Here is a 72089-nt window from a genome sequence, read left to right on the forward strand (position 1 = left end):
GACTCCCTCTCAACCCCTTTCTTATCTTTTCACCCACATTGTCTGTTCCAAATCTTGATTCCTCCTTTCTTTTTGTCCCATCTCAATGTTGCCAAGTACTTCAAGTGAAACGAAGAAAATGTCCATTTAAGGAGAAAAATATTTTCTGTGTCAATACAGCAGTTTCAATGCCATACATATTTCTTATAGAGGATCTCATGTTAATATCTGTATATGTGTACAGCAACTTAGAATTCATAAAACAGTTTTACATAAGCCCTTTCATTAAATTCTCCCAATAAAGTGATGAAGTAAATAGGGAGGGTTTTTAAAGTTTAAAAACTTTGGAATTTTATCCATTTAATTGGAAACACTTTTGGGGAAGGAGCTACATTTTACCAATTTTTATAACTCTCAAAGTGATTGGAGCCTAGCGAGGATTTCATGTTGTTAAAAAATGTAGGAAAAGTAAATGAATGAATAAGTGAATGAAGAATGGATGAATGAATGACATTATTAAGTGGTTTATCCATATTTTCTTAATATTACAAGACCAAACCAATTCTAGAACCAAGGTGGCTGACTCCTAGTATAAACATTTTTTCTATCATATCAGCCTGCCAACACTCAGTGTGAATCCTACTTATACACCTCTAATAAGTAGGAACTTTTAATACTATCTTGACTCCATTAATTGGAAAACACTATCTCCAACCTGATCTTTCAAAGGCATTTTCCAACACTACATTTATTTTAAGAAAAGTCTGCAGATAGGCATTACAAAGATATATAAGAGCATAGAGGAGGCATAAATAAAAATAACTGGACATTTTAAAAACAAACAAACCAGAGTTTATACATCTAAATGAGTGTTGTCCTTCTAAGTAGTCCCCCTGGGAGAATACGCACATATTCCAATGATGGTGCCATTGCTCAAAGTGCCTTAGGAACTCTTGTATGGGAAGTGACTTCTAAAACAGATTGGAAAACCACCCAAGAATTTGGAAAAACCACACCATTTTATTAGTTTATATTCATACTTTATATAAAAACAAATCTCTTTAGACATATCTCACAAAATGTCAGGTAACATTCTAGTTAGATACACTTATAAATTTCTCAACGCACCATGAATTTTCTCTTCATAATAGAACAGGCTGAAAAATTTATCTTCCATATGTGGTGACCATTGTCAGGACTACTAAATATTATCTAAATTAAAAGTAGCCCTTTCAGAAACAATTTTTTTTTATCCTTTTCAACTTGTTGTAGTGCCTGTACACATCTCATCTGTGTGACAAGAACACCAGAAAGCTAGTTGGAGAACCACATGCCTTTATGATGGCTTCCTAGAAATTAAGTGGGTCTGCTGGGCTCTTCCAGTCTGTTGAGAACAGCTGCTTTTGGCTGCTGTGGTTTTTAAGATGAAAAAAGCTGAGGGAACCATCCAGAATTTTGTTCTTGATCATAGGTTTCTGAAATGGATTTTAGTGGCATTTATATTGGAAAGATATCTGGCACTATGTTCCTTTATATATTTGGTTCAGTATTTTTTTTTAATCCATTCATTTATTCCAGATTGTTCCCATTATTTTGCTAAGGCTTTGAGAGAATCCTTAGCATTAGGAAGTTCCAACAGTGAAAAATTGCCTGTAAAATATGGTAACAACCAAATGAGCACTCAGGGGAAGCTGTAGTACAGTGAAGATGATATTTAGAACCAGGCAAGTAGACTGTGACATGCTTACGAGCTGTGAGACCTCGAACCAATAATTTTCTTTTCTTCATCTGTTTCTTAATTTTTGGAATGCAAAGTGTGATATTGACCTGGAAGTTTTTGTTTGTGAAGAAAATATGAATATCTTTTGTCGAGTGCTCGGCACAGTGCTACACATATCATGTGGTCTACAAATGGCCCTGCTACTATTATCATTGTGATTACTTAAAGGTACTGTTTTATTCAGATTAAGCTGAGATAAAAAACAGCCCACCCCTCAAATATCAGTGGTTCAAAAGAGATGCATTTCTCACACCATCGTCCAATGGTTGCTTTTATTTAGTGACCCAGAGATCTTCGTATGACCATTTTGTACCACTGTCATCACTGAGTGCTTTGTTTCCATTTTTGCCCAAAGTTGTGAGAGAGACAGCCTAGAGAAGACACATTTACTCTCATCTGCATCACAGTAGAAGCATCTCATCACTTCTGCTTCTATTTCCACTAACCAGAACTCAGTCAAATGGTCCCCACAAAACTACATGGAGATTGGGGAAATGTGTTCTTCTTGCCTGTCAAGGTGGGCTCAAAACAGTATTTTTTTGCCACATAAAGTTTCTTTATATTGATAATAAAATAAATATCTGTACAACAGCAATAATAACCACTTGCTTTGTTATACTGTTCCAAATGACTATCTTATCTCATTTCTCTTCTCCATTGAATCAAATAATAGTTTTTTCACCTTTGAGATAGCACTCAGCTGAAATCTCACAAGTGAGTTTCCCTGTGAATGTCCTTTCAGCATTGGAACTGATTTTTGTCTGAAAATGAAATGACCTTGCTGTGTAGGGCATCCCTTCCAATCAGCAACTTAACCTGGATGAATGAGGCTTTATGAACGGAAAATATTCATTTTGGTGCTGCAGCTGCCCTGTGTGGATAGAGTACAGAGGCAAATGGGTCTGCCCATTGGACAGTGAGACCCATGCTGCTGAGGCATTTCCAGAACTTCTTCCAGTGCAGATGACAGGTTCATCTGGGCTGGTTTGTGTTCCAACTAGGGCTCCCTCTTCCAGAACAAAGTTCCAAGAGATATTGTTAGCATTTCTAACTGGAAATAATTAATAACAGGTCAGTGTGTCATAATGAGAAAGAACCAGTGCCACAGCAACAGCTGATACCAGGGAAGAATAATTCACAGAGAAATTAATTAGGACCATTTCCATTCAAAGAAACAATATATTAAGAACTCCCACCAAAAAGTGGATCCTGCCAAATTAGTAATCGCTATAAAAAGCATTCTGCTCAAATGGAAGCTGAAACTCACTTTGAATCTGACTGCACATATATAAATGATCAGGAACAATGTGCTACATCTATTCAAATATAACTGCAGTGCTCAATAGGAATATCCTAAGTCATATTCTTTTATGAACCACTGTTTTCAAATCACTAGTTGCTCCCACTGTGTATAAACAAGTATGTTAATCATAGAAATGTACAGTGTATGCAGCTCAACCATTCTCTCGGGTTTACCCTTCTGTTAAGCCAAATAATCAGCAAGTGCATCTGCATTTTGGCATGATGTTACCAGTGTATATTGAGGGACATATAAAAGAGAGTGCTATAAATGCTAAGCTGTGTTAACTCTTAGTTTCATTTCCTACATACCTCTTAATTCTGGTCACTGTTCTCAGTCTCTATTGTCGTTAACCCAGCTACCGTCCGTCTTTTACCTGGGTAACAGCGACAGTTGCATGACTCAGATTCACTCAGCTCCCTTCTAATCCATTTTTACCGGAACATAAAAGTAATCCAGGGTGGGCCACTCCTCTGCTTAAAACATGCCAAGAGCTTCCCTTATATTCAGAATGAATCTAAATTCCCTACCATGACCTCAACGGTCCTGTTAGATTTGGCTCCTTCTAATCTCCCCAACATGATCTACTACTTAGACTAGACCTCAAGGTCAAATACATTTTGATCAGAGTGCTTTTGCCCCAAACTTTCTTGGGTGTCTCTTTGGAAAGTCCTATCAGAGCTAATTCTCTGACCATGTAAGAAATGTCTCATTACTTTACAGTCTCATATCATCTTGAGTTCTAAAGTATTATTAATTAGCTTAGCTGACTAATTCATTGAAAACAGGCTCCATTTATATGTTGGCTGCTGCAAATAATCTAATTGCAAATTAAGAAGGACATATGTCTGACATGGAGAATATTCAATAGAGTGTAAGTTAATTTCCAAAAGGGATTCCAAATAATTATCTGTGCACTGCCAACACTGGTGTCAGAAGTCTAACCTTCCAGAGGAGACTGCTTTTTGAAAAGGAAATACCTCACTTGGACACATGATTTCTTATCTTTTCTGGCAAGCACTTTGTGTTATTACCTTACCACCAGGTCTTCTATGTCACCTGCAACTTTTGACTTCCTTAGGAGTTTGGGGTCACAATTATAAAGGGAGTTGGGGTCACAGGCCTTCCAAACGTCTTCCTGCAGTCTTCCTGTAGTCATTGCATTGACCAGGGCCATGGGTCTCCAATTCCTGCCCTGAAGAATACAAACAGAGGTAGGAAATCTGGATTTCTATGTTGTCATCAAAGCTGATACCTATATCTCATTCCTCTAGTGAAGAAATGATGTGCCATGAGGACCTTGGAGTGAATGACTTTCTACTAGCACTTTTCAGATCACACAGAAAACACATCTCCTGCTCACTCAGATCTAGCAGAATGTTTCTTTAGTTTTAATGGAGGTAAGCCTTAGAGGGCCCAGGCTGCTTATCAAAGACTCCCCAAGAGTATTATTAAGTGGATCATTCACAGCAGCTCTAATGTCAAGACAAGCAAGATGCTATTCATGCTTACCAATCTGACTTGGACAGCTCCCAGACAGTCTTCACAGCATCCTCCGTGTGACTTCTGGGCTGTTAACAAGCTCTTCTGCTACATTCATCTACTTAGCTTTCAGCTCTGCTAGTTTCTCAGTCAGAGTCAGCAGTCACACATGTGCCTTGCCTGTTCATTATATCATCTTCCCCAAAGAATAATAGCATGGGCCTAGGAAAGAAAAACACGTTGGACAGGCAGCAGTTTAAGGGTGACTTCCTTGACTAAGAATACATCCTATGACGTCAGGATGAGTAATGTTGATCTCTGAAGTAACATCTGCTCATTCTTACACACTGGGTTTACAAGCTTCTCTCAAAAGCTAGGGCAGCAGTAGGTAGTTAGAAACCATTAGGATTAATTGAGTGACTCAGCAAGAAAGTAAAAACAGTAAGTGCTGTCTTGAAAGGAATTTCTGGTATTCAGGAAGCAGCTGGATAAAAAGACTTATGAAAGGTCAAAGATTGACTTTGGTATTAAAATATGATAGAGAACTCCAGCTCAGCTTTTCTTTGAGGAGCATCTGTCTTAGTCTACTTAGGTTCTTATAACAAAATACTATAGCTGGTTGACTTAAACAATGGAAATTTATTTCTCAAAGTTCTGGAGGATGGAAGTCTCAGATCACCATGCCAGCATGGTTGATTTCTGGTGAGACTTCTCATCCTGTTTTGCTGTTTGCTTACATGGCCTTTCTTTGGTTCATGCACAGGTAGAGAGAGTGAACTCTTTCATGTGTCTCTTATAAGGACACTAATCCTGTTGGATCAGGGCCCCACGCTTATGGCCTCATTTATCCTTACTTATCTCCTTACAGGCTGTATTCCAAATACTGTCACATTTGGAGTTTGACTTTCAACGTATGAATTTTAGGGGGACACAACTATGATGATGCTATGCATCATCTTTAAGAATATCCTGGATAAGTTCGTCCAGGTTATTGTTTTTGAACATCAAATTCACTAGGTTTGATTATTTCAATGAGAAAAGTCTCATTGACCCCAATTATTCATGGAGAGATGGGGAGGAAGCCAAGCAAGATAAAAGATGAAGAAGTGGATAATTTGTGTCCTGTAGATGGGAGCCTACTCTTATTTCTCTATTCATTTGGAAAGGAAGATAAAGGTTTATATTCCTACCCCAGTTTTAACCAAGACCATTCTAATTTTGTTTCATTAGATATTGGTGTTCCACATAAAATGTGTATAAACAAAAGGTTCTGTTAATTAAAAAATAATTGGAAATCCATGGGTTCAGATTAGGAGTCAGCAAAATTCAGTTTTTGTTGCCACCTGCTTTTGTAATTATAGTTTTATTGGCAAAGAGCCATGCCCATTTGTTCCTGCAGTGTCTGTGACAGCTTTTGCTAGGAGGGTAAATTTGAGTAGTTGTGAGAGAGACCATATGTGACTCACAAGCTTAAGATACTTACTGTCTGGCTCTTCACAGAGAAAGCCTGGCCAGCCCCTAATTCAAATGATCTACTTTAGAAATCCACATGATTAACTTCTTCACTAACTAACTTGAGGTCTTAGAAGTGTCCCCTGACCCCACTGACTGGATCTAATGTGCCTCCACAGTTAGTTCTGTTTACTGCTACATATCATATTCTTGTATTGCATTATACTGTAAATGTCTATTTACCTGACTTATTTGCACATGTAAATATAAGTGGCTTGAGTGCAGTAATAATATCAGTCTTGTTATCCATTGTATCCTCAATACCTAGAATACTATCTGGAACATAATAGATGCTTACGAAATATTTGTTGAATAAATGAATGAATTAGAAATGCATTTGATATTTAATTCAACAAATATTTATTAAGTAGTTGTTATGTACCTCATACTTTTTAAAGTCCTGAGGATACACTAGAAGCAGAGGAAACAGACAGAAATCATTGCCATCATGGGGTTTACATTGAAGTGTGGGAAGCAAACCACAAACAAGATGAAAAAAAATTTTTAAGGGTGTCAGTATGATAATTACAAAGAAATAAAAATTAAACCATAAAGGGACATAAGAAATATTGGTGTTGGGGGCATGAGGAGGAGTTGGATTAAAACTTGAGATAAGGTGGTCTGGGAAGGTAGACTTTGAATAAAGACCTGAAGTTAGTGATTAATATAGCCAATAATTATAAAAAAATAATTTAAGTAGAGTTAACCCTGTGAGTAGTAAGGAGAATTCTAGGCAAGGGGAGAAATTGGGAAACAACTTATAGGTGGGAGAGATCTTGGAACATATAAAGAATTGAAAGACACCCAGAAAGCCTACAGTTATATGATGCTATGATTCTTAAAAAGGAAGAGTGATAGAGAAAGGGACTCAAATGTCTCTAGTTCCAGGTCTTTCAACAAAGAAAAGGGATCACAGAGTATATGGTTACAGATATCAAATAAAATCTGAGTTCTAGCACTCCATATTAGAATCAACTGGGAGTCAGTATGTTTAAATGGTATCCAAAGACGATTGCTTCTTATTTTCTTCTATTTTAAGATTTTATAGGTTTCTGTAGAAAAGAGGGCATTCAGGAGAAGGGCAGGAATTGATAAACATCATTTTCTCCTGATAAACATGAACTTCCCCGTATTAACTCTCTTAAAGTAACTCAGCAATATGATTTAAGAGCCTAGTAGAGCGTTGGGAGAGAGAGAAATTGGAGGCATTCATTCTTATGTTCTTTTATTTGTATAATTTGTGTTGTGGTAGTGCTGGATCAGGGAGATATGCCTTCAAGACATTTCTATTCTAATAAAAGGGAGATGAGATGTACCCAGATAATGAAAACATAGGCTGATTGGAAGAGGTGATTTGATGTACTGTGAAGTATGTGGGTTCTGGAACCAATATCCCTGGGTTCAAATCTTGGATGCTGATATTTTTTGTGTGAACTTAGTCATTTATATATCCAGTCTTTGCTTCAGTATTTTCAAATGTATAGTGGGAAAAATGCTAACTGCCTCATAAGTTTATGTATGATCTTTGAAGAGTGATCGGCATGTGGAAAGCACAATATTAGTGTTTTTTCTTAAATTATCATTGACTATATTAATTTTGAACTCTTTATTAAATACCCAGATGGATACAAAAATTAGGCAGTTGGGATTCCAGAGGGAGGTGCATAGTAGAGATGTAATTTGGGTTGTCATATGCATATAGATACTTTTTAAAGTAATCGGACTAAATGAAGTCATCTAAGGAATGAGTGCAGATGAATAATAAGATATGTCCAAGGACAGAACTCTGAAGCTCTCTAGCATCTATAGGTCTGAAAGATGAGTGGAAAGCAGCAACAAAGATTGAGAGAAGAAACTTCTCTGTAATGGACAGATTTGTGTCCTCCAAAATTCATATGTTGAAGCCCTAACCTCCAGTACCTCAGAATGTGACTGTATTTGGAGATAGGGCATTTCAGGAAGTGATTACTTTAAAATGAGGCCATTAGGGTGGGCCCTAACCCAATATAAGGAAAACCGTATAAGGATACAGTGAGAAGATGGCAATTTGCAAGCCAGGGAGAGAGACCTCAGAAAAAAACAAACCTGATGATATTTTGATCTTAGCCTTCTAGCCTCCACACTGTGAGAAAATAAATTTTTGTTGTTTAAGTCACCTAGGCTGTGATATTTTACATGGCAGCTCTAGAAAACAAATAGAGTTCCATATGGTAAGTCAAAAAGCAGACATATTTGTTGTCTAATAGCCAAAAAAGAAAGGAGCTTTAGGAATGGCATGATCATCTGAGTGAAGTGCTACAATAGGTTTGAATAACTTAAAAACAGAGAAAGGAATGTTGGAATATGGCAATATGGAGGTTATCAGGTGGAATTCTGAACAACAGGATGGTTGTGTGGGTACAGAATGGCTGTAAGTGTATGGGTTGTTCACTCTCATGATCACATGACTGACTGGGAGCTGTGGTAGGGGCTGCTGCTTTCACACTATCATAAACTCGAAAAATTATAAGTCAAGCCATCATAAATTGGGGACCGTCTGTATTATCATGAATAACATTTAACATACCTAACTTTTTAAAAGATTTACATCAATTTAGATTTTTCTCCTTATTTACTGGCTTTGGAGCTCACAACCAGCCCTTTTTAAACCCTTATGTTCTGGTTTTTGAGCTCTTAATTTTGTTTCACATTTAGGTCAGGTATAGAACATCTTTGAGTTTTTGTTTTTGTTTTTCCTTTTCTCCAGTATGTATATGAGGAGCATGATTTCTGAGCACTTATATATCTGAGTATCATATTCTTTTCCCCTCAGTCATGGAGCACAACCTAATTGTGTATTTAATTCTTGGATCACAGAGTTTTATCTTCAAACTGTTTAGAAACATCCCTAGCTTGTTGAGGTGGAGTGTGTGTACTTTATGTCCAATTGTGGGCAACCTATATTTTTCCACAGACATTTCAATTTCGAGTTCATGTCAAGATCTGTTTATGTGTAGAACTTTTATAATGATTTTGCCAAAAACATTAAACATTTCAATCTCTGTATTATGCTTTTATTGTTTTTGTTGCTTATTTTTGTGACTTCTGAAAGTGTTCTACTTGGATTGTATTTATTTATTGTTTGTTCATTCTTTCCCATTTTACCTGGTACCTGGGGGCTTTTATGTTTGTTTGTTTGTTTTTTAGTAAAAAAAGAGTATCTGTATAATGTATGTCTGTCCTCTACTTCCCATGTCTATTGTCTTCTCTATAATATTTGTCTCTGTCCTTTTCTTCTGCATTCAGACTTGAGTATCTCAATCCTGTGTTTTACATGGCTGCTAGGTTTATGTGATTGATTCATTATATTCTTTATTGCCTCAAAAAATTTAATCTGTGTAATAAAGTGATTGTGGCTTAAGGTACTGGTTGTACAGACCCCATGATTCTGAATAAGGGTCAGTCAGTAATGGAGGGAAGAAGCACTTTCTATCTTTTGTTAAGCACATTAAGCAGGCTCTATTTTATGAGGTAAAACTTGGTTAGGTTTTATTGTTTTTGTTATGAGTCCATCTGCCTTATAGTTGGTGAAAATTCCTCTAAGTGTTATCATTATTTGCCCATTAATCTTATGTTTTAGTGTTGTTTTGAGTTCTTATTCATTTTTAGAGCCTTTTCATATGCATTTGAGTAAGGAGATTTGAGAGGCTGCCTCAAACCTGCTAGGCAGGTACCATTTTAAACAAGAAGTTCCTCAGCTATCTTTGAACCTTGCCTATCCCATCTAATTCCACTTTTTATTCTTTTCTTTTAACCTCCTCTTTCATTTACATGCTTTACTGAAATGTCAATTTATCTAATGGATGCCCTCTAAAATCTTCTCCTCGATAAATTTGCACTCTGAAATTTAAACACAAAGTTTCCATCCTTTTTGCTTCAGAATTTTCACAGGCCCATGAAACGGTTGTTCATTTTCTCTCTTCACATACTTTAAGTTCCATGAGGATAAGGATTGTGTTTTTCCACTGTTGTATCCCCATCACGCAGCACCATTCCTGGCACATAGTAACTGTTGAATAAGTATTTGTTGAATGAGTGAACGTGAGATTTAGCAGCATCCATGGTTTCGATGGTAGTACGGGCCATACTTTAGGTTGTGTATGCACTAAATATTGAAGAAATTCCTTTGACCTTGTAATATGTCAAAGGTCCCTGTGATAGACATCACAGAGTTCACTAATGTCCAGCTCTTATTTCCTTTGTGACATATACAATACTAAACTTTTCAACATCCAACATACTTTTCAACATTCAACAATTTAGCCAGGGTCGTACAACAAGTTCTGGGCTATTGGCTGTAAGAACTGCTCTGTCTTGCTTCTGGTATAATGCATAGAAGAGCAGGTGTAAATTTTTCAGCACTACCTTTCCCTGCTGCAATGGCCAGTGACAGTACAAGTCATGGAGTCCCCATCTCCCTGGATCTCCAGTTATGTCCAACATATGTTGGATATATAGCAATAGTGAGGAATAACACACTGGTATATCAAGATAGTGAAAATATTGATAAAAGAGAAGTGATGACTTCCGGGTAAGATGGCGGAAGAGTAAGACACGGAGATCACCTTCCTCCCCACGGATACACCAGAAATACAGCTACACGTGGAACAACTCCTACAGAACACCTACTGAACGCTGGCAGAAGACCCCAGACCTCCCAAAAGGCAAGAAACTCCCCACATACCTGGGTAGGGCAAAGCGGAGAGATCCCCACACAGAGGATCAGTGCCGAGCGGCACTCAGAAGCCCGAGAGGCTTGTCTGCTCGCCCGCCGGGGCACGCAGCGCTGGAAGCTGAGGCTCGGGCCTCGGTCAGAGCGCAGGGAGAGGACTGGGGCTGGCGGCGAGAACTCAGCCTGAAGGGGGCTAATGTGCCACAGCTAGCTGGGAGGGAGTCCGGGAAAACTCTGGAGCTGCCGAAGAGGCAAGAGACTTTTTCTTCCCTCTTGGTTTCCTGGTGCGCGAGGAGAGGGGATTAAGAGCGCTGCTTAAAAGGGCTCCACAGACGGGTGCGAGTCGCGACTGAAAGCGCGGAGCCCAGAGACGGGCGTGGGACGCTGGGGCTGCTGCTGCCGCCGCCAAGAAGCCTGTGTGCGACCGCAGGTCACTGCCCACACCGCCCTTCCGGGAGCCTGTGCAGCCCGCCACTGCGGGGGTCCCGGGATCCAGGGGCGGCTTCCCTGGGAGAACACACGGCGCGCCTCGGGCTGGTGCAACGTCACGCCGACCTTTGCCGCTGCAGGCTCGCCCCGCACTCCGTGCCCCTCCCTCCCGCCGGGCCTGAGTGAGCCAGAGTCCCTGAAGAGGCTGCTCCTTTAACCCTGTCCTGCCTGAGCGAAGAACAGACGCCCTCCGGCGACCTACACGCAGAGGCGGGGCCAAATCCAAAGCTGAGACCCGGGAGCTGTGAGAACAAAGAAGAGAAAGGGAAACCTCTCCCAGCAGCCTCAGAAGCAGCGGATTAAAGCTCCACAATCAACTTGATGTACCCTGCATCTGTGGAATACATGAATAGACAACACATCATCCCAAATTGAGGAGCCAGGAGTCAGTGCTGTGCCTCTGAGGTGGGAGAGCCAACTTCAGGACACTGGTCCACAAGAGACCTCCCAGCTCCACATAATATCAAACGGCAAAAATCTTCCAGAGATCTCCATCTCAACACCAGCACCCAGCTTCACTCAACGACCAGCAGGCTACAGTGCTGGACACCCTAAGCCAAACAACTAGCAAGACAGGAACACAATGCCACCCATTAGCAGAGAGGTGGCCTAAACTCATAAAAAGTCTGCAGACACCCCAAAACACACCACCAGACGTGGACCTGCCCACCAGAAAGACAAGATCCAGCCTCATCCACCAGAACACAGGCACTAGTCCCCTCCACCAGGAAGCCTACACAACCCACTAAACCAACCTTAGCCACTGGGGTCAGACACCAAAAACAACGGGAACTTTGAACCTGCAGCCTGCAAAAAGGAGACCCCAAACACAGTAACATAAGCAAAATGAGAAGACAGAAAAACACACAGCAGGAGAAGGAGCAAGATAAAAACCCACCAGATCTAACAAATGAAGAGGTAATAGGCAGTCTACCTGAAAAAGAATTCAGAATAATGATGGTAAAGATGATCCAAGATTCTATTTCCCAGATCCAAAATCTTGGAAATAGAATAGACAAAATGCAAGAAACAGTTAACAAGGACCTAGAAGATGAAGAACTAAAGATGAATCAAGCATCGATTAAAAACACAATACATGAAATAAAAAATACTCTAGATGGGATCAATAGCAGAATAACTGAGGCAGAAGAACGGATAAGTGAGGTGGAAGATAAAATAGTGGAAATAACTGCGGCAGAGCAAAATAAAGAAAAAAGAATGAAACGAACAGAGGACAGTCTCAGAGACCTCTGGGACAACATTAAACGCACCAACATTCGAATTATAGGGGTTCCAGAAGAAGAAGAGAAAAAGAAAGGGACTGAGAAAATATTTGAAGAGATTATAGTTGAAAACTTCCCTAATATGGGAAAGGAAATAGTTACTCAAGTCCAGGAGGCACAGAGAGTCCCATACAGAATAAATCCAAGGAGAAATACGCCAAGACACATATTAATCAAACTGTCAAAAATTAAACACAAAGAAATCATATTAACAGCAGCAAGGCAAAAACAACAAATAACACACAAGGGAATCCCCATCAGGATAACAGCTGATCTCTCAGCAGAAACTCTACAAGCCAGAAGGGAGTGGCAGGACATAATTAAAGTGATGAAGGAGAAAAATCTGCAACCAAGATTACTCTACCCAGCAAGGATCTCATTCAGATTTGATGGAGAAATTAAAACGTTTACAGACAAGCAAAAGCTGAGAGAATTCAGCACCACCAAACCACCTTTACAACAAATGCTAAAGGAACTTCTCTAGGCAAGAAACACAACAGAAGTAAAAGACCTACAATAACGAACCCAAAACAATTAAGAAAATGGGAACAGGAACATACATATCAATAATTACCTTAAATGTAAATGGACTAAATGCTCCCACCAAAAGACACAGATTGGCTGAATGGATACAAAAACAAGACCCATATATATGCTGTCTACAAGAGACCCACTTCAGACCTAGAGACACATACAGACTGAAAGTAAGGGGATGGAAAAAGATATTCCATGCAAATGGAAACCAAAAGAAAGCTGGAGTAGCAATTCTCATATCAGACAAAATAGACTTTAAAATAAAGACTACTAGAAGAGACAAAGAAGGACACTACCTAATGATCAAGGGATCGATCCAAGAAGAAGATATAACAATTGTAAATATTTATGCACCCAACATAGGAGCACCTCAATACATAAGGCAAATACTAACAGCCATAAAAGGAGAAATTGACAGTAACACACTCATAGTAGGGGACTTTAACACCCCACTTTCACCAATGGACAGATCATCCAAAATGAAAATAAATAAGGAAACACAAGCTTTAAATGATACATTAAACAAGATGGACTTAATTGATATTTATAGGACATTCCATCCAAAAACAACAGAATACACATTTTTCTCAAGTGCTCATGGAACATTCTCCAGGATAGATCATATCTTGGGTCACAAATCAAGCCTTGGTAAATTTAAGAAAATTGAAATTGTATCAAGTATCTTTTCTGACCACAATGCTATGAGACTAGATATCAATTACAGGAAAAGATCTGTAAAAAATACAAACACATGGAGGCTAAACAATACACTACTTAATAACCAAGTGATCACTGAAGAAATCAAAGAGGAAATTAAAAAATACCTAGAAACAAATGACAATGGAGACACGACGACCCAAAACCTATGGGATGCAGCAAAAGCAGTTCTAAGAGGGAAGTTTATAGCAATACAATCTCACCTTAAGAAACAGGAAACATCTCGAATAAACAACCTAACCTTGCACCTAAAGCAATTAGAGAAAGAAGAACAAAAACATCCCAAAGTTAGCAGAAGGAAAGAAATCATAAAAATCAGATCAGAAATAAATGAAAAAGAAATGAAGGAAATGATAGCAAAGATCAATAAAACTAAAAGCTGGTTCTTTGAGAAGATAAACAAAATTGATAAACCATTAGCCAGACTCATCAAGAAAAAAAGGGAGAAGACTCAAATCAATAGAATTAGAAATGAAAAAGGAGAAGTAACAACTGACACTGCAGAAATACAAAAGATCATGAGAGATTACTATAAGCAACTCTATGCCAATAAAATGGACAACCTGGAAGAAATGGACAAATTCTTAGAAATGCACAACCTGCCGAGACTGAACCAGGAAGAAATAGAAAATATGAACAGACCAATCACAAGCACTGAAATTGAAACTGTGATAAAAAATCTTCCAACAAACAAAAGCCCAGGACCAGATGGCTTCACAGGCGAATTCTATCAAGCATTTAGAGAAGAGCTAACACCTATCCTTCTCAAACTCTTCCAAAATATAGCAGAGGGAGGAACACTCCCAAACTCATTCTACGAGGCCACCATCACCTTGATACCAAAACCAGACAAGGATGTCACAAAGAAAGAAAACTACAGGCCAATATCACTGATGAACATAGATGCAAAAATCCTCAACAAAATACTAGCAAACAGAATCCAACAGCACATTAAAAGGATCATACACCATGATCAAGTGGGGTTTATTCCAGGAATGCAAGGATTCTTCAATATACACAAATCAATCAACGTGATACACCATATTAACAAATTGAAGGAGAAAAACCATATGATCATCTCAATAGATGCAGAGAAAGCTTTCGACAAAATTCAACACCCATTTATGATAAAAACCCTGCAGAAAGTAGGCATAGAGGGAACTTTCCTCAACATAATAAAGGCCATATATGACAAACCCACAGCCAGCATCGTCCTCAATGGTGAAAAACTGAAACCATTTCCACTAAGATCAGGAACAAGACAAGGTTGCCCACTTTCACCACTCTTATTCAACCTAGTTTTGGAAGTTTTAGCCACAGCAATCAGAGAAGAAAAGGAAATAAAAGGAATCCAAATCGGAAAAGAAGAAGTAAAGCTGTCACTGTTTGCAGATGACATGATACTATACATAGAGAATCCTAAAGATGCTACCAGAAAACTACTAGAGCTAATCAATGAATTTGGTCAAGTTGCAGGATACAAAATTAATGCACAGAAATCTCTGGCATTCCTATATACTAATGATGAAAAATCTGAAAGTGAAATCAAGGAAACACTCCCATTTACCATTGCAACAAAAAGAATAAAATATCTAGGAATAAACCTACCTAAGGAGACAAAAGACCTGTATGCAGAAAATTATAAGACACTGATGAAAGAAATTAAAGATGATACAAATAGATGGAGAGATGTACCATGTTCTTGGATTGGAAGAATCAACATTGTGAAAATGACTTTACTACCCAAAGCCATCTACAGATTCAATGCAATCCCTATCAAACTACCACTGGCATTTTTCACAGAACTAGAACAAAAAATTTCACAATTTGTATGGAAACACAAAAGACCCCGAATAGCCAAAGCAATCTTGAGAACGAAAAATGGAGCTGGAGGAATCAGGCTCCCTGACTTCAGACTATACTACAAAGCTACAGTAATCAAGACAGTATGGTACTGGCACAAAAACAGAAAGATAGATCAATGGAACAGGATAGAAAGCCCAGAGTTAAACCCACGGACATATGGTCACCTTATCTTTGATAAAGGAGGCAGGAATGTACAGTGGAGAAAGGACAGTCTCTTCAATAAGTGGTGTTGGGAAAACTGGACAGGTACATGTAAAAGTATGAGATTAGATCACTCCCTAACACCATACACAAAAATAAGCTCAAAATGGATTAAAGACCTAAATGTAAGGCCAGACACTATGAAAGTCTTAGAGGAAAACATAGGCAGAACACTCTATGACATAAATCACAGCAAGATCCTTTTTGACCCACCTCCTAGAGAAATGGAAATAAAGACAAAAATAAACACATGGGACCTAATGAAACTTCAAAGCTTTTGCACAGCAAAGGAAACCATAAACAAGACCAAAAGACAACCCTCAGAATGGGAGAAAATATTTGCAAATGAAGCAACTGACAAAGGATTAATCTCCAAAATTTATAAGCAGCTCATGCAGCTCAATAACAAAAAAACAAACAACCCAATCCAAAAATGGGCAGAAGACCTAAATAGACATTTCTCCACAGAAGATATACAGACTGCCAACAAACACATGAAAGGATGCTCAACATCTTTACTCATTAGAGAAATGCAAATCAAAACTACAATGAGATATCATCTCACACCAGTCAGAATGGCCATCATCAAAAAATCTAGAAACAATAAATGCTGGAGAGGGTGTGGAAAAAAGGGAACACTCTTGCACTGCTGGTGGGAATGTGAATTGGTACAGCCACTATGGAGAACGGTATGGAGGTTCCTTAAAAAACTACAAATAGAACTACCATATGACCCAGCAATCCCACTACTGGGCATATACCCTGAGAAAACCATAATTCAAAAAGAGACATGTACCAAAATGTTCATAGCAGCCCTATTTACAATAGCCCGGAGATGGAAACAACCTAAGTGTCCATCATCGGATGAATGGATAAAGAAGATGTGGCACATATATACAATGGAATATTACTCAGCCATAAAAATAAATGAAATTGAGCTATTTGTAATGAGGTGGATAGACCTAGAGTCTGTCATACAGAGTGAAGTAAGTCAGAAAGAGAAAGACAAATACTGTATGCTAACACATATATATGGAATTTAAGAAAAAAAATGTCATGAAGAACCTAGGGGTAAGACAGGAATAAAGACACAGACCTACTAGAAAATGGACTTGAGGATATGGGGAGGGGGAAGGGTAAGCTGGGCAAAGTGAGAGAGTGGCATGGACATATATACACTACCAAACGTAAGATAGATAGCTAGTGGGAAGCAGCCGCATAGCACAGGGAGATCAGCTTGGTGCTTTGTGACTGCCTGGAGGGGTGGGATAGGGAGGGTGGGAGGGAGACACAAAAGGGAGGGGATATGGAAACATATGTATATGCATAACTGATTAAATTTGTTATAAGGCAAAAAAAAAAAAAAAGAGAAGTGATTATAATAGCCACCCAGATAAATAGTTAATCCCATTATGCCTAGTTCTGCAGCATGCTATTCGAAATAATAGATTTTTGTAAGTGTGTTTTGTAAAGTAAACTAGAACTCACTTTATGAGTAACAGTGATGTTGGTATTTGAAAAAATTTCTTTACCCAACATTCTTACATGTTACTTGTAATACCACCAGTAAAAAGTAATTTAAGTAAAGAACAGCAGAAACTAACACAACGTTGTAAAGCAACTATACTCCAATAAATTTTTCTAATCTCTGCAGAAATATAATGAAAAATGGAGATGTGATCTTAGACACACATTTTGTCTATTAAAAATAAAATATTTTCCCAGACTAACCAGAGAATCAGAGAAAATAAATCTTATTGTTTGTGAGAGAAAAAGCAAGGTCATGAATTCTCCTTGGACAGTTTCTTGGAAGGAGTTCTGTTTGGTCAGTGAAAGAGAACAGAGGCTGTATCTATACTTAGTCATGTTTGGGTGAGCAGAAAGACACAAATAAACAAACAAACAAAAAAGAACTATTGGTCTGTGTGCCTTTTCAAACTTTGTTTAGAGAAAGATGCCATTTTAACTGATTAGGTAACTAACAAACATTCTTCCTGAAAAGAGGTGTTAATTGATGATAGTTCTCAGAAAGTGCTCTGAAATGTAACAACTTGAAATCCAACATTATATGGCATCACCAAGTATTTTTAAAAAGGCTTGTGGGATACCAATATAAGGATTACAAGGACAGAAAAACAATTTTTTTCAGGCATGAGTAATAATGATATCAGAAAACATTTTTATAGGACATGTTTCCTTCAAAATGTTTCAAAAGCATCGACATTCCTCCCACCAGAGATTTTGCACCATCCATTAGAAACAGTTGAAATTCAGGGAAGCTGTGATTTACTTGATATCTTGTGTTAGAACTCTAGGTGGAACTCTAGGTTACCAATTCCCATTCAGAGTCTTATCACTGAACTACAAAATTACCTAAAAACTGAAAATAATAGCTAGATCACAATGTAAGTGTTATACTCTTTGCTAATCAGTTGAGTAAAGTAAATATACTATAAATATAATTTATATCTGATTTGGATTTTCATACACCCTCGGTGGCTATTAATTTGGTAGGGTTTGGTTTGACCCTACATTATCCAGCCTCGTAAGTGTTTCCTTCTGTTTTTCAGATACGGTCATAAATTTCATTCCACCACTGGTGGAAGACATTATGTTGAAAATCGATAGTAGAATTTAGGTTGATACAATTGCTATTTCTTAAGATATAACTGGCAAGGAAGCACTAGGTATCTATCGTATATTACATGACTTAAGATTATCAAAGGAAGAAATCTTTCATTCTCTTGGATTTGAATAATGGGAAAATCTTCAAAGGGCAAAAGGATTTTGACTCTTTATTCTATTTGGGTTCATTCTTGTTTTTCCTTCCATAGAAAAATTACCCTCAGAGTCTAATTTTAATGATCAAAGAACCACAGAGGAATAAGGCATTTTCAAGAGAGAAAAATACATGGGATAATATTTTCAAATATTAGGATAGGTGGCTACCTGCAAAGGGAAGATCTACAGTGGTAAGCTACAAAATATGACTATTCCTCCTAATGTGAATAAATTATTTCCCATCTGTGTGAAAAGTATACTTATAGAAAGGTTCTGAATTGTAAATTGTATTGAAATGTCTATTATGAGAAGAAAACAGGCCAAATTAGACTTGGATTCAAATCACAACTCCACCATCTAGAATGTGTGGCCTTGTTTAAGTTACTGATTCTCTCTGAGCCTTAGATCTTTGTCCATAACATGTTGATAATGATAATACCTATGTCATAAAGCTGTGTTAGAAAAAAGAAAAGAACTTAGCACAGTGCCTGGTATGTAGTGCTAAATAAGTGGTAGCTGTTATTATACAGGAGGAGGAAATTGCTCCCATTTTCTTGTAAACCTTTCAATGACATCGACATTCTGTATAGTGAGGAAAGGCAGATTTAAAGGAAGCTCCAAGGGCCTTATAAAGGTGAAAGTTTTAAAGCATTTCCCAGGAAAACTTCACAATGCATCTACATATTGGATTTCATTTAAATTCGAAAAACAGTAGAGTCCTTGTTCTATAGTCAACTAATATGGTAGGAATTGAAATGATTAAAAAACGGTTCATTGGAACAGGAATAATTTCACCCAAATCACTTCAAAAACTCCATTAATCTGTGAGAACCAATTAAGAGAATCTTTAAGGAAGCCCCAAACCCCCGTGTTTTTTATGGAGTACTCTTTCAAACAGCCTTACGCATTTCCTTTAAAATCTGCTGGAGTTTTCCAGAATGTAGATTACAGTTTTGATACTCCAAACTCATGACTTTGACTTATCTTTCATGGCCAACTTCAAGTAGAAAAAATGCACTTCAATGTTTTTATTGTGATAAGTTTTTGAAGTTCTTAATAATTTAAACTTAATAATCATAACTCAAGGCCTCATGCCTCAAAATCAAATTTTTAAAACTTTATTTAAAACTTTATTTTAAAACTTTAAAACCAACAAACTGGTTTTATTTGGACCATTTTAAAACTTGCCTAGCCTCATCCACTTTGTTCCACCTCCACTAGTACCACCTTGATAAACCAAGCCATTCTCTACTCTCATTTGGATCATTGTAATAGGCTGTTAATTAGTCTTCCTGCTTTGGCCTTATCAAACCATAGTCAAATCTCCATAGAGCTGTCAGTAGATCCTTATTAAATATAAATGGAAGCATGTAAATTCCATGTCAAATATCTTCAATGTCTTCCCAGTACTTAGAATAAACTCCATAACCTTACCATGGACTGCAGGACCCGAGTGATGAGACTCCTTCTGATACTACAATTTTATGTTTCCACATGCCCTTTTGGAAAAGTCAAGCTGTTTCCTGGCTTTAGAAACTTTCAGAATGTTGTTTCTTTTAACTCAAAAATTCTTTTCATTTGTATGTGCAACAATATTTATTGTGTTCACTGTGTATCAGGTATTATTATAGTTGACTGAGATATGCTGGAACAAAGTCGCTGCAGTTGGTGAATACCTGGCTCTTTTAAGGAACAACTAGGAGGTTAGTGTAGCTGGATCAGACTGAGAAAAGGGGAGAAATAAGTAATGGAGTTAGGAAGTGCTATGCCATGTAGGGCCTCATTAAGCCATTATAAGAATGTTGGTTTTCACTCTGAGTGGAGAGGGGAGGCATCAAAGGATTTGGGGCAGAGGAGTTGCATAATACATACTATGTATTTTAAAAGTCTCAGCCTTGCTTCTTTTGTAGAGAATGGACTACATGGAGGTAAGTGTGGAGGCAGAGGAACTAGTTACTAGGATAGGACAGTAAATCAAGCAAATAATGATGGTGGCTTAGAACAGTGTAAGAACAGTGGAGATGGTGAGAGTAGTGCTTCTGTACACATTTTGAAAGTAGAGGCAATAGGATTTCTAGTAAGGTAGGATGTGGGATGTAAGATTTAAAAAAAAAGATTCAAGGATGATGCCAACATTATTGGTCTGAGAAACTTGAAGGGTGGAGCATCATCAACTCATAGTAAGACAGTAGTTGGAATAGGTTTTGGCTGAAGGAAGATAACAAGTTCAGTTTTGAACATGTTGAGTTTGAGATGTCTCTTAGAGATCCAAGAGGAAATGTCAGGTTGGCAGTTGGATAAATATCTGTGAAGTTCAGAAAAGATATTTAGGCTGAAGTTATGAATTTGGGGCTCAGAAACATTTAGATGGCATTTAAAGTCATGGAAACTGATAAGATCACCAAGGGTTTAAGTGTAGATAAAGAGGAAAAGAAGACCAAGAAATGAACCTTCTCGTACTTCATTGTGACAACCTTAGAAAAGAACAAATTAGCAAAGAGAACTGAAAAGGAGCTATGAGTGAGATGGGAGGAAAACCAAGAGGATGTAGAGTCCTGAAAGACAAGTGCAGAACGTGTATCAAATCACCAGGAAATGAATGACAGAGCCAAATGATGATGATAGGTCACGTAACATAAGGTCCCAGAATTAAATGTTGGAGGTTATTGGTGACCTTGACAAAATAGTTGTTATAGATGGAGGGGGGAAAGGTTGATTAGAGTAGGCTTAAGAGTAGTTAGAGAAAAAAAAATAGAGATAATGGATACAAGCAATCATTTCAGAGATTTTTCTGTAAATGGGAACAGAGAACTGGAGCAGAGGCTGGTGAAAAATTGGGATAAAGAAAGGTTTTTCTTTTAGTGTGTGAGAAATAGTACATTTGTATACTATTGGGAAAAGAAAGAAGACGACTTGTTGATATGAGACAAGGAGGGAGGAATGGCTGAAACCATGTATTTAGGGATGAGAAGAAATAGGAATTGTTTCACATGAAAAAGAACTAGCTTGAGGTAGTAGCAAGGAAGATTCATCTACAAAGACTTAGAGGAGGAGTACATGAGTACAGCTGCTAACAGGAAGGTGGCATGGTTGTGAGAGAATATGGAAGTTCTCTTCTGGTTGGTTTTTCAAATTTCTCAGTGAAGTAGGAAGCAAAGATATCCGTTAGAGTGAGGATAAGAGTGAACTGCTGAAGGTTTGGAGAGAAAAGAGAAGGTATAAATTATTTGGGGAAATGGGAGAGTGAAAGGACAGAGGAAATACAGTAAGTTGGATGCACAGCATTTAGGGCCTGTTAAAGCAGTGGATCTCAAAGTGTGGTTCTGTGACCAACAGGGTCAGCATCACCTGAGAATTTGCTAGAAATGCAAATTCTTCGGCCCCATGCCAGACCCACCAAATATGTAACCATGGGAGTGGGGCCCAGAAATGTGTACTGCAATAAGCCCCTCAGGAGATTCTGCTGCACACAAAAACTTGAGGACCACTGGATAAGAGAACTATGGCTGTGAAGTTAAATTGAGACCAGTCAGCATGGCTGTGCTTTATCTCCAAACATGTTCAGTGACATAGTATAGGAGAACACAGGTGGAACATTGTTTTAACCAAGGTTGTGTTCTCACCAAGCAACTAACTGAAACTGAAAGAAGGGCAAGAGAGCTGCGGATGTATAGAAGGAAACACAGTGATTGATTGTGACATTTAAACTGGAAAAGGAATAAAGAGGAGACATCGAGGATATGAATAAGAGTGGGAACAGAATCGGATCCATGGATCAGAGGTCCTTGTGGTATATTGGAGGGAGAAAGCTGGAAAGGTAGGGGGTGGTTGTTAGAGAGGATCAAGTATTAAACTGAGACCATGAAAGTTTTGCAGTTATTGGTCGTGGGGATGTCTACAACAAAGCTCCCCAATAGAAATATATGAGTCAGAAATGTAATTGTCAAATTTCTAGTACCCACATTTAAAGAAATATTTAATGCAAATATCCCAATATTATCATTTAAACATTAATATAAATTATTGAGATATTTTACATTTTTATGCTAAATTTCTGAAATCCAGTGTGTGTTTTATACTTTCAATACATCTCAATTTGGACTAGCCATATTTCCAATGCTGCACACATGTGCCTAGTGACCAACATATAGGACAGCACAAGTCACAGGTATGATCATAGGGGAGAGTGTTGTGGTAGGTTGGTAATACTATTGGAGAAAAGGAGGTTAAAGCTAAAGGTCTGGCAGAATTCTCTACATGCACTTTTAAGTTGCTCTGATTAAGGCAGGAGTAGTGCTAGAGAGAATGTCAGGGAATCACAATCTAAAATGAGTAGGAGAGTAGATGACAGCAACAAGAAGAGGTTGTAGGCAATGTAATAGGATAACATCAAAATCAAAGCTGGGTTGAGCTAGACAGAGGGAGAATGATCTATTGGGAACCAGAAATGTGGAACATGGAGGACATCTACTGCACTTCCAGCCCCAGTAGTAGGATAGGTGTGGAAGAGGAAACAACCATCACTTGAAAAGGCTGCAGCAGTTTCCTTGGAGGATGGGAAAAGTCAAAGAGATTGAGTGTGTTAGACATTTTGGGCCTGATGGACCATGTGTTGCAGAAGGCACAGTGGATGTGTTTCAGAAGTAAAGGAGGAGTTGACAAAGATAAAACAAGGGATGTGCAAAGACTTAGTAGAGATTAGAGTGTGGAAGATTAGGGGTGATATGAGCCTAGGGTTCTTGCAAGGGTAAGGGACTCAATGAGATTGGGTAGATTCAAGGCAGGTGAGAGTGTGGGTTCCAAAGTACAGGGAGGCAGGGATATCTGGGTCTGTCTCTGGATACGTGCAGGTGATGGTGAAAAAGTTATCTTGTGCAAGGCTCATAATGTATCCCTATCAGAGAAAAATCAGATTTATCCCAAGGGAGGTCACATGTTATTCTGGTTGTGTGAGACCCAACTTGACCTTGACTTGTGGTAATGAAGGGATAGAAGACCTAGGATACTAGGATAACATGATTTTATTCCCAGTATATGTGTGTGTGTGTGTATTTCATATATATATATATATATATATATATATATATATATATATATATATGAATTTAGTAAGATGAATGTGAAAATTTATAAATAAAAATTGGAGTGCCCATAGATTATTGGGTAGATACATAGATAAAGAATTGAATTAAATAAGGATCCCAGTACTAAGGAATAGCAACATGGAAATTTAAATTTGTTCTTGAGTTTAATTTTATGCTGGCAGCAGATTTCCAGATTTTAAAAGGACATATTGGCCTTCTTCATTTTACTTTATATATCTGTGTTAATTAAAACAACAGCTTACCCAGGAATGCTAGAAGTCATTATTTAGTGAAAGCCGCTGCTGCTTCTTCGTGAACATATTTTTCAGTTGGTCACATCTCCCAAGGGTTCATTCTAGGTTTTCTTCATATCTAGCCTTAATCCGTAGCACTATTCTGACTTCTGAAGGGATACAAAACATCATCATTTCTTCTAGTGTTCTCTGCTTTGAAGGGATTACTGCTTGGCTATGTGCACAATGCTTGAAGACTACACGGAGTACAGTGATATGAGAATGTCCTGAGGACAAAAACAATGATAATCATGGACATCCTCCTGATTTTCTGACCTCTTAATTATCTGTTTGATAGAAGGTGGAGCCCATGTCAACTAGAATGTAATATCAGAGTAAAGAAATTTCCTTTAAGTTTCCTTTCTTAAGGAAATTTCCTTTCTTAAGTTTCCTTTCTTAGTTTCTCACCAAATTTGGAATATAGATTACTCTGTGGTAGAAGAATTTGAAATTGATTAATAGTCAGTCCCTAAATGTATACAGAAAAAAATATTTATAAATGTGGTTACACAAAACTTAGACATTTCTGAATTTTAAAGCTCCCAAGAACAAACTCAGAAGACCAAAAGCAACCTAGGGGCTAATATTTGAAACTCCTATGACAGAGTACATTTTTGAAGGTCAGGTATCTTTTCCCTGTTTCTTTATCCTAAAATATGTTGTCCAAATTTCTGTTTATTATGCCTTCCTGTTAACATCACTATTATGATTAATATTTTATTATTCATTCAAGAGCTATTTATTAAACATCTGCTCTATATCAGGTATTGTACTTTGCTAACTGCTTAAGAAAGAATCCAATATTAAGCAATTACAATTGTAATATTTACTGAGTAAGTATTTATTGACCGTTACTTCTGGGCCAGATACTAGGCTAAAAACCAGAGCACATAATGATGAGGCCAGACACATTCCTTGAGCTCATAAGGCTTAGAGATAAGTGGATATGACAAACATTGAGTATGTTGCCTGTACATAGTTACTTCCAACTGTGTAAGAAGTCCTCATAAAGAGCGATAGGAGAGCATATAACTAAGGAAACCAAATTAAGTCTGTGAAGTGAGGAAATGTTTCCCAGAGGATATAATGGTGAAATCGAGATCCAAGAGATGAATAGGCATTAGGTGAAAAGTGGAGGATTTATATTCTATTTCTATTCCAAACAGACAGAACAGCATGTTCAAGGACCTTAAGAGACGATAGAAAAATGGGTACAGTCAAGCAGCTGAAAGAGTTTAATTTGCCTGGCATGTAGAAAGGGAATGAAGTGGTGAGAAATGAAACTGAAGGGGTTTGCAAGAGCTAGATCATCGTGGCAGGGGGGCAGGGGGACTTTATAAGCCATGTTAAGGAGTTGGAATTGCATTGTAAAGGCAATGGGAAGCCGTTTTATGGCTTTAAGCAGGGGAGAGATATGGTCAAAATTATGTTTTGGAAAAACCACTCTAGATGCCCCATGGACAGTTGATTTTAGGAGGGACAGGGCAGTGTGGATCAAAGATCAGTTAGGAGGGTATGTCAATGGTGCAGGCGAGAGACTGACAGTAGCTTGGACCTGAATGGTGGCAAAGGAGTAAAAAAAGTAATTTAGTTCCTAAGATAATTAAAAAAATATATAGGGCCTTCTTTCTCATCTTTCTGGCCACTGGAGATTGAATCTGTTTAAATGAAAATGGAAATAATCCAGTTGGGAAAGAATAGTTAAAAATACAGGAAAGAGAGGACATGATAAATGGAGGAGCCTACTAAAAAGTCAGGATAGCTTGTGTCAAGAACATCATAAAATTATCACTCTTAGTTAGCAGGAAGGATATGTACTTTATTATAACAAATGAAAGGGAAAATTGGTGGGTACTCTTATAGTTGAATTGTGTGTCCCCCCAAATTCATATGTTGTGGTCTTAACACCCAGTAGCTCAAAGTGTGACCCTATTTGGAGATAGGGTCTTTACCGAGGTAATCAAGTTAAACTGAGGTTGTTAGGGTGGGTCCTAAACCAATACGATTGATGTCCTTATGAAAACGGGACATTTGGACACAGTGCTACACAAAGAGGAAAGAGCATGTGAAGAGACATAGGGAGAAGACAGACCAAAGAAGTAGGAGGCAACTGTGACTTCCCCTGGGAACACAGACACTGGCGGCACCCATTTTTGGAAGCTCGGTCTACCATGAGGACACTGGTGCTGGCAAGTGCCATTTTAGAATCTATAAATAACAAGTGTTGGCAAGGATGTGGAGAAAAGGGGACCCTTGTACACTGTTGGTGGGAATGCATATTGGTGCAGTCACTATGGAAAACAGTATGGAGGGTCCTCAAAAAATTAAAAATAGAACTACCATATGATCCAGAAATTCCACTCCTGGGTATATATCCAAGGAAAATGAAAACACTATTCAAAAGGATATATGCACCCCTACCTTCATGGAAGTATTATTTACGATAGCCAAGAAATAGAAGCAACATAAGTGCTCATCAATAGATGAATGAATGGATAAGGAAAACATGGTACCTATATTCAGTGAAATATAAATTAGCTATGAAAAAGAATGAAATCTTGCCATTTGCAACAACACGGATGGACCTAGAGGGTCTTATGCTAAATGAAATGTCAGACAGAAAAAGACAAATACTGTATGATTTCACTTATATGGAATCTAAAAATCAAAACAAATAAACAAACATAACCAAACAGAAATAGACTCATAGGTACAGAAAACACACTGGTGATTGCCAGAGGGGAGATGGGTAGGAAAGGTGGGTGAAATACGTGAAGGGGATTAAGAGGCACAAATTTCCAGTTATAAAATAAATAATCATGGGAATGTAATATACAGAAAAGAGTATATAGTCAATAATACTGTGATAACTTTAAATGGTGACAGATGGTAACTATATTTATTGTGTTGATCAGATAAATTTAAAATCACTATATTGTACACCTAAAACTAATATAATATTGCATGTCAATTATACTTCAAATTTAAAGTGAAAGAATAAATAAAGAAGGGAAAGGGAAAAAGGAGAGGAAGAGAAAGAGCAAGAGCACATATTTACTTTGTAACATAGTTTTTAAAAAACATAACTGTATCTAACAATTATGATAGTTAAGTCACAATAATTAATATATTTTTGTTATTTTTCTCCTTTTTACTTTTGGAAAATTATATCAGGTGATCTCTATAATTTAAAATTAATGCTGAATTAAGGAGCAATCTGGTATGTTCTCAAAATGGTATTTTGCTTTTTAAAATTAAGCATTGAGAAACACCCCAATAGCAGAAACCTGTATTAGGCCTCCCATACATGGGTTCTACTTTTCTCGGCAGTAATTTTTTCTGTGAACAGAATAAGCCTCGTCTAATATTTGAGAATATACAGTATGTTCCAAATACTTTCACCTACCTTGTGATTTATAACTTAGCTTTACTTATAGCATCTTTTACCCAACAGAAGTTTTAAATTTGCATACAGTCCAATGCCTTAGAGCTTTTGCATGTCACATCCTGCTTAGGAACATCATCTTCAATTAGTTAACTCCCAAACATACTGTATTTTAAACAGTATTATGAAAATATACTATCTTTTCTTCTAGTAGTTATGATTTTTCTTTTAGACGTTTGAGTTATTTAATCCACTTGGAATTATTTTTTCTGCATGATGTGACATAAGAGTTTCTTTTCTTTTTCACTAAATCAGTGATTCTCAGCTGGGGCAGATCTTGCCCACGAGGGACACGCGGCAGTGTCTAAAGACATTTTTGGTTGTGACGACTGGAAGGGGGCATGATAATGGCTTCTAGTGGGTGGGGGCCAAGAATGTTGCTAGACATCCTACAATGCACAGGACAACATCACACAACAAAGAATTATGCAACTTGAAATGTCAACAGTGATGAGGTTGAGAAACCCTGTCCTAAATGGATGCCAATGGAGAAAAAGGACTAGGGTTTGGACAAATCAACTCAATCCCTTGCTGAAGTGGCTGACAGATTTCCAGCTACATTAATTGGCTAAAACCAGAATTCAGCACTTGGACTTTTGATCCTTTATGATCTACTATGAATATCTCATATTTGTATATTTTGGGAAATATGTATTTTTCTATGAAAAGTTGAAAACATGCATACATGCAAACACACATACACATGGAATCGTGGGGCTATGTAGGATGCCAGCTTTCTGCCAGAGTTCAAATACATCCCTCTGAAACCATACCATAAGTCTCCTTTATCACATCACTGCTGCTGGGTCTATACTATCTTCCCCTATCTGCATGGATGATGAGAATTTGAACAATACGTTTTCAAGTAATTTTTGCTTGCTTGCTTTTTCTTTCTTGTTATTATAACTAACTGGTTTTCCAATTTCATATTTTATGTCCAAAAATAAATACAGTGGAAATAAGTTAGATTCCAAAACCAAGATAAAATAAAAACAGTGTTCCAGAGTAAGTCTTTCCTTTCCTTTATTGGTCAAACAAAGGAGACACAATAGACTCTAAAATGTTTATCTTCTTCTGAGGTGATCCTGTCTTTAATTTTGGTCCTGGATCAATGTTGTTTCCTGTTGTTGTTATTGACCTTTCTTAAGTACCCAGTCTAGTAAAATCAGAAAACTTAGCAGGAATCTGCTGTTAATATCATATCATTCCCATGGCTATGACCCATAAGATGTTTTAGTTTTTAACAGAGGAAAGACATAAGATTAAAAATGAAGTATAAATTTGGGACTTTTAATTTATTCTACAAAAACCCCACAATGCTTTAAAAACTCTTTTAAAACTGTTGGCTGTTAGCCATATACCAGGAGTGCCCTTAAAATGTTATGTAAACTATGGCTGGGAAAAATACATTGTAGCCATTGTTTTTCAATGTCAAACTTGAGTACTCCTGAATCTGGCTATCTGTTTTAAATGATAGAAACAGAGTTTGTTAGGAGGACTGGTGAGGACATACGGCCCTTGATACCTATATTGGGGCAAATTTGGAGAAACTATGCATTTCTGGGTAGTACTACTAATACTGCTATATTGTTATGCCAGGAGCCTGGTGTACCCGTGGACTTTGCCATTACCTTTGTCAAACTGGAATTGGCAGTGGGGGCTTGCATGTAGTATTCTTTGGCTTTAGGAAGTTGGAGAGGGTACATCTGGGACTCTCTAGGCTGCCTAAGAGCCATTCTGATTGATAGCTATCCCACATAGAGGTAATAGCTATCCTCTGGATATAAACTTGGCTTTGCAATATATCCAATACAGTGGTATGCTGGTAAATGTTGAATAATGCTCTCTTAAAAAAGCAAAATGAAGCAAACCCCCCGATCCATAGCATTTGCTTATTTCCACGGTGTAAATACTACAAATATGGCTGATGTCAAATTACCAACTTGGCTTAACACAGTTGGAAAGAGATGTGCACAGTCCTCATGAGCTAGTATACATGCTTATTCCAGCATGTTCTCTTTGTCTTCAGTCAGAACATCTACAATAGTTAGCTACTCACACATAGTATAGAGATCATATTTTTTAAGTATGCCAATGTATAGAAACTTCTTCCTAGTCATTCCTAAGACACATTTGTACTTAAGTTTGGGGAAGGAGGTTAGAATTGTTGCAAAAATAGAAAGAGGAAGAAAGTTTAGATATTCAGATTCTAATAATCAAAATAGGAAACCAATCAGCTTGAAAGCCAGTGTTTGTTAAGAAAGAAGCTTATTTCCTTCTAGTCCTGAAGAATTGTGGGAGAAAAGGAGAAGATAGAATTTGAACAAAGATTAGAAATCAGGTCTTTGCCCCACATCTTCAGTGCCACAGTTGGGGATGGAAAGGATGTGATTCAGAAATATATAGATCATTTTAAAGGAATACCAAATTCAGATAAGATTAGCCCCATGTTCTTTTCTGAGAATACATTGCAGACTGGCATCACTAGAGTCTGGAGGGAAGATGTGACAGAAAAAAAGCTGTGATACAATATGGTCAGGAATTGCAGTCCCCACGTGATGCTGAAAGCATGTAAAACTTCAGTTTCCCTATAGAGTATCAAAGAGGTAAGGAAGGATACTTCTTAGAGTATTTGCAAGAAAAGGCCACAAAGGTAGGGGTGACGTGGCCTTAAAGCTGAGTGCTACAGGGCAAATCAACTGGGTCAAAGTGCCAACCCTAACTCAAGAGTCTGAGTCACCTGTGCGAACAGAAATGCAGACCAGTTACTAATTTAGAAATGGTCACTGAGAACCAAAATGCCAGGATGTGAGGTCACGAGCCACAGATTTTAGAACTGGGGGACATCAAGATACTACATGTTCAGGGAAATGAGAAATATGCTTAAGGGTAAACAGAGAAGCTTCTGGACAATGGAAGGTCTTACTTATGAGGCTTACCTCTTCTTTGCAGTTCCCAAGTCAGGTAAGCTTGCCTTCCCCATATATCTAAAATTCATCTTGGAGAGGAACGGGATGGAGGAATGAACTCTGAAAACGGGTCTAAGCCATTCGAGTAGATACTTGTTACTTAAAGTGATATATCCATGCTACTTATAGGGAGATGTGTGTGTGTGTGTGTGTGTGTGTGTGTGTGTGTGTGTGTTAGAGGGGTGCTCATGAGGAAAGTCAGATAAGGTATATATGGAGAAGCTACATTTTTCATCTACCTGGGCATGGCAATTTTGTGATTTCCTGTACATATAATTACCTCTTTGTCAAGATTAAGGAAATGGGAAGTAACCATCCTGAATATTTGTGGACCAGAAGGAACACATGAGGATGTTACTTTCAACAGGCCTACTTCTCCAAAGAAAAGGCAATAGAGAAAGTGGACTAGGGTCATGGGGACTGAAGTCATGGATGAGGAGCCAAAGGAAATATAGGAAAATATCTCTAAAATCTGCTTTGAAGTTTGCAGGGTCCTATGCAGAAAACCTTGTAATAAATGCTCTAAGGGCATAATCAAACCTATCATGTTCACATCACCAAGCCATTTGCCATAGGAAGGCAGGGTTCTGGTATAAAATTGCTGCCCCCTGAATCAGCCTATCTAGTTCCCTAGTCTCCTGATTTTTTTCTTATCCCTCTCCCCTGTTGTTTTATTCCATTTTCTGCCCCATCCAGTGGGTCAGTTCCCCTCACCCACTGAGCCCAGTGAGTGGTAACCACTACTAATGTTATGTGATACATATCATGTTGAGATCTACTAACACAAAGGCACTGTTATCACATTAAACAAAGAAAAAAGAGAGTTCTTGCTGAGAAAGAGTAATGCATTGGCTAGAGTCCCAAAGTAGCTGAGATCAGAGGGATAGGGTGGGGGACAAAGAAAGCGAGAGAAAGATAGCTAGGCAGAGAGAAATTCTAGGTCTATTAAGAGAACAAATGCCCAGGAGAAGTCTTAGTAACTAGTACCAAAAATGGCAAAGTTTAAATGCCCATCTACTTTCTTTGATGCTGTTCTGCATGTGCTCATGTCAATCTTACCCCAGCTGTTCCTTCCTGGATTTAAAAACTTTTTCCTTGGCCCTTGCCAGGGGTACTAAATTACCTCTCATTCTTTCATCTGCTGCCTCCATCCCTTGCTGCAACCCAGAGGTCCCGATAGCATCATTTACACGTTTCTCTTTTGCTTGTCCCAAAATTCCCCACTCCCACCCCAGATCTTGGCCTCTGTCCAAAGGTCAGCTTATTATTTCCCCATGGTTTTAGCTTTGCTGGACATACCACTGAGAATAAGGTGCACATGCTATTTCCAGGCTGTTTTTACCATCTGCCAAGGCCAATTGTTCACATGGTCATGAGAATATGTTCTAAGTTTCCACAATAATTATGAGAGAGTCCAGAGTCAGATTATATACCAACCTAACATTAGTAAAAGATCAATAAATATTGAGTATCAATGTACTAGGAAGAAAACAGTGGGCTACTTCTCATGCAGAGACAAAGAGAACAAACACAAAACCTCCACTTTAAGAGAGCTATCAGTTTAGTTGGACAAACAGATATGTAAACAGATACTTTCACTATAGTGCAGTAATTACAATGTTGGAGAAACTACAGAACACTGGGGAAAAGGGACATTTAAAATGTAGATTTTTTCCTTCAATTGATATCTAATCTCATACTGTTGTGGTCAGAAAAGATACTTGATATGATTTCAATTTTCTTAAATTTACTAAGGCTTGATTTGTGACCCAAGATATGATCTATCCTGGAGAATGTTCCGTGTGCACTTGAGAAAAATGTGTATTCTGTTGTTTTTGGATGGAATGTCCTATAAGTATCAAGTCCATCTTGTTTAATGTATCATTTAAAGATTGTGTTTCCTTATTTATTTTCATTTTGGATGATCTGTCCATTGGTGAAAGTGGCATGTTAAAGTCCCCCACTATGATTGTGTTACTGTCAATTTCCCCTTTTATGGCTGTTAGTATTTGCCTTATGTATTGAGGTGCTCCTATGTTGGGTGCATAAATATTTACAATTGTTATATCTTCTCCTTGGATTGATCCCTTGATCATTATGTAGTGTCCTTCTTTGTCTCTTGTAATAGTCTTTATTTTAAAGCCTATTTTGTCTAATATGAGAACTACTACTCCAGCTTTCTTCTGATTTTCATTTGCATGGAATATCTTTTTCCATCCCCTCACTTTCAGTCTGCATGTGTCCCTAGGTCTCAAGTGGGTCTCTTGTAGACAGCATATATACGGGTCTTGTTTTTGTATCCATTCAGCCAGTCTGTGTCTATGTCTTTTGATAGGAGCATTTAATCCATTTACATTTAAGGTAATTATCAATATGTATGTTCCTACTACCATTTTCTTAATTGTTTGGGGTTTGTTATTATAGGTCTTTCCCTTCTCTTGTGTTTCCTGCCTAGAGAAGTTCCTTTAGCGTTTGTTGTAAAGCTGGTTTGGTGGTGCTGAACTCTCTCAGGTTTTGCTTGTCTGTAAAGGTTTTAATTTCTCCATCAACTCTGAAGGAGATCCTTGCTGGGTAGAGTCATCTTGGTTGTAGGTTTTTCTCCTTCATGACTTTAAATATGTCCTGCCACTCCCTTCTGGTTTGCAGAATTTCTGCTCAGAGATCAGCTGTTAACCTTATGGGGATTCCCTTCTATGTTATTTGTTGTTTTTCCCTTGCTGCTTTTAATATTTTTTCTTTGTATTTAATTTTTGATAGTTTGACTAATATGTGTCTTGGCATGTTTCTCCTTGGATTTATCCTGTATGGGACTCTCTGTGCTTCCTGGACTTGACTATTTCCTTTCCCATATTAGGGAAGTTTTCAACTATAATCTCTTCAAATATTTCCTCAGTCCCTTTCTTTTTCTCTTCTTCTTCTGGGACCCCATAATTCGAATGTTGGTGCATTTAATGTTGTCCCAGAGTTCTCTGAGACTGTCCTCAATTCTTTCCATTTTTTTTCTTTATTCTGCTCTGCAGTAGTTATTTCCACTATTTTATCTTCCAGGTCATTTATCCATTTTTCTGCCTCAGTTATTCTGCTATTGATCCCTTCTAGAGAATTTTTAATTGCTTTTCTTTTTTTTCTTTTCTTTTTTTTTTTTTTTTGCTTCACAGTACTGTGTTAGTTTCTGTTGCACAACAAAGCAAATCAGCGATAGGTATACACATATCCCCATATCCCCTCCCTCTTGAGCCTCCCTCCCATACTCCCTATCCCACCCCTCTAGGTCATTGCAAAGCACTGAGCCGATCTCCCTGTGCTATGCTGCTGCTTCCCACCAGCCAACTATTTTACATTCAATAGTGTATATATGTCGATGCTACTCTCACTTCGCCCCAGCTTTGCCTTCCCACTCCATGTCCTCAAGTCCATTCTCTATGCCTACCTCTTTATTCCTGCCCTGCAACTAGGTTCATCAGTACCATTTTTTTTAAGATTCCATTTACATGCATTAGCATATATTTGTGGTATTTGTTTTTCTCCTTCTGACTTACTTCACTCTGTGTGACAGACTCTAGGTCCATCCACCTCACTACAAATAACTCAATTTCGTTTCTTTTTATGGCTGAGTAATATCCCATTGTATATATGTGCCACATCTTCTTTATCCATTCATCTGTCGATGGACATTTAGGTTGCTTCCATGTCCTGGCTATTGTAAATAGAGCTGCAATGAACATTGCGGTACACGTCTCTTTTTGAATTATGGTTTTCTCAGGGTATATGCCCAGTAGTGGGATTGCTAAGTCATATGGTAGTTCTATTTTTAGTTTTTTAAGGAACCTCCATACTGTTTTCCATAGTGGTTGTATCCATTTACATTCCCACCAACAGTGCAGGAGGGTTCCCTTTTCACCACACCCTTTCCAGCATTTATTGTTTGTAGATTTTTTGATGATGGCCATTCTGACCAGCATGAGGTGATACCTCATTGTAGTTTTGATTGCATTTCTCTAATAATTAGTGATGTTGAACATCTTTTCATGTGCCTGTTGGCCATCTGTATGTCTTCCTTGGTGAAATGTCTATTTAGGTCTTCTGCCCATTTTTTAACTGAATTGTTTGTTTTTTTGATATTGAGCTGCATGAGCTGTTTGTATACTTTGGAGATTAACCCTTTGTCTGTTGTTTCATTTGCAAATATTTTCTCCCATTCTGAGGGTTGTCTTTTCATCTTGTTTATGGTTTCCTTTGCTGTGCAAAAGCTTTTAAGTTTAATTAAGTCCCATTTTTTTATTTTTGGTTTTGTTTCCGTTACTCTAGAGGTGGGTCAAAAAAGGTCTCACTGTGGTTTATGTCAAAGAGTGTTTTTCCCGTGTTTTCCTCTAAGAGTTTTATAGTGTCTGGGATTGTGCTTTTCATCATTGTTTGTTTCCTCTATACTTTTTCTAGGTCCTTGTTAAATGTTTCTTGTATTTTCTTCATTCTACTTCCAAGATTTTGGATCATCTTTAGTATCATTACTCTGAATTCTGTTTCAGGTAGACTGCCTATTTCCTCTCCATTTGTTTGGTCTGGTGGGGTTTTACCTTGCTCCTTCATCTACTGTGTGTTTCTCTGTCTTCTCATTTTGCTTAACTTACTGTGTTTGGGGTCTCCTTTTCACAGACTGCAGGTTCATAGTTCCTGTTGTTTTTGGTGTCTTCCCCCAGTGGGTAAGGTTGGTTCAGTGGGTTGTGTAGGCTTCCTGGTGGAGGTGATTGCTGCCTGTGTTCTGTTGGATTAGGCTGGATATTGTCTTTCTGGTGGGCAGGACCACATCCAGTGGTCTATTTTGGGGTGTCTGTGACATTATTATGATTTTAGGCAGCCTCTCTGCTAATGGGTGGTGTTGTGTTGCTGTATTGCTAGTTGTTTGGCTTAGGGTGTCCAGCACTGTAGGTTGCTGGTTGTTGAGTGGAGCTGGGTCTTTGTGTTGAGATGGATATCTCTGGGAAAGCTTTTTCCATTTGATATTATGTGGAGCCAGGAGGTCTCTGGTGCACCAATGTCCTGAACTCAGCTCTCCCACCTCAGAGGCAGAGGCCTGATACCTGGCCACAGCACGAAGACCCTGTCAGCCACATGGCTCAGAAGAAAAGGGGGAAAAAAAGAAAGAAAAAAATAAACCTATTAAAATAACAAATTATTATAAATAAAAAATTAAAAACTAATAGAAAAAGAAAGAAAACTAAAGAAAGAAAGAAGAGAGCAAGCAAACCAGAAAACAAATTGACTAGTGTTAACAAGCTCTAAAAACTATACTAAAAAGAAAATAAATAAATAAAGGACAGACAGAACCCTAGGACAAATTGTAAAAGCTATGCTATACAGACAAAATCCACAAAGAAGCATACACATACACACTCACAAAAAGAGACAAAGGAAAAATGTATATATATCTATATGTAAAAAAAAAGGAAGAGAGCAACCAAAACACTAAACAAATCTACCGATGATAATAAACTCTAAATACTAAACTAAGATAAACATAAGACCAGAAACAAATTAGATGCAGAGAGCAAACCTGAAGTCTCCAGTTGTTGCTCCCAAAGTCCACAGCCTCAGTTTTGGGATGATTTGTTGTCTACTCAGGTTTTCCAGAGATGCAGGTACATCCAGTTGATTGTGGAGATTTAATCTGCTGCTCCTGAGGCTGCTGAGAGAAATGTCCCTTTCTCTTCTTTGTTTGCACAGCTCCTGTGGTTCAAATTTGGATTTGGCCCCTCTGTCTGTAGGTCGCCTGAGGGCATCTGTTCTTTGCTCAGACAGGATGGGGTTAAAGTAGCAGCTGACTAGGGGCCTCTGGCTCACTCTGACCAGGGGGAGGGAGGGGTACAGAATGCGGGGCGAGTGTGTGGCGGCAGAGGTGGCAGAAGCTGGCGTGACGTTGCAGTAGCATGAGGTGCACCATGTGTTCTCCTGGGGAAGGGGTCCCTGGATCACAGGACCCTGACAGTGGTGGGCTTCACAGACTCCTGGGAGGGGAGGTGTGGATAGTGACCTGTGCTTGTACACAGGGAACCTGTTGGCTGCAGCAGCAGCCTTAGCATCTCATGCTTGTCTCTTGTGTCTGCGCTGATAGCCTCGGCTCACGCCAATTTCTGGAGCTTGTTTAGGCGGTGCTCTGAATCCCCTCTCCTCGTGCACCATGAAACAATGGTCTCTTGCCTCTTAGGCGGCTCCAGACTTTTCCCCAGACTCTCTGCAGGCTAGCTGTGGTGCACTAGCCCCCTCAGGCTGTGTTCATGCAGCCAACCCCAGTCCTCTCCCTGGGATCTGACCTCTGAAGCCCAAGCCTCAGCTCCCAGCCCCTGCCCACCCCGGAGGCTGAGCAGACAAGCCTCTTATGCTGTTGAGTGCTGGCCAGCACCAATCCTCCATGCGGGAATCTCTCCGCTTTGCCCTCTGCACCCCTATTGCTGTGCTCTCCTCTGTGGCTCTGAAGCTTACCCCCACCCACCCCCTGTTTCCACCAGTGAAGGGGCTTCCTAGTGTGTGGAAACTTTTCCTCCTTCACAGCTCCCTCCCAGAGAGGCAGGTCCCATCCCTATTCTTTTGTGTCTGTTTTTTCTTTTTTCTTTTTCCCTACCCAGGTACGTGGGGAGTTACTTGCCTTTTGGGAAATCTGAGGTCTTCTGACAGCGTTCAGCAGGTGTTCTGTAGGAGTTGTTCCACATGTAGATGTATTTCTGATGTACTTGTGGGGAAAAAGGTGATCACCAGGACTTACTCCTCCACCATCTTGAAGGTCTTCCCTAGGCTAGGCCTTGAATCTCACTTTGGAAGCTGCCCCCGGGGAAATAGGGCAAGTTCTTAATCCAATGCTGTGGCTCTTTAAACACACACAGACTTTGTGGTTGACTACATGTAATTCAATTATGGTCAAAAGATTATTATAACAGGTAATGAATTTCTGGAAATTTCTTCCAGTTCTACATTCAGAAATAGAATATATATATATATATATATATATATATACACACACACACTATATATATATAATATTATCTTCCTAAAGATAAACTCACTCTTTTCTTTCTTTATTCTTTTCTCCTTTCTTTTCTTTTTTCTCCTTCTCTTCCTCTTCCTCTCCTTCCCTCCCTTCCTCCGTCCCAGACTCTCCCTTTGAGGCACTATTTCCAGTGTGACCCCTTATCCTGGATACCAGCTCCCCATCCTAGGTGGCTTGGCTAAAGCAGAGCCATCTGTCTGGAAGGTGGTTACTTCTTTGAGTGGCTGCATATCAGTAAGGAAAAAACAATTCCTTTGGTACTGACACACCAGATTTGTAGAAACAATGATTTACTGAAAAGAATATGCTCTTTTCAGTATATTCAGGGCAACTGATGGGGCTTTCTGTCTCGGCTTTAGTTTAACAAATAGGAAGTGTCAGTTGCAGATCACTGGGCTACTCCAGGATTTATGATCATTCCACATCTTTTAGGCAAAGGTGTTTTGGAACAGCAGCTCATTGAGTGCACATACAGCCATACCCTGCCCCCCCCAATACCTACCCACACATACTTTCTTCTCTTTATAAGCATGGAACATTTGGTGCCGTGAAGGTAAATCTTGCCTTGTAATGACTATTTGGACTGCTTTCCTACAGTCAGTAGTCAGCCTCTCCGTTGTTTCCACTTGGGTAGATGAATGCATCTATTTTTTAAAGCAAGAAAAAAATAAAGGAGTAAGAATAAGAGAAGTCACCTCTACCAATTTTCCCAAACTTTTTTTAAACATCATGGCGTACATAGATATTATTTGTACAATTTACCTAGAAAAATGGATGAGGCTGTCTTCTAGGATGGGGAGGGATATTGCTGAAAGCATCAGTATATCAGACACACCCTTTTAAGACCATTTGGTATTCTGTGTCATTCTGGTTGAGAAGCTCTGCTTCAAGTACATATTAATATATTGACTGATTAATTAATTCATTTACTTATCTGTTCATTTATTCAACAAATATTTATTTAATGCCTACCATGTGTCAGATAATGTTATAAGCATGAGGGACATTGAACAAGTTAGAGAAGGGATCAGCTCTCATTGATCTAAGATTCTAGCAATGGAATGTGGAAAGGTGATTGGACAAATTAAGTACAATACTTTCAAATATAAATAAATACAAGGAAACTTATAAAAGAGAATGGAATAGACAGTGATTGGAGTTTGGACAGAGACAGGAAGCTGTTTTAGAAATGGATGGGTCCTCTCTGAATAGGAATATTTGAGCTGATATCTGAAAGGTATGAAGGAGATGGCGCTACAAAGACCTGGAGGAGAAAAGTGGTTCAAGAAGAAGGAACAGCAGATAATACGGCCCTGGACACCCCCTGATATTAGGAACAAGACAAGGATGTATGTTCTCACAACTCCTATTCAACATTGTAATGGTAATTCTAGTCAGGGCATTCAGTCAATTAAAAGTGATAAAAGTCATCCAGACGGGAAAGTCTGAGCTGTTTTTACCCATGACACTTCTGACACCAAATGTATGAGTTTTTTCCCACACCAAACAGTTGTCTAATTCTCCAGACACCAACTGGGTGTTCTATAATTCAATTTAATTCTGACACAAAATCACTGGAGCTAGCACAGACCCGATAGGTTAAGAGCTCAGTCCCACAAGACTGCCCCCACTTCAGACTCCTGTCTCAAGTTCCAGGTTACTACTCGCACTTCTGACTGGCCAGCTGTAAATCAGGGGTTCCCATGACCCTCTCCTTGGGTTTGATAATTTATTAGAACAACTTACAGAACTTAGGAAAATGCTTTACTTACTATTACCGTTTATTATGAAGGATACAACTCAGTCTGATGGAAAAGATGCATCAGGCAAATTATGGGAAAAGGGGCACACTCTGGGTGTGCCACGCTCTCAGCATCTTGTAGTGTTTACCAACTCAGAAGCTCCAGAACCCCATCATTTAGGGGTTGTTAGAAGTTTCATTACATATATATAATTGATTGTCACTGGCCATTGGTAATTGACTCAATCTCCAGTCCCTCTACACTCCTTTGAGATCAGGGAGGGGGCTGAAAATACCAACCCTCTAATCGTGACTTGATTTTTCTGGCAACCAGCCCCCATCTGAAGCTATTTAAGATCCCTCAGCTACTAGTCATCTCATTAGCATATAAAAGACACTCTTATTACTCCAGAGATTCCAAAGGTTTTCAGAGTACTGTGCCAGGAACTGGGACAAAGTCTAAATATGTTTTTATTATATCACAAAAAGAATGAAGTTAAACTATCTGAGTATGACATGACTTTGCATGTAGAAAATACTCAGAATCCACAAAAAGATATTAGAACTAATAAACAAGTTCAGGAACATTGCAGGATACAAATCAGTGTACAAAAAGCAATGGTATTTCTATACACTAGCAATGAACAATTCAAAAGTAAAATTAATAAGTTAGTCCAATTTATAAAAGTATCAATGTCAATAAAATGCTTAGGAATAAGTTAAACAAAAGAAGCTGCAAACCTGTACTCTAAAAATCACAAAATATTGTTGAAATAAGTTAAAGTATACCTGAATAAATGAAAGTCATCCCATGTTCATGGATCAGGAAACAGTGTTGTTAATATGGAAATCCTCCCCGAACTGATCTACAGATTCAATGCAATCCCAGTTAATATCCCTGCTGCTTTTTTTGCGGGTATTCACCAGCCTAGAATAGCCAAAGCAGTCCTGAAAAAGAACATAGTCAAATTACTCACACTTTCCTGTTGGAAAATTCAGTACAAAGCTACAGTTTTCAAGACAGTATGCTACTAGCTTAAGATTAAAAATATCAGTTAATGGAAAAGAATTTAGAGTTGAGAAATAAACTGATACATATATGGTCAATTGGATTTAGATAATTATGTCAAGGCCATTCAAATGGGGAAAGAATCAGCTTTTCAATAAATGGTTGAAGCAATGAAATATTTATACAACTGGATAACCACATGCAAATAAATGAAGTTAGACCCCAGAGTATACTTGGGTACACTCTGTATTAGCGTGGCAGTCTTACCTAGAACAGAATAATCTTGGCCAAATATGCATCTCCTCACAAACCCAGTTCTATATCTTACGTGGAAACTAGGAAAGAAAATGCTAAAAAGTACAGTAGACTCAAGATTGCATAAATGAGCTCTGCAATAAGCTACTTTTAAAAGTAGTAAGTTTCCCATTACTGGTGTTCTAGAAGATGCTAGATGGCTTTTGATGAAGATTGCAAATAAGGAGATTTCTAAACTGGGTTATACAGATAGAAAAGTAAGGGAAGTACAGTAGAAATAAGTTGCAAAGCTAGAAGTGTGTCTTTTGATTCAAGGGCAAATAATTTTAAAGTATTTTTGATGTTTTTGTTTTTATTTTTATCAGTTTATGGGCCATCTTTTAAAATCACCTCATGCTTGTTTAACATGCTGACTCCTGGGTTTCATCTTATGTTTACTATGTCAAAATTTCTGTGAGGAATGCCAGAGATTTTTGTAACCTGTCCCTCAAGTGATGGTTAGGAGGACTAAACTTTGAAACATACTGCTCATGTACCAAAATGTTCATTGCAGCGCTATTTACAATAGCCAGGAGATGGAAACAACCTAAGTGTCCATCATCGGATGAATGGATAAAGAATATGTGGCACATATATACAATGGAATATTACTCAGCCATAAAAAGAAATGAAATTGAGCTATTTGTAATGAGGTGGATGGACCTAGAGTCTGTCATACAGAGTGAAGTAAGTCAGAAAGAGAAAGACAAATACCATATGCTTACACATATATATGGAATTTAAGAAAAAAACTGTCATGAGGAACCTAGGGGTAAGATGGGAATAAAGACACAGACGTACTAGAGAATGGACTTGATATGGGGAGGGTGAAGGGTAAGCTGTGACAAGGTGAGAGAGTGGCATGGACATATATACACTACCAAACATAAAATAGATAGCTAGTGGGAAGCAGCCGCATAGCACAGGGAGATCAGCTCAGTGCTTTGTGACCACCTAGAGGGGTGGGATAGGGAGGATGGAAGGGAGGGAGATGCAAGAGGGAAGAGATATGGGAACATATGTATATGTATAACTGATTCACTGTTATAAAGCAGAAACTAACACACCATTGTAAAGCAATTATACTCCAATAAAGATGTAAAAGAAAAAAAAGTGAACAGGGGGTTGCAGTCTTACAAGTCAAATTTGCAAGTGTCAAAGTCTGTTATAAAGTGCAGTTTTGAGAACCACAGGAGTTTTGTGATTAAGGTGTTAAAGCAATGCCTTTTCCAGGACCTTCAGTAAATCATCTCCTGTAGTTTTTGATCTGCCTTAAACTTGTCCTTGACCATGCATTTCAGTTATGCATACCCTTGAGTCCTCCCACATCAAGTAGCACTACGTATTACATGTCATCTGTTCAGGATTCTGTTTAGAATTTTTATTGACCTTGGAATTTTCTAAAGCTCATTTTTAAGATTCTGGGTTCATACTATAGAAAAAATAATAGCTACAATTTTGTCTAATAAGCAGATTTTACCATCATCCTGCATCTGGTTCCTTTGGGAATCTGGTACTTGTAGGGCCTTCAGTCATATGGATCCTCAACTCCAGCCACAGAGGAGAGCATCACCCAGGTTGGACCAAAAATAGTACTTCTATTCCTGGTTACTGTTCAGCGACAAGTGCATATCCCAAACTGGGACAATTAGAGTATATATCAACATTTTTCTTCCAGAAAAAACTAAATATATGGTCTCTTTCAGCTGAGGATACTAAGCTTTGGAAGTATGAATCTAAGGTTATCCATGGTCTTCTTGACATTCAAGCAGAAGTAGAGGTGAGGAGTGTTTGCCCCTCACCTCAAGTCTATGGAAAGGAGTTTAAGAGGACTACATGGATGTCTTAATTTGTGTCCCTTACAGTTTTGCCTAATTCTCATTCATGCCAGAGAAGTCTAAATGGCATGAGACAAGTTGGTTACCCATTGGTGAACCAAATTAAAGACATTTTTATAGGGCTGCTTATACTTCCTGAGTTTGTTGTGAAAACTGATGAGCGTTTCCTGTAGACTTAAAGGGTCATGTCCATATTATCAGTATCTTTGGTTCTGAGCAAGAGGGACACCTAGAATAGTAATAGACCTTAGCAGAGGGAAATTGTGGATATTAGAAGATGCTAGGGGCTGAAGGCAGTTTTAGAGAGGAAACAGAAGAGAGATTAATTGGTGCTTGTTCTGGCTCCCATCCATCTGTTCTTCAACATCCTCTCTCTACCCTTCTATATCTGCTCCTTGCTCTGGAAGGCTAACCTTTATGCACTACACCAAAGGGTTCCCTTGCCCTTTGGCTTCCAGTTGGGTTTCCCAGTGGGGATCCACATCAGAACATCTGAGGGAAGGAGGAGATCAGGTCAGGATATTTGTTTCCTAGCTCTTTTTCTCTGAGGCCCCTCAACCTTTCATATCCATTTTACCAAAGGTCTCTGTTTTTCTTCTATTGACTTTCTCTACATGACTGTTTCCTTCTGGGTACTGGTGACCACTCCCTTCCCTTATCCATGCAGGGCTAGAGGTGGTAACTCCCCCTGTCACTAACCCCAGGTTATTTCACTTTCCCTTGTGGTCTGCATATGCTCCACCTCCAGTTTTGTAAATAGTCCCTCTTAAAGTAAACCTTCTTCAAATGATCTGGATTTGAGGATGCCATCTGTACCCTGTGGGACTCTGATGGGTACAGCCCTCATCAAGGAAACTGCAGATAAGCCTGTCCAGAAATGTGTCATGCCTTAGGAACCCATGAATCACCCTGCCAGAAAGGCAGCCTTAAGTTCAGAGAATGGCAGACTTAGATTCCCAGGTCAGTATTAGTCATATACAGAGAGTCCAACTCCATTACCTCTCCTCCCTCCCCCTGCTCAAACCCTGGTTAGAATATAAACCTGAATTACCCAGTAGGGGAAAGAGGAATTGAAAGACAAGGTGTGAAAAGAACATATCCCTTTCACTGACTTCAAGGGGAGGAGAGGAGCTTTAACTTTCTATTAAATATGCAGTTTTAATTATTACATGGGGCTGTATATTTTATTTGTTCTCAGAGGACCTGTATTACATAAAAATTATTTTAAAAATCCATGAGTCCAATAGCATTTTTGTTTCTTTTTTTCCCAGAGATACAGAAAGAAATAGCCAAACTAAATAAATATAAGGGTTCAATGAAAACAAAAATAACAATAATAAATGTGCTTTATGATTACACTGTACTTGTTCAAGGTGATGGCTACATAAGTTACATAAAACTGTATCCACTTCTCAAATGAGAGAACAATTTCAAATCCTCTTTGGGCAGTAATACCGTGCTTTTCTTGTACAAAGAATTAATACTGCTGAACCACTTCACTGCTTACTAGATGAAGACAGTTGTTAGACTGTCAAACAGTTATTACTTCTAAGCCTGGGCTAATACACTATGAGGAGCATAAACAGTGTTTTCTTACCATGGTAATTCACGCCCACTGTAGGAGCCGACTGAGCTACAAAGATAGTTGCCCTAATTCTGTGCCTTGGTCATAGGTAGTTTGGTTGAGTATAACCCTACCTGTGCCTCCCCCAAATTGCAGCACCGGGGTGTGGGATATAGAACATACTAGAGAAGAGCCAAAGTGAAGACCAAGAAGATGATACTTCATACTACGTTGCAGGGATATGGTAAGAATTATATAAGAGAAGATATTGTGAAATTGGTGGCTTGGAGAGTTCAGTTTAGGAAAATGTAAGGTGTAGGTCTGGTTAGATCATCTAGAAAGTGGTTTTATGAATATACAGAAGCACTACTACTTATATGAAATGTTTACCTAATGTGGCAAAGAGGGTCACAACTTCTAAAAGGAGCTATTGACGGATGAACAGCAGGAGATTGCAGATTAATCAATGACATTCCTTCATCCACAATAAATGTACTGATAGACTTTTTCTCGTGCCAGATGCATTAGGATAACTATTAATTTGTTTATCACTTATATCTTTTAGTCTGACATATTCCACGGAGTCCTTATGGCAGCTGGCTTCACAGTTTTCCATATGGCAGAGTCTTTGTGAACTGCAGATCTCTTTTGGGACTAAGAATAAGCAGACACTTCATTATAACACAGGTACGCACTGCTGAGATCTTTGTTTAGTGAATATAATTAATATAATTGGTTAGTCAGAGGTAGCTGAAGTGAAGCAAAATAATGCTGTGCACATACATGGGTGCTTTAGAGGGTTTTAACCTTATTTTTCTTCCCTGACATTTGAATGTATTTACTTCCCGGATCTTTTATGGTTTTGAATTCTTTTATTTTGTCTGTATTCCAAGATCTGGCAACTATTGATTGACCTTCTGTTTCTGTTGCTTCTGCTCACCCCTAGTTGATTTCAGGTAGAATATGAGTTTGAGTTAATTGATAATTGTCCATTTTGTAAGCATGAAACTCCTGCATATAGCATGACCTTCAGACAACTAGAACAGTTCTCAAGGTAATTATTCATGCATGCTGGTAATCGATCAGTCAATCAACAAATACACTCATGCAAAATTGACCCGGCTACTGTGACTATGTGGGGACTACTGACCATGGGGGAGAAACTCTCACCATCTTTCTGTCCCACATGCCAATACATCAGAAGGACCCCCGCTGGTAAACGTTACTGTACAACTGACTGCCCGTGAGCCCTGGGCTATACTGTGTGGAATGGAATAGGCTGGCTTCTGGACACACAAGTGCAAATAGTGGGATTAACTGTCTTTTGTTTGGGAAGACCTAATGGGTCCACCCCTAATGGCACTCAACATAACATGAGGTGACAGATCTGTACTGTGACCGCTGATTCCTGGCTAGGCCACCAGAATGTTTCCTTAAAGCTGGGCCTTCACCTCCCCATAGGGGTGGCTCTGGGTTGGTGAAAACCAGGGGTGTCCTTACCTTCCTTATAACTGGACAGGGCACTGCTGCTGTTGACTCCCTTTCCATTGACCTGGCAAGCGCTTGGCTCCGCATCCTGACAAATGACTGTTTTTAGCATACTAGGTATCTTACCCTTGATACTCTTTAGCTGCTTGTGTCTGTATTGTATTTGTGGTATCTGGTTGCAGTGCCCCCTACATACCTGACCCCAGGGATATCTAGGAAGAGGGGCGGACCAAGACTGTAAGGGTCGTGCAGGGTATGTAGGGGTGCAGTGTATGGTCAGGCCACTCCAGATGGCTGCTCTCTTGCTCTCTGTACATCCCCTGCCCAACCAGTGTCTGCTTTACGCATATCTTACGCACTCACCTTCCTACATATTTGCCCCAGGCCCCATCTAGTGATTGTTCTTATCAAAGGGGTGGTGAGCGGTGTGCCTCTATTGGTCAAAAAGAAATACACTTGTGCAAATTCATATGTTCTTTTAATTTTAAAAATTGGTATTATAATTAATAATACTTTGATTTACTCGTTCCGATGGTATTTATTGTGTAGCTTAATTATTAGCAACTATTATACCCACAATACCTAAGGAAAGAGGCTACAAAGCTGACACTTATCTTTATTAAATATCAAGTATACACACATATGAAGTTTATAAACCTATGTATCAAATATGTATAAACACACATATATATCTTTTTCATCAAGTATATTTTAATCAGTTTCATTGAGGTATAATTTCCATAAAATGAATCCACCAGTTTTAACTGTACTATTCAGTGAGTTTTGACAAATGTATGTAGTCTTTTGACCACAACCATAACAAAGATATATTATATTTGCATTATCTCCTGAAGTTGCCTCTGGACTTTTTGCAGCCATTCTCCTCTTCCCAATTCCAGGCCCTGGTAACTATAGATCTGCCTTCTGCAACTGTAGTTTTGTCTTTTCTACTATTTTATATAAATGAAATCATACAGTGGTTAGAGATTTGTGTTTGGCTTCTTTCCCTTATGTTGCTTTGAGATTCATCGATACGGCTACGTATATCAGTAGTTCGTTCCTTTCCATTTCTGAATTGTATTCCATTGTATAGAACACAAAACTGGTTTATCTATTCATCAGTTGGTGAACATTTGGCATTTTCCCAGTCTGTGGCTTGCATGTTCGTTTTTTGACAGTTTGTCTTGAATGAAAAGTTTTTATTTTGGATAAAGCCCAATGTGTCATTTTAAAATGATTTTTACTTTGTATATCATTTCTAAGGAATGTTTTCCCTATCCAAGGTCACAAAAATTTTTATTCTACATTTTCCCTAGAAGTTTTATAGTTCAAATTCTTATATTTACATCAGTGATATAATTCAATTTATTTTTTCTATATGGCTTGAGGTGTATATACATTAATATTATATATGCATATATGTATATACACATATCTGTATCTATCTCTATATACACCTATATGTATAAATATTTGCATGTAGATATCCAGTTTTTTTGGCTACTTAAAAAATCCTTTTCCAATTATCTTAGCACCTTTATTGAAAATAAATTGACCATATATGTGTGGTTCTATGTCTAAAACCTCTCTTCTGTTCCTTTGATTGGTACATCTATTTTTATGCCAATACTACTCTATTTGGATTACTGTAGTCTTTAAAGTAGGTTGTTGAATCGGACAATATGAGTCCTCAAAAATTCTTCTTTATTTCGCAGATCATTATGGTTATTCTAGATCTTTTGCATTTCAATAATAATTTTATAATCGGCTTGTCAAATTCTACAAAAAAGCTGACTGGGATTCTGTTTGGTCTGTTTGCATGTATTGATCAATTTGGAGACAAGCTGACACTGGAGACAAAATCTGAATGATTCAATGGAAACAGTGAATCCCTGGTAGTTGCAAAAGAATGTGAAACTAAGGTAGACTTTGGGATGTACAGAGTTGTATGTGGAGTAACATCAGGATAATAAAGGATTCCCTGGGATAAATATACCTTTAAAAAAACCCTAAACAGTGATGTAGGGCATGGCTAGTTCATTTCTGATGGTTGTTTTTTCTGAGGTGAATATTCAGTGCTGATAGTAGTTTCCTTCTCTTAGGCAATAAGGAATGGTAAAACAGGTGGATCCATTTCATAGTGATATTGCAAATGTGGATTAGAGTGTAAGCCATATGTATAGTGCACATAGTTCTATGGGCCTCATTTAAATTCTGCTTGTCTTCAAAGGTAAAAAGCTTAACACTGCGGCAAGAGCTAAGGAAATGATATTCTGAACCTTGGTTTGCAATCACTGTGGAATAGGTAGTGGCTGACGAAAAGCATTGGATTTCTTAGTCTGGTGCTTTATCTTGGCATGAATCATATGATACTACACATTTCCTAGGGTTTGCACCTACCCGAATTCAGAGTCATAGACTGCACTTTCTTAAACAGATGTACACAGAGGGGAAGGAAATCATGTCATAACTGTAGAACCCAGCTAAAGCTCTGTCCAACTGAGGTATAGAAATGGAAATGAACGGATAATGTATATCTATTACACACATTCTTCTAAGTAAAAGAAAGACCAAGCCAATGGCCACGTTCTCATCATTGGTTGTATCCTGATGAGCCATGCTTGAGCCAATTAAGAGTGGGGCTCAGACTGCTTTGGGGTAGATATTTTTGTTTTCATAACAGAACTCTGGTTTTATGAAGGACACAGGTTGTGAAACATAGCATACAGTTAAAACAAGTGAGCTTCCACCAGCACGTTTGGTACTTCTTAAGCTTTTGAGCCCTGTAGAGGTGTTCTAGAGGGAATGATTCTTCAACAGGGAATCTAAATCTTTCCAGGTAGAGCTTCCAGGTTTTGAACTTGCCCTCGGAAATCCAGAGCACCTTTTCTCAAAGAATATAACCCTGATCACCATGTACAAACTTGTAGAAAGGGTCCCTGTAAGAAGGGACTAAGTTGGCTCTATGATAGGCTGAATCACACTAGCCTGTGCCACAGAAATTTGCCAATAGGATACTGGCAGACCAGGAGGAAAGTTGAGGCATATTGTTGCTTTTGACTCTCAAAGACATGGTAAGGCATAAATTCTCACTGAAAGGGCCTGACTTACCCATATCCAGGAAGTCAAAAGCTGCAAATTAAGTCTGTGCTGAGAACAAAACTTCTAGCATTACTATGATTTATAACCAACAGAAGGTATGCAATTCATTGGTATAATCACATTTAAATTAGGGTTTGATTTCAATCAATCATACTGGACTATAAGGAGAAATTGCTCCTTGGTATGAGCTGGTCATCATTAGGGATAGATAAATGATTAGAGGGCCACATGCTGTACCTCCAGGATGTGATTTGGGCTTAATTGGCATTCTCTGTAGGGCAGCTGGGGACTGAACAGTCATCTAACCTGAACTCTTCTTTCATCATTAGAATTTTTAAGAAAGAAATATTTGGAGATATTCTGCCAGCTAATGTGAAGTTTCCAGGCTGTTTCTGGCCATTGCCATTCTAAACGGCTACCAGTGGTGCCCTTTTGTGCAATGAATCCATCTTGTTCAAAACCCCAAAGTGCAAAAAAGTAACTCTGTCAGGTTGTAGACATTTAAAAAATGTTTCCTAAGCCTCGTCTTCACCTGTTCAGGCTGCTGTTACAAAATACCACAGACTTGGTAGCTTATAAACAACAGAAATTTCCTTTTCACAGTTCTATAGGCTGGAAATTCCAAGATCAAGGCACCAGCATGGTCAGGTTTTGGTGAGAACCTTCTTCCTAGTTCATAGCTGGTGTCTTCTGGCCGTGTCTGTATATGGTAGAAGTGGGCTAGGGAATTCTGTGGGTTCTCCTTTATAAGAGCACTAATCCCATTCATGAAGGCTCCATCCTTATGACCTAAGTACCTCCCAAATGCCCTACCCCCAATACCATTACATTGGGCATTAGGATTTCAGCACATGAATTAGGGACAGGGCACATTCAAACCATAGGCACCTCAATAATCTGTGAAACCTTACAAATATTTACCTATGAGTTTCAATACTCTCAAAATACTGTACTTTACCAACAGTTTAGCCTTATTTAAGCAAAGTCCATGTTTTAATGATTAAAAATAATATATTCCTGGGCTTCCCTGGTGGCACAGTGGTTGAGAGTCCGCCTGCCAATGCAGGGGACACGGGTTCGTGCCCCGGTCCGGGAAGACCCCACATGCCGCGGAGCGGCTGGGCCCGTGAGCCATGGCCACTGAGCCTGCGCATCCGGAGCCTGTGCTCTGCAACGGGAGAGGCCACAGCAGTGAGAGGCCTGCGTACTGCAAAAAAACAAAAATGATAATAATAAATTCCTAAAAGCTCCCTTAGGCTAAGAAATACTATTTGGAAAAAATATTCAAAAATCCTTCTGCTGGGAAGACCTTAACAGAAAGCAATTCTCTTTTTTCAATTTTTTAAATTTTGTATTCATTATTCTTTCTTTTACAATAAAAGTGATAATTTAAAATATTGAGAATTTACCACATTCCAAGATTTATGATGCTTTTTAATGTTGCATCATGACTTTGTAAGAAATATATTATTATTGTCGTTAATTCTATTATTTCTATTTTTATAGATAAAGAAACTCAGTTTCAAAGAGATTAATAAACTTAGCCCATGTCACAGAGCTAGTAAGCAGCAGAAGCATTTAAACATTATGTTATACAAGGATAGCTATTATCTTTATGGTACATGACTATTTGGCTCTTGGTGTTGAAGACTTCTTGCATTGCACACCTTTTATCCATAAGGCCTTACACTGAGCAATAGAGGACACACAGATATGTAGCAAATGCAGGCTCTGTCTTCCAGAGGCTCAGAGTCTGGTGAGAGAGAAAGGATGCGGTCAAAAACAGCTACAATAAAAGGATTTAAGTTAGAAGAGGCAAAGAACTATAAGAAGGAAAAATAACCCACCATGGGAGAGTAGTTGTTTATCATGAAAGGCTTTGTGTAAGACAGGGATTTGAACTTTATGTCGAGTAAGGATAAGGGTTTAGATGTGCAGTGGTTGGGGTATGTGGAAGGCATCCAAAAAAAAAGCTAAGCAATAGGATTTAGTGCCCTCTCACTCTAGTGTATAGGAATCATTAGTTTCTGGTTTAGATATTCTCCTTTTGCTTCTCCAAATCCATTCTTAGCCCTTCTGTACTGTCGCTCTGCCTCAGAAGTCTGACCTATATTGACAGTATCAGTGGGGTCCCATATCTTCTGGATTCCTGTTGAATGAGGCCATTGGACAGCCCCAATGGGATATCAGAAGAAAGGAGGAGAGTAAGCTAGGAATATTAATTCCCCTAGGCAACACCCTTCCCTATAGGGAGTCACCTTGAATAAGTGTATCCCAAACTAGAGGTCACTATGCCTCCTAAGGCAATTATGTAAGACTTTCTGTTTTCAAATTCTGGTAGCTGCTCCCTCCCCTTACTACTGAATCCTCTCTCAAGGTTCCCCTATATGCACAAATTAATAAAGTGTCCCTTTGGAGTGAGTTTAACTATCCTATTTTGAGTATATTGTCTCTTCTCTATTGGGACCCTATCTACTACACCTTCCTACTACTCTTTACCCCTCCACTTTCCTAAGACATAGGCTGTACCCTTGCTATTAAAGAAATTGTAATATTCTATTTTTCTTCTTATATTTATCTCTGAGCTATCTTTGACGTTTTTCTTTAAGGTAGATGCCAAACCAGTGCAGCCAATGTATTGCCAATGACTTTTTGGACCATGGGGATGCCATGAAAAATGTCCAGCATGAGAAGCTACTGCCAAATATTAGCTCCCTCAATAAACATGTTGCCATTTCTTAAAAGCACTGCCAATTTCATGAGTGTCTGTGGATAGTCAGGATTCTGCATCCCTCGCCATAGTTGGGAAGTACAAAGGAAGGCTGACTATCTATTCCTTCCTTTCTCTTGCATTACCCTTGATCCAGAAGATGAGTTTTATGGATGCCCATAAGCAGCATATGCTTGCTTGCTCCTGAACCAGGAGCGAATAGGAGATTCGCATCACCTACAAGTCACATGTGAATAGCTGAAGTATATCTCCTAGGACAGTCTCTATGATGCTTTCTCCTATCCACCTCCACCATATGGAGGCATAGCCAGGAAGGAGATGGGGTATAGAAACAGGCTCTGCCCCTGCTCCTTGACCCTTGATACTTTCCCACAGTGGGGTCACTAAATAGGCTAGCAGATATGGCACAAACTCAATTCCTCAATACCTTTGGGCATCTATGGAAGTCATATGGCAGTCCTCATGGTATAGAAATAATAGTACCAACTGAAGAGAGAGGTGCACTCTCTGTAATTTGTAAATAGCACCTCTTTGACAAAAGGACCAGGATGAGAAACACTTGTCCCTCTTCAAACTCCATAAACCTTACATCTACTTAGCCATATGCATTCCTGTGTTCACATAACTGAAGAAAGTAGGTCTTTTAGTTATACACATATGCAATGAAAGCAGGGGGTGTGCTAGACTTTATAAGGGCCCCTTCACTACTAGTTCTGCTGTTTCCTTGGTTCCATATCCTGCATCCCTCCCTGCTACCTCATTCTTCAGCTTCCACTTCAACAGTAGGAGGCCTCTAATTATGAGCTTTTCACCTCGTCCTCCTTTTTAATCATTCATTTCCCCTCATTATATTCATTCACATGAGAGCTCTCCCACCTGATAATTCATTGTCTCTATAGAAAGTTTCTGCTTTGAGAATTGATGAAGCTACCTTGGATTCAGAGTTTTAATAGAGCAGGTTTGAGTTAGTGCATTGAAAATGGTCTTTTTTTTTTGGCCACACCACGCAGCTTACAGGATCTTAGTTCCCTGACCAGGAATCAAGCCCGGGCCCCTGGCAATGGGAGCGTGGAGTCCTAACCACTGGACCACCAGGTAATTCGTTGCAGGTGGTCTTCAGCATGTCAGTTAATCTCTCTGAACCTTACCTCAGTTTCCTCAGAGCTAATACAGAGGTTAATCACACCTTTCTCTACAGTTATTAAGATAAATCTGGAAAGAATCATATAAGCATAAGCAATTACTATTTTTCTACTTTTACTACTACTCGTCCTGTCCAAGAATGTATCACATTTTAGGGTAATTAACTTGTTATTTCTCTGTCTCTTCAAGTAACTCTAGCTGCCATGAGGACAGAAGCTGTGTTAACTTTAGTTCATCACTGTCTACCCCCCATCTAACATGGAGCTGATCCAGATCAAATGTTCCCTAAATATTGCAATTTAACTATAATTGTCAAGGACAGCAACTGCATTTTCACAGCAAACAGGACAATCCTCTAATTCATATTTGTAGAACTTGATACCAACCAGTGCTTGAGAAAATACAGCTGCAGTTCATCCTTACTCAAGCACCTCCCTTTTCCTTTAGCGACATTTCATAAACATCCTGGTAACTGAGCCTGAGATAGGCAGGAAAATGTGTGAATTTGTGATAAATCTGGGCTTGCAGAAGGATGGTAATAATAGGCTTCATTCCTTTAACTGCCCATCTTCAGTATCAGTGGATAGAAACGCATCAGAGAAGAAATATGTACTCTATTGCTGCTACAACTAAGCTATTATGTTTAGAAAATTCAATCTGGCAGTCCAAAACTGCATCTGATTTTTGTATGGTATCCTAAGATATACTTATCTAGAAATTAGCTATTGTACTGCTTCCTGTGGCTTCCCAGGTAAGAGTGCAGTAGAGGACAAATAGAGGACATTGGCACCAGAATTCCTCCATTACACCAGCTATTAAAACAAATGGAGACAGAATTCCAGTGCACAGTGCTCGCTGAGATGATTTTTACCAGTGAAGAAATCCCAGATAAAACACAGTGAATGTCAAACTTGTGAATGCCGTGCTGCAAAAATTTCTGTCATGTAAGAAAGAAAACAGATGCTTTACATTTGGGGCAATACCCTATACTAATATATATATATAATTTTTTTCATCTCTCTGCTTCCATATACCACTCCGCTTGATTTTTTTTTAACATCTTTATTGGAGTATAATTGCTTTACAATGGTGTGTTAGTTTCCGCTGTATAACAAAGTGAATCAGCTATATGTGTACATATATCCCCATATCTCCTCCCTCTTGCATCTCCCTCCCACCCTCCCTATACCACCCCTCTAGGTGGTCACAAATCACCGAGCTGATCTCCCTGTGCTATGCGGCTGCTTCCCACTAGCTATCTATTTTACATTTGGTAGTGTATATGTGTCCATGCTAGTCTCACTTGGTATTTTTTTCTTGTTCAGTTGCTTGGCTGCTTTTATCAATTGAGCATCTTGTTGATGAAGAAATTTCAATAAAAGCACCCACAATGGGAGCTGATAGAGTCTAGGACATGTAATAGTAGGCATGTAATAGATCTTTATTCAGTTGAGGAGCAATGATGCACAGGGCTCTCTCCAGAGGAAGGTGCTTTAGAAGCTTGACTTGTTAGCACCCAAAATGGTTGCTCTCTCACCAGGAGACCCACACTAACTAAGGTCACAGACAGTGAGGTGTAAACCAGAATGCCAGTTAATTCCTTTGTCATGTTATATGACATGGTCAAGGGACCAAAGCTCTCCTGTCCTTCAGTTAACATATATTTTAGGTACACCTACGGGGGAAGTCAAATAAAATTCAGAAGTATGCATGGTTAGCATGGAATCAGAAGAAGGGGTGTAGCTAAATAGCTACTTCAGGGATGTGCTTCTCACTGCAGTAACACTGCTGACCTCCTTGGACCAGTGCAGCCTCTTCCCCTGGACTATGCTTGAATGGACAAAGATAATTTTTCCTTGACAATTGTATTAGATATCTATCGCTGTACAACAAGCTATACAAACTTAGTAGCTTAAGGCAACACACGATTATTATTTCACAGTTTCTATGAGTCAGGAGTCTGGGCATAGCTTAACTAGGTTCTCAAATCAGGGTCTTACAAGGATGAAGACCACGTGTTGGCTGCTCTGGCTTCCTTTCTGGAACTTAGGATCCTCTTCTAAAGTCACATGATGGTAGCAAAATCAGTTCCTTGAGGTTGTCAGAGTAAGTTCCCCTTTTCTCAGTGGTTGCCGGCAGAGGTTTGTTCTCAGCTACTAGAAGACTCCCACAATTCCTTACTAGATAGCCCTCTCACAATATGGCTGTTTGCTTTTTCAAGGCCAGCAGAAGAATCTCTCATCCAATCTAAGACGGAGTCTCATATAAAGTAACAAACACAGGAATGACTATTCCATCACCTTTGACATGTCAATTAATCAAGCTATGCACTATCCTATCATATTCACAGGCCCCATTCGCACTCAAGAGAGGAGATTATACAGTGTATGTCCATCAAGGGACTAGAATAATGGGGACCAACTTATTATTCTTCCAAACATAGTAACTCTCCTTTCTCTGGGCAGTATAGCTTAGTTGAATTGTTCTTTCTTCACTGCAGAATAGACTCATCTTAAAGACTTTTCCAAGTACAGATTTTCAGACTCAGTCCTTAGAATTCAGATCTAGTATATAAAGCAGAACAGAGGCATTTCTATTTTCAAGCCCCATAGGTGATTCTGTTGAGCAGACAGGTGGCAAACCACTTGAGCTTCTGTTCAAGTCCTGAAATCTGACCCACATATATCTGAATCCTGATTTTGACTCCATAATTCACTAGCTTCATGACCTGGAAAATTTCACTTGATGACCCTAAGCCTTGGTTGCCTTATCTGTGAAATGAGGATGATAAAAAGGATACTTTAGTCATTGCTTCTCACACAGATTGACTAAACATATGCATGGAACATGGTTAGCATATGCCTGGCACATTGTAGGTGTATAAATAACGTAGCTGTTATTATCTGATTCTATGGCTGACACACCTTCCTTCTGACAGTGAAAAGCTTGGAAGCCTTGTATTAGATATCTATTCTGTTTCTTTAGGTAACTCTGTAGACTGTTGATCTTTGATATTGCAGGTTGTTTTAGAGTTATACAACTTAACTCACAGAAGGTAATCTCATATGTAAGTCCTAGATATAGAGGCAGAGAGTAGGGAATTCATGTTTGTCTTTAAGCCACGTGTGCAGTGAGATCTTCCATTGCAATGGCATTGCCAACATCTGCTAGCCCAGAAGCATCAGAGTCAGGCAAGGCTGAACATCTCTAGCTGTTTTCACCTGTATGTTTTTAACATATGGACTTGAATTCTTATTTTTATCACAGTCTAGTTATCAGGGTATTGATTATTTGTGTGGACAGTGGAAGAAATTTTCTCCCAACATACTAATTGATTTTTTTCTTTTGTCACTGTCTCCAGGTCAGGTCAAAAGAAAAACTGGCCTGATTTATCAGCAACATAAAATCTTGCTGTACTGAAATTGTCCAAAGTGGTACTGCTCTCAGATCAATATTCCGCTCAAATGTAAGGCAAATGCTCTTCATCCTGTGAAAGTCAATTTTCAAATACTTAACAAAGTATAAATTCCTTTCAAAGGCATTGCATAACAGTGTCATTCCATTGTGTGGGTACTCAGTAAATACTTACTGACTGACAGAGCTTTTGACTCTGTGATGAAGCCCATACTAAAAAAAAATTAAAATCTGTTTCAATATTTCAGAGTTCCTTCTTGGCTAGACCTCATGTAGGAATCGCTCTACAGATGCTGTAAGTGTGAGAGGTAAATCAGCAGAATGGAAAGTACCATACTAGATGCCAATTATCTGAGACCTAGGTTCTAGTTTCAGCTTGGCTACCTCCTAGCTGCATCCAATAAGGGAAAATTTCTGACTTCTCAGAACTTTGGTTTCTATAATATGCTTCCTACCTGACTGGTTCAGAATATGGTGAAATTTAAATGATAACAAATTTGAAAAGTTCTCTGTGGATTGTAAGATACTATATCTCAGTATCTGCACTAAGGTACTACTGATGAAGATGATGGAAGAGGACCACAGCAATCATGATGATTTTAGTGTGCTTTCAATAAATATTATAAATGCCCTATGGCTGGTTTTCCCTGGCAAGATAAAAGGATGGCAGAGGCAGCTGAGATCATTTCAATCATGCACACCACACATAAATATATGCTCTTGTTCAACCATGCTTGAATCTAAAAGTGGGAATTTGTGATCCTATGGGAAGGGCTGGTAGGGGGTACATGTGGGGCCGGTAGGACCCTTGATGCACCTCTCCAGTGGCAGAGAGAATGCTATGGGCTTCATCAAATTTGCTTTTCTTCCTTACAACACAGGAAGGCAATGCTATCCAGAATGCCCTGCCCCTCCTCCCTTGCTCTAAAAGGGACCATGTGACTGAACTCTGAGTAATAAGTTATATGTGGAAGTGATGTGCACCACTTCAGTTTCTGGCTTCTAAAACCCTCTGTGCAATCTTCCATGCTCTCATTCTTCACCATCTCTATCTCCTTGTGACTAGAAGTAGACGACTCTGACATGGCAGAGCTACAAGAGAAGAGCTGCCCACAAGGAACAACCTAGGATTTGTGTTGAGAAAAAGATAACTATTTGTTATATTGAGACACTTAAGTTTTTAGATTATTTGTTATATGAACTACCATTTATTACTCTGATTAACATAAATCCTCAAACTTCAGAGTCTGTGCTATATTGTTGTTGCCCTATCTTTGACAACAATTCAGACTGATGCATTGTTAATAATATTTTCCCCATAGAAACTCCAAGGTTAATTAAGCTTCTGTAAAATATGGTTCATATTGTCTCTTCGTGTGTTCAATCAGGTCACATCCTCAGAAAACAGAAAATCATAGGACTCCAGGCATGAACATTTATAGTCACCTAGTCATTTATTCCACCTCCAGACACACACATCTTGATTAGGGGCTGAAGTTGCCACTGTAAGACCAAGGTCAGGAATAAGACTGCTTAAGAAATGGTATAAGAGAACTTCCATTGAGATACTAAGATTCATAACTGATGTCTACTCAGTTTGCAGAGAGGTCAGTTCCATCTATTGTGTGACCTTGAACAAATCTCTTAAATTCTCTGAGCCTCAGTTACTCATTTTTAAAATGAGTACACTATTCCATTCACATGTGGTTATGAGGGATAAATGAGGTAATGTATATGGAGATAGAAAATTACAAATTTCCATATAAATGCAAAATATTTTAATTATTTACCAGTAGTTGCCCTTATGTAATACAATGTAAATTTGTTTATTTAGATCCATGGTCAAGAGTAGTTTTAATCCTGTACTTGATGTAGACACCAACTCAAATAATGAATCACCCCATTTTGTTCATGGAAATTTGCACAAATCAACCTACAGTAAAATATCCCAAAGCAAGCAAATAAATTTACCACAAAGTAAGGAAATTGTAGAATATAGTAGCTATAAACACAGAATATGAATTCAGAATGCTTCGGTTTACTCTCCAGTATCACTTGTTATTTGCTGTGTGAAGTCAGACAAGTTATTTTACCTCTGTGTGCCACGGTTTCCTCATATGCAAAGTTCATACAGTGGTCCCCATCTCATACGGTTGTTGTGAGGATTAAGTTGGTTGAAATGAATCAACTGTTGAGAATATCTTTGAGCATGCATTAAATATGTATTACAGAACTGCATAGCATATGTTATATTTGGGTAGGGTTTACTCTTCTCCATCTATCCTCCAAATTCCGGACTAAAAATGACCTTCCATATTGCTAGGTGCAAAACTTGCTGTACCGATTGTAACATGAGTTGTTGTTCCTTACCTCACTGTTTAATTTTCATCAATGTTATAGGAGGCACAATTCAATACAGACCTTCCAAACATGCCATAATTGTTATTGACGTCTAAAATGTATCCTAATAGGGGACCTTCAAGATGGTGAAGGAGTAAGACGTGTAGATCAGCTTCCTCCCCACACCTACATCAAAAATACATCTACAGGGCTTCCCTGGTGGCACAGTGGTTGAGAGTCCTCCTGCTGATGCAGGGGACACGAGTTCATGCCCTGGTCCAGGAGGATCCCACATGCCGTGGAGTGGCTAGGCCCGTGAGCTGTGAGCCGGCACGTCTGGAGCCTGTGCTCCACAATGGGAGGGGCCACAACAGTGAGAGGCCTGCGTACCGCAAAAAAACCAAAACAAACAAAAAAAATCTACATGTGAAACAACTCCTACAGAACACCTACTGAACACTGGCAGAAGACCTCAGACTTCCCAAAAAGCAAAAAAATCCCCACGTACATGGGTAGGGGAAAAGAAAAACAGAGACAAAAGAATAAGGATGGGACCTGCACCTCTGGGAGGGAGCTGTGAAGGAGGAAAGGTTTCCACAGACTAGGAAGCCCCTTCGTGGGTGGAGACTGCAGGTGGCAGAGGGGGAAAGCTTTGGAGACTCGGAGGAGAGCACAGCAATGGGTGCAGAGGGCAAAGTGAAGAGATTCCCGCACAGGGGATCGGTGCCAACCAGCACTCACCAGCCTGAGAGGCTTGTCGGCTCACCCGCTGGGGCAGGTGGGGACTGGGAGCTGAAGCTCTGGTTTCAGAGGTCGGATCCCAGGGAGAGGACTGGAGTTGGCTGTGTGAACACAGCCTGAAAGGGGCTAGCATGCCACAGCTAGCTGGGAGGGAGTCCGGGAAAAGTGTGCTCCTGCCTAAGAGGCAAGAGATCGTTGTTTCAGGGTGCACGAGGAGAAGGGATTCCTTTGCAATGTGCCCACAGAAGGCAGAACAGCACCTAAGCGAGCTCCAGAGAAGGGTGCAAGCCGCAACTATCAGCTCAGACCACAGAGATGGTCATGAAATGCTAATGCTGCTGCCGCTGCCACCAAGAACCCTGTGTGCAAGCACAGGTCACTACCCACACCCTCCCTGGGAGTCTGTTCAGCACACCACTGCCAGGGTCCCGAGTTCCTGGGACCACTTCCCTGGGAGAACATGTGATGTGCCTCAAGCTGTTGCAATATCACGCCAGCCTCTGCCACCACAGGCTCTCCCCACATTCCAATTATGATTACCGTACCCCTCCCTCTCCCTGGCCTGAGTGAGCAAGAGAGCCCTAATCAGCCACTGCTTTAACCCCCTCCTGCCTGGGTGGGGAAAAGACACCTGAGGGTGGTCTACATGCAGAGGAGGGGCCAAAACCAAAACTGAACCCCAGGTGCTGTGCACACGAAGAAGTGAAAGGGAAATTTCTCCGTGCAGCCTCAGGAGCAGCGGATTAAATCGCCACAGTCAACTTTATGAACCCTGCATCAGTGGAATGCCTGAATAGACAACAAATGTTCGCAAAATTGAGGTGGTGGAATTTGGGAGAAACTGTAGACTTGAGGTTACCTGTCTGTGACTGATTTGTTCCTTATTTTTATGTTTATCTTAGTTTAGTTTTTATTGCTTATCACTGGTGCATTTGTTTATTGGTTTGGTTGCTCTCTTCTTTTTTAATTTTTTATTTTATTTTTAAAATTTTTTTAATTTTTATTTTATGATTTTTAATAATTTTTTACATTTATTTTTATTTAATTTTATTTTTTTTTCTCTTCCTTACTTTTTCTTCCTTTTCTTCTGGGCAGTGTGGCTGATAGGGTCTTGGTGCTCCAGCCAGGTGTCAGGCCTGAGCCTCCAACGTGGGACAGCTGAGTCCAGGATGATGGAAAACCGGAGACCTCCTGGCCCTATATTATATCAGTCAGTGAGAGCTCTCCCAGAGATCTCTGTCTCAGCACTAAGACCCAGTTCCACCCAACAGCCAGCAAGCTCCAGTATTGAATGCCCCATGCCAAGCAGCTAACAAAACAGGAACACAACCACACCCATTAGCAGACAGGCTGCCTAAAATCATACTAAGTTAACACACGCCCCAAAACACACCACTGGACACTGCCCTGCCCACCTGAAAGATAAGATCCAGCCCCACCCACCAGAACACGGGCACCAGTCCCCTCCACCAGGAAGCCTACACAAGCCACTGAACCAACCTTACCCACTGGGGGAAGACACAAAAAACAATGGGAAATATGAACCTGCAGCCTTCAAAAGGGAGAGCCCAAACACAGTAAGTTAAACAAAATGAGAAAATAGAGAAATATGCAGCAGATGAAAGAGTAAGGTAAAAACCCACCAGACAAAACAAAGGAAGAGGAAATAGGCAGTCTACCTGAAAAAGAATACAGAAAAATGATAGTAAAGATGATCCAAAATCTTGGAAATAGAATGGAGAATATGAAGAAACATTGAACAAGGACCTAAAAGGACTGAAGAGTAACAAGCAGTGATGAACAACACAATAAATGAAATTAAAACTTCTCCAGAAGGAACCAAGAACAGAATAACTGAGGCAGAAGAACGCATAAGTGACCTGGAAGATAAAATAGTGGAAATAATTACCACAGAGTGGAATAAAGAAAAAAAGAATGAAAAGAATTGAGGAGACCTCTGGGACAACATTAACTGCACCAACATTTGAACTACAAGGGTCCCAGGAGAAGAAGAGAAAAAGAAAGGGTCTGAGAAAATATTTGAAGAGACTATAGTTGAAAACTTCCCTAACGTGGGAAAGTAAATAGACAATCAAGTCCAGGAAGCACAGAGGGTCCCATACAGGATAAATCCAAGGAGAAACATGCCACAACACATATTAATCAAATTATCAAAAATTAAATACAAAGAAAAAATATGAAAAGAAGCAAGGGAAAAACAACAAATAACATACAAGGGTATCCCCATAAGGTTAACAGCTGATCTTTCAGCAGAAACTCTGCAAGCTAGAAGGGAGTGGCAGGACATATTTAAAGTGATGAAAGGGAAAAACCTACAACCACCATCACTCTACCCAGCAAGGATCTCATTCAGATTCGACGGAGAAATTAAAACCTTTACAGACAAGCAAAAGCTAAGAGAATTCAGCACCACCAAATGAACTTTACAACAAATGCTAATGGAACTTCTCTTGGCAGGAAACACAAGAGAAGGGAAAGACTTACAAAAACAAACCCAAAACAATTAAGAAAATGGTAATAGAAATTTTATATATATATATATATATATATATAGATAATTACCTTAAATGTAAATGGATTAAATGCTCCAACCAAAAGACATGGGCTGGCTGAATGGATACAAAAACAAGACCCATATATATGCTGTCTACAAGAGACCCACTTCAGACCTTGGGACACATACAGATTGAAAGTGAGGGGATGGAAAAAGATATCCCATGCAAATGGAAATGAAAAGAAAGCTGGAGTAGCAATTCTCATATCAGATGAAATAGACTTTAAAATAAAGACTATTGCAAGAGACAAAGAAGGACATTATGTAATGATCAAGGGACAATCAAAGAAGAAGACATAACAATTGTAAATATTTGTACACCCAACATAGAAGAACCTCAGTATATACAGCAAATGCTAACAGCCATAAAAGCGGAAATCAACAGTAACACAATAATAGGGGTGTTTAACACCCCACTTTCACCAATGCACAGATCATCCAAAATGAAAGTAAATAAGGAAACACAAGCTTTAAATGACAAATGAAACAAGATGGACTGAATTGATGTATATAGGACATTCCATCTGAAAAAAACTGAATACACTTTCTTCTCAAGTGCTTATGGAACATTATCCAGGATAGATCATATTTTGGGTCACAAGCCTCAGTAAATTTAAGAAAATTGGAATCATATCAAGTATCTTTTCCGACAACAACAGTATGAGATTAGATATCAATTACAGGAAAAAACTGTAAAAAATACAAACACAAGGAGGCTAAACAATACACTGCTAAATAACCAAGAGATCACTGAAGAAATCAAAAAACACCTAGGAACAAATGACAATGAAAACACGACGACCCGAAACCTATGGGATGCAGCCAAAGTAGTTCTAAAAGGGAAGTTTATAGCAATACAATACTACCTCAAGAAACAAAAAAATCTCAAATAAATAACCTAACCTTACACATGAAGCAATTAGAGAAAGCGGAACAAAAACCCACCAAAGTTAGCAGAAGGAAAGAAATAAAGATGATATCAGAAATAAATTAAAAAGTAATGAAGAGGGCCTCCCTGGTGGCGCAGTGGTTGAGAGTCCGCCTGCCGATGCAGGGGATACGGGTTCGTGCCCCGGTCTGGGAGGATCCCATATGCCGCGGAGCGGCTGGGCCCGTGAGCCATGGCCGCTGGGCCTGCGCATCCGGAGCCTGTGCTCCGCAACGGGAGAGGCCACAACAGTGAGAGGCCCGCGTACCGCAAAAAAAAAAAAAAAAAAAAAAAAAAGTAATGAAGAAAACAGTAGCAAAGATCAGTAAAACTAAAAGCTGATTCTTTGAGAAGATAAACAAATTTAATAAACCATTAGCCAGACTTATCAAGAAAAAACGGGAGAAGACAAATCAACAGAATTAAACATGAAAAAGGAGAGGTAACACCTGACACTGCAGAAGTACAAAGGATTATGAGAGACTACTACAAGCAAGTATATGCCAATAAAATGGACAACCTGGAAGAAATGGAAACATTCTTAGAGAAGCACAACCTTCCAAGATTGAAACAGGAAGAAATAGAAAATATGAAGAGACCAATCACTGAAATTGAAACTGTGAGAAAACCATAATTCAAAAAGAGACATATACCAAAATGTTCATAGCAGCCCTATTTACAATAGCCCGGAGATGGAAACAACCTAAGTGTCCATCATCGGATGAATGGGTAAAGAAGATGTGGCTGGCACATATATACAATGGAATATTACTCAGCCATAAAAAGAAATGAAATTGAGCTATTTGTAATGAGGTGGATAGACCTAGAGTCTGTCATACAGAGTGAAGTAAGTCAGAAAGAGAAAGACAAATACTGTATGCTGACACATACATATGGAATTTAAGAAAAAAAAAGTCATGAAGAACATAGGGGTAAGACAGGAATAAAGACACAGACCTACTAGAGAATGGACTTGAGGATATGGGGAGGGGGAAGGGTAAGCTGTGACAAAGTGAAAGAGCGGCATGGACGTATATACACTACCAAACGTAAGGTAGATAGCTAGTGGGAAGCAGCCGCATAGCACAGGAGGATCAGCTCGGTGCTTTGTGATCGCCTGGATGGGTGGAATAGGGAGGGTGGGAGGGAGATGCAAAAGGGAAGGGATATGGGAACATATGTATATGTATAACTGATTAAATTTGTTATAAAGCAAAAAAAATAAAAATAAAGAAAAAAAAATCTTCCAACAAAGAAAAGCCCAGGACCAGATGGCTTCACAGGCAAATTCTATCAAACATTTAGAGAAGACCTAGCGCCTAGGCATCTCAAATTCTTCCCAAATATAGCAGATGGAGGAACACTCCCAAACTCATTCTATGAGGCCACCATCACCCTGATACCAAAACCAGATAAAGATGCCAGAAAAAAAGAAAACTACATACCAATATCACTGATGAACATAGATGTAAAACTCATCAACAAAATACTAGCAAACAGAATCCGACAGCATATTAAAATCATAAACCATGATCGAGTGGGATTTATCCCAGGAATGCAAGGATTCTTCAATATACGCAAATCAATCAATGTGATACACCATGTTAACAAATCGAAGGATAAAAAGCATATGATCTTCTCAGTACATGCAGAAAAACCTTTTGACAAATTTCAACACCCATTTATGATAAAAACTCTCCAGGAATAGGCATAGAGGGAACTTTACCACAACATAATAAAGGCCATATATGACAAACACACAGCCAATATCATTCTCAATGGTGAAAAACTGAGGATATTTCATCTTTGGTCAGGAACAGGACAAGGTTGTTCACTCTGACCACTACTATTCAACATAGTTTTGGAAGTTTTAGCCATGGCAGTCAGAGAAGAAAAAGAAATAAAAGAATCCAAATCAGAAAAGAAGTAAAACTGTCACTGTCTGCAGATGACATGATACTATACATATAGAATCCTAAAAATGCTAAAAGAAAACTTCTAGAGCTAATCAATGAATTCGGTAAAGTAGCAGGATACAAAATTAATGCAGAGAAATCTCTTGCATTCCTATACACTAATGATAAAAAATCTGAAAGGGAAATTAAGGAAACACTCCCATTTACCACTGCAACAAAAAGAATAAAATACGTTGGAATAAACCTATCTAAGGAGGCAAAAGACCTGTATGCAGAAAATTATAAGATGTTGATGAAGGAAATTAAAGATGATAAAAACAGATGGAGAGTTACACCATGTTCTTGGATTGGAAGAATCAACTGTGAAAATGACTCTACTACCCAAAGCAATCTACAGATTCAATGCAATCCCTATCAAACTACCAATAGCATTTTTCACAGAACCAGAACAAAAAATTTTCACAATTTGTATGGAAACCCCAAAGACCCCGAATAGCCAAAGCAATCTTGAGAAAGAAAAATGGAGCTGGAAGAATCAGTCTCCCTGACTTCAGACTATACTACAAAGCTACAGTAATCAAGACAGTATGGTACTGGCACAAAAACAGAAATATAGATCAGTGGAACAGGATAGAAAGCCCAGAGATAAACCCATGCACATATGGTCACCTTATCTTTGATAAAGGAGGCAGGAATGTACAGTGGAGAAAGGACAGTCTCTTCAATAAGTGGTGCTGGGAAAACTGGACAGGGACATGTAAAAGTATGAGATTAGATCACTCCCTAACACCATACACAAAAATAAGCTCAAAATGGATTAAAGACCTAAATGTAAGGCCAAGAAACTATCAAACTCTTAGAGGAAAACATAGGCAGAACGCTCTATGACATAAATCACAGCAAGATCCTTTTTGACCCACCTGCTAGGGAAATGGAAATAAAAACAAAAATAAACAAATGGGAACAAATGAAATTAAAATGTTTTTGCACAGCAAAGGAACCCATAAGCAAGACGAAAAGACAACCCTCAGAATGGGAGAAAATATTTGCAAATGAAGCAACTGACAGAGGATCAGTATCTAAAGTACACAAGCAGCTCATGGGGCTCAGTATCAAAAAATCAAACAACCCAATCCAAAAATGGGCAGAAGACCTAAATAGATTCTTCTCCAAATAAGATATACAGATTGCCAACAAATGCATGAAAGGATGCTCAACATCACTAATCATCAGAGAAATCAAAATCACAGTGAGGTATCACCTCACGCCAGTCAGAATGACCATCATCAAAAAAGCTACAAACAATAAATGCTGGAGAGGGTGTGGAGAAAAGGGAACCCTCTTGCACTGTTGGTGGGAATGTAAATTGGTACAGCCATTATGGAGAACAGTATGGAGGTTCCTTAAAAACTAAAACTAGAACTACCATACGACCCAGCAATCCCACTACTAGGCATATACCCTGAGAAAACTGTAATTCAAATAGAGACATGTACCACAATGTTCATTGCAGCACTATTTACAAGGCCAGGACATGGAATCAACCTAAATGTCCACTGACAGATGAATGGATAAAGAAGATGTGACACATATATATGATAGAATATTACTCATCCATAAAAAGAAACAAAATTGAGTTAATTTGTAGTGAGGTGGATGGACCTAGAGACTGTCATACAGAGTGAAGTAAGTCAGAAAGAGAAAGACAAATACCATATGCTAACAGATATATATGGAATCTGAAAAAAAATGGTCATGAAGAACCTAGGGGCAAGATGGGAATAAAGATGCAGACCTACTAGAGAATGGACTTGAGGACACAGGGAGGGGGAAGGGTAAGCTGGGACAAAGTGAGAGAGTGGCATGGACATATATACACTACCAAACGTAAAACAGATAGCTAGTGGGAAGCAGCCACATAGCACAGGGAGATCAGCTCAGTGCCTTGTGACCACCTAGAGGGGTGGGATAGGGAGGATAGGAGGGAGCTGTAAGAATAGGGAATATGGGGACATATATATACATATAACTGATTCACTTTGTTGTTCAGCAGAAACTAACAGCATTGTAAAGCAATTATACTCCAATAAAGATGTTAAAAAAATAAAGTCTGGACTATTAAAAAACAGTATCCTAATAAATTGAGATGCCTTCACAATGCAAAGTGATTCTGAAGGATGGATGTTGTACCCTGTCATATTGCAGTTATTAATGTTGACCTGAAGCGCATGTAAGGAAAGCAGTGTTTTCCCAGTGTCAACTCCTGCTGTCACCTGCAGTGCCTTAATGTTGAAGTCAAAGAAAACATGCGCTCCTGCTGCGTCTGCACCTGGCAGACTGGTCTCCCTCCTCTCCCTTTGCAGACATCTACATGCAGGCGTCTAAGACTTCATGCAGACAAAGATGTCATAAATAAACACATGTCACTACATGTTCTCTTTTAAACAGCCCTGTAAACAATGACCTTTTTCTGTTGTAATAATATGGAAAAAATTGAAGACAGTAGAAGTGATTTATATTTCTAGCATGAGGAAAGTAACTAGAGAAAAGGGTAGTTATTTCAAAATCTCACAACTCAAAGAAAAAATAATTTCCAAGTAAGAAAGGACATTTTTATTCTGCATTCAGATGTCTTAATATTGATAGGTATGGTTGGCTAAATGAAGTTCCTCTGAAGATATTCATGTCCTAGTTCCCAGAAGCTGTTAATGTTACCTTACATGGCAAAAGGTTCTTTGTTGATGTGATTAGTTAAGAATCTTGTGATGTGGAGATAATCCTGGGTTATCCAGGTAGGCCGCATTTAATCAACATTATCCTTATAAGAGGAAGTCAAGAAGGTCAGCCTGAGAAAGTTGGTGATGATGAAAGCAGAGATTGGAGGGATGCAGCCACAAATCAAGGAATGCCGGCAGCTTCTAGAGGCTGGAAGAGACAAGGAATGGATTTTCTCCCTTAGAGCCCTCAGAGGGAACCAGCCCTTCCTATACCTTGATTTCAGCTCTGTAGGTCTCACCTCAGAAGTCTGACTTTAAGAACTGCAAGAGAATGAATCACTCTTGTGTTAAGCCACTACAAGCATGGACATTTGTTACAATGGCAACAGGAAACTCGTATATTAAGTTGACATCTAAATGAAAGGAATAATGTAAAATTAAAGGAAAAGATTAAGATATGTCTATACAAATATTTGTCATTAGGAATTTGGGATTAATAGATGGACACTACTACATATAAAATAAAAAACAAGGACCTACTGTATAGCACAGGGAACTATATTCAATATCTTGTAATAAGCTGTAAGGGAAAAGAATCTGAAAAAGAATAGATATATCTATATGTAACTGAATCACTTTACTGTACACCTGGAACTGACACAACTTTGTAAATCAACTGTACTTCAATTTACAAAAATGGTTTAGTAACATTGAATTTAGCTTCTTTAGACCATAACAGTTAGTATTACTCCAAAAAAATTCTGTCTTTATTCTCCGTTTCCAACTTCTCCTATTCTCTGACTCCTCACCTGCAGAGCATTCATGCTTGAATCCCACAAAATGTGTTGAGGCTGCCTCTGCACCTGGCACACACAGAGCATCCTCCTCTCTCTCAGACGTGTCACGTGTAGGGATCTTCATTCAGACTTTAACTCCCATCACTCCACCAAACTAGCTCTTACCAATGTGGACAATAACTTCCACCTTTCAGATACCAACAACCACTTGTTCAGTTTCATTTGACTCGACTCAGCAGGATTTTATAGAGTTGATGACGTGATGACTCCTGCTTGAAACACTTTCTTTTCTTGGCTTCTAGGACATCCCCTCTTCCTCTTTCTCTTCTTTCTCACTCTTTGTTTTTGTTCATTCTTTGCTGCCTCACCTTTATCTCTCTGACCTGTATATATTGGAATTCTCCAGAGCTCAGTCCTTAGACTGCTTTTCTTTTCTATCCATACTAATTCCCTAGATGATCTCATTTAATCCTTCTTATTTAAACATATTTTTGTTGAAGAATTCCTATTTTATATCTCGGGCAACAGTACTACCTTGAACTCCAGACTCCCATGTTCATCTGCCTATTCAAAATCTCCACTTGAATGTTGTGAAAGATTATATCTTACAGAACTAGGAACAAGCAATATTTCCAATCTCACACACTCTACTGGAACCTTGCCATTCCCTCTTCCAGAGGTGGTGTCTATTTCTTCTCCACTTAAATATGCATAGGCCTTTGGGATTGCCTCCATGATAGAACGTGGCCTAATTGACACCGTGTAACTTCCAAAGCTGGGTCATAAAAGGCAATCCATGACTTGCCTCTGTGTCTCTCTTTATGATTGTCCATGAAACCCAACCACCATGTTGTGAGGAAGCCTATGCCACATGAAGAGGTCACCTGCTAGTGCTCTAGCCAATACTCACAGGCAAGATTCCTGTTGACAGTATATAAGTATCAGACATGTGAATAAGTGAAGTTTTAGATCACTCTAGCCCCCCAATTTGAGCCACCCCAGTTAACACAGTGGAACAGAGATCGACTGTCCCCATTAAGCCATACCAAATCGCAGACTTTTGAGCAAAACGAATGCTATTATTGTTTCTGTTCTAAGCCACTAAGTGATGGGTGGTTTGTTGCCTAAAAGTAGAGAAGTGAAACAAACAGGTCTTAAGCAGTTCAAACCTAATTTGCATCAAACAGACTTCTTATTTTACCTTCCATCCCACATACCTGGCTTTCCATAATCTTCCCCATCTTAGTGGTAGCTCCATCCTTGTAGCCACTCAGGCCAACATCAATGGAGTCGCTCTTGATTCCACTTTCTTTCACATCCCACACCCAAACTGCAAGCAAAACATGTTAGCATTTCCTTCTAAATCTATCCAATATTCAATCCCTTCTCATTACCTCCACTGATAGCAAATTGTCCAAATCACCATCATCTCTCATCTCAGCTTTGCAACTGCTTTCACCTTTGTCCCCAGATAGTCTCTTCTCAACACAGAAAAAAGTGATCATTTAGAAAGTTAGGTCATATCCTGTCACTGCTCTATTCAAAACTGTCCAGTGGCTCCACACTTCACTGGCAGTAACAGGTACAGTCCCACCTGTAATGAACAACGTCCTGCACGATCTACAATTCCCTCACTCTCATCTACTCCCCTGATCTCATCTTACACTCTGCTTCCCCTCCATCACTCTGCCTCACCACACAGACCTGGTTGATGTCCTTTGAACACTCTAGGAATGGTCCTTCCTCAGGGCTTTTGTATATGATCTTTCCTCGACTTGGAAAACTCTTGATTTTAAGTCTCTGCACATTTATTATTGTTTCAGTGGCAACCATACAGAAAATAACATTTCCTCATTCCCTCCCCAGTGCTCTCTAGATTCACATTACTCTGCTTTAGTTTTCTCTGGAGCACATAAACATATGTTTTGCTTATTCATTTACATTCGCTCCCCCCTTCCCCACCAGGATATATGCTCCACAATAAAAGGACTTTGTATTATTTGGTACTCTATTCCTAGAGCTTTGGATTAGTGCCCAGCACATTAGTAAGTACTCAACAAGTATTTGCTAAATGAACAAAAAGAGAAATGTACTATGCATTTGTGTGTGTGAAACACAGTTTTCAAAATTATTTAAATCTAATAATAACCCTATGAAGGTGATGATGTTATTGCCATTTTATAGAAGTGAAAACTCAAGAGGAAAAATGAGTACTGAAAAATGTAGTTGAGTGGATACTGCCCAGAAAAAGCGTTCAGATGGCGTGAGTGCTAGTCTCTGCCCCATCAATCACCACTTACATGCTGCTTGCCAAGTAAAGTCAACCTTTTAGAATCTGTAACCTCATTGGTAATCTGACCATAAAGCCTTTCCTGTCTACATACTATTTTGTGAGGAGCAAATTGAATAATAGATGCTTTAAAGTTTTCCCAATTTCAATAGCAGTGTATAAATGTACGTGCCATTATTATTCTCAAAACATAACAAAAACATATCTTTACACAAATGAACACTCTACCATTTTTGGACCTTCTCCCACTCCTTCTCCCATCTCTCTTCCATGGTGTTCATGATCTGTCCCTGCCTACTTGTTTTCCTATCTCCAAAGTGCAAATCCTTCCTTCAAACACAATTTTTAATCGAGTCCTCCCTGACCATCAATTTCTCTGCCCTCTGAATGAATAGTCTGTGCTCTGTAGGATGTGGGTAATTAAAATAACACCAGTTGCCAAATATATCTCCCTAATGCCAGTCACCTATCATTACCTGGTGATTTATATTTTAATTACCTTATCTTAGATTGTCAGTCCAATGGGGAGATATTTTTTTCAGCTCCTTTGTGTAGGAAAGGTCCTAGGACTCTTTTTGCGATTTAGTAAAGATTAAATCATAATAAGACTCTTCCTGATGTCCATAGTATTAGAAGAAGTACTTCAATATACTGATGTGAAAACCACAGAAAAATATAAAACTCCTGCCCTGAAAAGCTAGTAGAGTTTTGCTGAGGTTCAAAGGCTCTAATGCAGTTGAAATTACTGTGAAAACTTTATAATCCATTTTAAATGTAAATGGAAATAATAATAATAACAATAGTGAAATGTGTTCATAGTCACTACATATTCATGTTTAACCAGGAAAAGATTGTCAAAAAAGTTAAAGGAATTTTGTTTCCCTTTTAGGGAAAGGGAGATCATTCTTTTAGGGAGATCATTCTTTTGATATGTCCTGAGACACATCTATATTTCAGTTGCTAAGCCTAGACTGATGAGGACTCTGCTAGAAGCCACAGTTTATTTCAAGATTTTTTTCAAACTGAGATAGCCTGAGGGATACTGAACAGTGTTAATAGATACACTTTCTTCATCTTTTATGGAATAAAGAATCTGCTTGATATAAAACTTCAATCACAAAACCTTCAGGCTGGAATAGCCCTCTAGAGACAGTTCAGCCCATTACCCTACTTGGCAGGAGAATTTCAGTTCAGACTGTGCCTAAACAAAGAACAGTCAGGTGGTCTGGGCCATTGAAAAAGCATGTTACATATAATTGTGCGATAAATCAGAATATATCAATGAGATGGTAGAGAAATATACTGGAAGCGATTCACTCAGTGCTCAAGCATCAGAGTTAAGGCCTTCTTGACTATCTTTGGAATTCTGTCACAAACACTGTTGGGAGTTGTCACCCTCAGAAGTTATCTTTTAGAACTTGGACTCTAGAGTTAGACTTTCTGGTTTGCAATCATGGCTATTCCACTTAGTAGCTGTGACTTTGAGCAAGGTATTTAACTTCTCTAAACCTCACTTCCTCCACCTTTAAAATGTGGATATTACCATATCTACCTAATAAGATTGTTGTCAGGATTGAAAGAGTTAATATATTTGAAGTGCTTAGCAAATATTTAGTAGGTGATCAAAAGTATATGTTGAATAAATAAGTGAATAAAATATGTGTTGTTTCCTTTGTGGTTTTTTGTTAGTTTTTAATAGAAAAACAAAAAGAGTCTGATACAAGCTCCCTTATACTTGTTACCTGGTGCAAGTATTTAACGAGGGCCTATACCTAGAAGTGGAATTGTGGGGCTATATGTTATGTTTATCTGCCCCTTTACCAGATAATGTCAAAATGTTTTCCAACATTGTTGTTGTACTAATCTAAATCCCTATTAGTAATGCATGAGTTTGCCTTGCATCACATCTTGTCATTTTTAATTTTTAGGTTTGGAAAGGTGTCTTATTGTGGTTTTTAATTTGCATTTTTCAATGGCTAATGTTGATTTGAACACT

This window comes from Mesoplodon mirus (genome assembly GCF_964341445.2).
Source record: "Mesoplodon mirus genome assembly, chromosome: X".
NCBI lineage: Eukaryota > Metazoa > Chordata > Mammalia > Artiodactyla > Ziphiidae > Mesoplodon > Mesoplodon mirus.